General features: G+C 36.8%; 4 protein-coding genes, 1 non-coding gene and 1 pseudogene across 5 annotated transcripts; 3 read left to right on the forward strand and 3 right to left on the reverse strand.

Moving 5' to 3' along the window:
- The first annotated feature begins 513 nt into the window (after positions 1–513).
- On the forward strand, positions 514–2,692 carry LOC141686530 (uncharacterized). The gene is made up of 3 exons (XM_074491559.1): positions 514–929; positions 997–2,393; positions 2,460–2,692. Exons 1-3 carry the CDS (start codon positions 514–516, stop codon positions 2,690–2,692), a joined length of 2,046 nt encoding a protein of 681 aa, XP_074347660.1.
- A 3,323-nt stretch (positions 2,693–6,015) lies between these two features.
- LOC141688442 (small nucleolar RNA R71) lies at positions 6,016–6,122 on the reverse strand. The gene has a single exon (XR_012561884.1). It is a non-coding gene; the product is annotated as a small nucleolar RNA R71 (small nucleolar RNA).
- A 4,744-nt stretch (positions 6,123–10,866) lies between these two features.
- On the forward strand, positions 10,867–12,481 carry LOC141686531 (uncharacterized). The gene is made up of 2 exons (XM_074491560.1): positions 10,867–11,397; positions 12,392–12,481. The coding sequence occupies exons 1-2, from the start codon at positions 10,867–10,869 to the stop codon at positions 12,479–12,481; spliced, it is 621 nt and encodes a 206-aa protein (XP_074347661.1).
- A 1,839-nt stretch (positions 12,482–14,320) lies between these two features.
- On the reverse strand, positions 14,321–37,752 carry LOC141686532 (laccase-5-like; annotated as a pseudogene).
- An 8,692-nt stretch (positions 37,753–46,444) lies between these two features.
- LOC141686533 (protein FAR1-RELATED SEQUENCE 5-like) lies at positions 46,445–48,259 on the reverse strand. Its single transcript, XM_074491561.1, has one exon. The coding sequence runs from the start codon at positions 48,257–48,259 to the stop codon at positions 46,445–46,447; it is 1,815 nt and encodes a 604-aa protein (XP_074347662.1).
- Positions 48,260–49,659: 1,400 nt separating this feature from the next.
- On the forward strand, positions 49,660–49,998 carry LOC141686534 (uncharacterized). Its single transcript, XM_074491562.1, has one exon. The coding sequence runs from the start codon at positions 49,660–49,662 to the stop codon at positions 49,996–49,998; it is 339 nt and encodes a 112-aa protein (XP_074347663.1).
- Positions 49,999–72,089: the final 22,091 nt, after the last annotated feature.

Consider the following 72,089-nt stretch of genomic DNA (forward strand, 5'->3'; position numbering starts at 1 on the left):
ATGAGATCGACGGTGTTGTCCATGAAGGTGAATGAGGCGACTCAATTAAATGGGCTAGGGAAGGGTGTCGAAGGGAGTGGAGCGGGTCGAAAGGAGGGTTTTGGTTATGGATCGGGTCTCGGGTCAGGGACTGGGTCGGGCCGTGGATTCGGGTTTGGATCGGGTCGGTTTGGGGACCCAGTGGGAGGAAATTGGAAGGTGAAAAAACTGGATTTACCGGTGTTCGATGGAATGAACCCAGATGGCTGGATTTTGATAGCAGAGCGTTACTTTCATTTCTACCGATTAGGAGAAGAGGAATCTTTGGAAGCGGCGGTGGTATCATTAGATGGGGATGCGTTACTATGGTTTCAATGGAAAGACGGGCGTCGTCCCATCCGGAATTGGACAGAGTTGAAGTCCATGTTGTTGTGGCAGTTCCGACCATCATCTATGGGTAGCTTACAAGAACAGTGGCTCCACCACCAATAGCAAACAGATGTAGTGGAATATAGAAGGCGTTTCATTGAATTGATGGCCCCTCTAACAGGAGTTCCGGAAGAGATTGCACTAGCCCAATTTATCAACGGTTTAAAGGATGAGATTAAAACAGAAGTGCGTGTGTTAGGCCCGATTAATTTGGACCATGCTATGGAATTGGCCGTAAAAGTAGAAGAGAAGCTGAGATGTAATGGGAACCGTAAAGCGAGTGGTGTGAGCACAAATCCATTCAAATCAGGTACGTGGTATTCAACCTCATCTAAATCTCAGTCCAGTTTTCCCAGTTCAAGTAGTCGTTCAGTGTCAGTTTATTCCCAGTCATCCTCTTCACCCTCTAGTCCGTCTGGAAGGAGTATGAGTAATTTACCAGTAGCCAAACCGATGGGGGAGTTTCGGAGATTAACTGAAAAGGAATTACAGGCGAAACGAGAAAAAGGGGAATGCTTCAGGTGTGAGGAAAAGTGGTCGGCAGGTCATCGTTGTAAGAAACGTGAGTTGAGTGTCATCTTAATGCAGGGTGAGGTTGGGGGAGACTGAGCAAGGGGGAAATGATGAGTTGGGGGAGGAGGGTCTGGTTGTATTACCGAGTGAAGATGAAGAGATCCCACCTGAAATTTCCTTAAATTCGGTTGTGGGAATCACTAATCCAAAAACTCTGAAGTTGCGAGGCGAGGTTCTGGGCAAAGATGTGGTGGTAATGGTGGATCCTGGGGCAACCCACAATTTTATATCCACCAATGCGGTTAAAAAACTAGGGTTATCAGTGGTTAAAACAGGGAAGTTTGGCGTATCGTTGGGAAATGGGGAAATGGCAGGTGGAGAAGGAGAATGCAATAGGGTAATGGTGCACTTGCCTACTATAACCGTAGTGGAGGATTTTCTACCGTTGGATTTGGGTAATTCCGACGTGATCTTGGGTGTAGCTTGGTTAGAGAAATTGGGTACGGTGATAACAAATTGGAAGACCCAAACATTGAAATTTATGGTGGGTGGAGAACAAGTGACAGTTCAAGGAGATCCAAGCTTGGGGCGTTCGTTAATATCTCTAAAAGCCATGCTCAAAACCTTAAAGAAAGAAGAAAAAGGTTTTCTGGTTGAGCTCAACGAGCTGTCTGCTAATAAACAACCAGGAGCTAAAGAGAAAGGCAAACACGAAGTCCCTGTCTTTCTTAGCACTACACTGCAAAATTATGAGACTGTTTTTGAGATACCTCCGGGATTGCCACCTTCGAGGGGACACGAGCATGGTATCACTCTCAAGGAAGGAACAGACCCAGTGAGCGTGAGGCCTTATCGATACTCCCAGGCTCAAAAGAACGAAATTGAGGCTTTGGTGTGGGACATGCTGCACGCAGGAATTATCCAACCATCTAATAGCCCATTCTCCAGTCCAGTGATTTTAGTGAAGAAGAAAAATGGATCTTGGAGGTTTTGCGTGGATTACCGCGCTTTGAACAAGGTAACAGTGGCTGACAAGTTTCCAATACCGGTGATTGACGAGATATTAGATGAGCTTCATGGAGCTAAATTTTTTTCTAAATTAGATCTCCAGTCGGGTTACCATCAAATTCGAGTAAAGGCAGGTGATGTAACGAAAACGGCTTTCCGAACACATGAGGGGCATTACGAATTCTTAGTAATGCCTTTTGGGTTAAAGAATGCGCCTGCTACCTTTCAGGCCCTTATGAACACCGTCTTCATGCCTTATCTCCGTCGTTTTGTCCTCGTATTTTTTGATGATATTCTGGTTTACAGTCCTGATGCAACACAACACCAGCGACATTTGGCCACGGTGTTACAAACGTTACAAGAGCACCAGCTGTATGCCAACAAGGATAAGTGTGAGTTTGGGCAGACTCAGTTAGCATATTTGGGACACGTGATTTCAGATCAGGGGGTTGTAGTCGATGGAAGTAAGATAGAGGCAATGCTACAGTGGCCACAACCCAAAAATTTGAAATAATTACGTTCTTTTTTAGGGTTAACGGGTTACTATAGAAAATTTATAGCTGGGTATGCAACAATAGCTCATCCTTTAACGGACCAGATGAAAAGGGATCACTTTGGGTGGACTGAAAATGCTACAGCTTCATTCGAGCTATTGAAACGATCTTTGGCGCAAGCTCCTATTCTGGCTATGCCCAACTTCAACAAGGCTTTTATTGTGGAAACTGACGCCTCTAGTTTTGGGTTGGGAGTTGTTTTACTTTAGGAAGGACACCCCATTGCATATTACAGCAAGGTCCTAGGAACAAGAGCCCGACTTAAATCCATATACGAAAAGGAACTAATGGCGATTGTGCTAGCCATACTCAAATGGAAACACTACCTGCTCGGGCAACATTTCATTGTGAGAACCGACCAACAAAGCCTGAAATTTTTGATGGAACAACGAGAAGTAGGCCCAGAATACCAGAAGTGGGTCAGCAAATTAATGGGCTTTGACTTTGAAATTCATTACAAGTCTGGGGCCTCGAATCGTGTGGCAGATGCTCTCTCTCGGCAGTCTGGGCCTGTTGGGGAACTTAGTACTCTAATCACTACTGGGGGCACACCTTGGGAGGAGGTACAAGAAATTATCATAGAAGATCCCTTTATTAAGAAACTCAAAGCAGATTTGGAAAAAGGACAAGTGGTGGCCAAGGGATACACCTTGGAGCATGGGATTTTAAGGTTTAATGGAAGAATTGTATTACCGTCAAGGTGTTCTCTCATTGCCAAATTATTGCACACGTATCATGATACGCCCATGGGGGGCCATTCAGGCAAATTCAAGACATATCAGCATCTTGCATCCACTTGGTTCTGGATGGGCATGAGGAAGGCAGTGACCCAATATGTGCAGGCATGTAAGGTGTGCCAACAAATCAAGTCATCTGCACTCAAACCAGCGGGTCTCCTTAACCCACTACCAATACCATTAACTGTTTGGGATGAGTTGTCGATGGATTTCATCGAGGGGCTACCAAAATCGCAAGGTTGGGATTCGGTACTGGTGGTAGTCGACCGTCTCACAAAATATGCACATTTTCTGCCCTTAAAACACCCATTCACAGCTCAAGGAGTTGCCTCGGTTTTTATTCGGGAAGTGGTACGCCTCCATGGTTTCCCCACCACTATTATATCAAATCGTGATAAGGTATTTCTCAGTCTCTTTTGGAAAGAAATTTTTAGGCTACAGGGTACAATGTTGCATCACAGTACCGCATACCACCCACAAACCGACGGTCAAACAGAGGTGGTTAACAAATGTGTGAAAAACTATCTGAGGAGCTTTATTAATGGCAAATCAAGAACTTGGGCAAATTGGTTATCTTGGGCAGAGTATTGGTATAATACTTCGTACCATGTGTCTACGAGTTTCACTCCCTTTAAGGCCTTGTATGGTAGAGATCCCCCACCATTAATCAAATTCATTCCTGGAAGCACAGGGCTCTCTGCCATTGAAGATCAGTTACAGGAATGAGATGCTATTATTGATGAGTTGAAGGTACAATCATTACGGGCTCAACAGCTGATAAATGGATTTTATATCCACTTGGAACGCTTTATTACAAGCTTAAATTGGTGTTTTGGACTCAAGTTGTTGGTATTTTGATGTATTTTTGTGTTATTGCATTTCAGGTATCAGTTAAATGAAGAAAAGAGCTTTTAAAGGAAATATGATGAAAAGTGATCAGAATTGGAATCCAAGGCCATTGTCAAGTTGTATAGAATCTCAATAGCTTCGCGTGGGCAGTTGAATCGCCTAATTCTGACGAGTAGAACTCAAGTTATGGCCAAAACAAGATTCATCAGAATATTTTTCCCAGTCTGTAGCTGAGCGCCCGCTCAGCAGAGCTGAGCGCCCACTCAGAGAGCTGAGCGCCCGCTCAGGAGAGCTGAGCGGCCGCTCAGGAGGCGGCTGGTCGCTGATTTCGCTGAAAAAGCCTTTTTTGAGTAGAATTTGACGTTTTTAAGGGTCCAGGTCCACTAGGGGCGTATATATACTTAAAAAAAAGGGTTTTCATCATCCGGGAAGATTGGGATACCAAGGAGAAGACCTAGAAGCACAGAACAACTCTAAAAAAGAAGATCTTGTTTTCAACTTGTGATTCTTTGAATTAGTTGTAACTTTGGATGCTCATTTTCGTTCTTGTTGAACCTAGATCTCGTTTATTCGTACTTTGATTATTATTTAGTTTATTAAGACCTTGTTTTATACCATGCTTTCATTGGAACCCATGGTGACGATGAGTTCGATTATGGGCTAATCGTTGTCATGGGATTCTAGCGGATTTACTTATGGATTTCAATAATTAATTGTTTTGATATCTTGGTGTGTGGTGATTGATTGATATCCTAGTATTGGTTGTGCTTATTCGTCTTATGTGCGTAGCTAACATATAAGATAGCGTGTTAATCTCTATTGAAGCGACAGTGAATATAGAGGTTTAGAACTTGCCATGCTAATATAGGTTCATGTATTGTATGCATGATTCGTAGGTAACTCTAACCGTTTTACTTGCCCTATGTAATCAAGATAGATAACTTGTTCTTAAACCGTTATGTTGTCAAATTCTATAGACATATAGGGTCTCAATATAATTGGTGCCTATTCAGCTTCTATCTCTTTTGTGGATGTTTGGTAGAATGGTACTCGTGCAACAAAAGTTGGCATTTATCAGTTTCGTGTTATCTGATTAGTGTCCTCACCATCACATGCTAAGGTTAAGAACAATAAGGCTATTGAATGAAGTATTTAATGAAGTTAGGATCCCATGTTTATCATATATATTAATTTAACCTCAATTCTCTTAGTTAATGTTATTTAGTATAATCTCTTAGTTTAATAAAAACCCAATTTGTTATTTGTCTTAGCATTGAGCGATAACCATACATTGTTGCATAGGTGCATAAATTGAACTTAACCTAAACCAGTCTATATGGGAACGAATCTGATTTATATTTTATACTACTTGCGAACGCGTATACTTGCGTGAATATTAGCGCGTATTTTCGCCCTAACAAGTTTTTGGCGCCGCTGCCGGGGACTCGGTGTTAATTTTTAGTTTATGTGCTTGTCATCAGTGGTCGTTAAAGTTCACTGACTCGGATTCTTTTACTTTCACAGTTTATTTGTTTGTGTTTCAGGTACTCATTACAATGGGAGATCCAGCAGCACGAACGAAAGCCTTGATGGATTTTTCTCAACCCAAGATCAATGACATTCAATCTAGTATTGTCCGGCCAGCTATCACAGCTAATACCTTTGAGATCAAGCCTGGCATAATTCAATGGGTACAGACTTCAGTCCAGTTTGGGGGTTCTCCAACGGAAGATCCCAATACACACATTAGGGATTTCATTGAAATATGTGACACCTTCAAGTTCAACGGTGTTTCTGAAGATGCTGTGAAGCTGAGACTGTTCCCATTCTCTCTGAGGGACAAGGCTAAGAGCTGGTTACACTCTCTACCAGCTGGTTCGATTACTACTTGGGAGGATCTTGCTCAGAAATTCCTTACTAAATTCTTCCCTATGGCGAAGACAGCTGCAATCAGAAACGCTATTACTCAATTTGCGCAGCAAACGGGAGAATCGCTAAGTGAAGCTTGGGAGCACTACAAGGAGATGCTTAGGAAGTGTCCTCATCATGGAATTCCTGATTGGATGATCATCACTTGTTTTTACAATGGGTTGGGAGCACAGTCCAGACCCATGTTCGATGCAGCATCAGGCGGAGCATTATGGGCAAAGAGCTATAAGGAAGCTTATGATCTAATTGAACTGATGGCTGCTAATGAATATCAGTATCCAACCCAGAGATATCCACAGGGCAAGGTAGCAGGAGTACTTGAGGTGGATACAGCTACGGCTATCACTGCTCAACTAAAGGCGTTGTCTATGAAGATCGATTCTCTGGCTAACTATGGTGTTAAGCAGATAATTAGTGTTTGTGAGCTGTGTGCAGGTTCGCATGCGACAGAGCAATGCGCTATATCTAGCGACTCAGCTCAGTTTGTGAGCAACTTTCAGAGATCACAACAACCAGTTCCAGACACTTATCATCCTGACAACTGGAATCATCCTAACTTCAGCTGGAGCAACAATCAGAATGTGATGCAACAGCCGTTCCAGCCGTTTGGAAATAAGCTGTTCAACTCTCTTGGTTTTCAGCAACAACTCCAACTTCAACAACAAACTCATGATGCAGGTCTATCTTCGAATGAAAAATCTGAATTAGAGGAGTTGAGGCTTATGTGCAAAAACCAGGCTCTTATATGCCAAAGCCAAGCTGTTTCTATCAAGACTCTGGAGAACCAAATAGGGCAAATTGCTAATGCCTTATTAAATCGACCACCAGGAATGCTTCCTAGTGATACAGAAGCCAATCCAGGAAAGAGGAAAGTTGAAGAACATGTGAACGCCATCACCTTAAGGTCTGGAAAGGTCGCAAGCCCCCAAATTCAGCAAGACGAAGAGCCTGAAAAATCTCAAGATTCAGAAAATGCAGTTGTGGCTGAAGAAGATGTGCAGAAGGAAGTAGAGGTGGAACCAAGGAAGACTACTGTGGACCACACTCCTCCTGAGGGTAATACAGGGGAGAAACAGATCTATCCTCCACCTCCTTTTCCAAAGAGGCTGCAGAAGAAAAATCCGGATAAGCAGTTTGAGAAGTTTCTGGAGGTGTTCAAGAAACTTCATATCAACATACCTTTCGCTGAAGCTCTTGAACAGATGCCTAGCTATGCGAGGTTTATGAAAGGTATTCTCTCTCGGAAAGTGAAGCTCGATGACTTAGAGACCGTTGCTCTAACGGAGGAATGCAGTGCTGTGCTGCAACGGAAGTTGCCTCCGAAGCTTAAAGATCCTGGAAGCTTCACTATTCCTTGCACCATCGGAAACTTGTCGTTCGACAAGTGTTTATGTGATTTAGGAGCTAGCATCAATCTGATGCCCTTATCTATCTTCAAGAAGCTTGGTCTGCCTGAGCCGAAACCAACATACATGTCATTGCAACTAGCTGACCGTTCCATCGCTTATCCACGAGATAAGAAGATTCCCATTATCTTGGGAAGACCATTCTTGGCTACAGGCCGAACTATGATCGATGTGGAAAAAGGAGAGCTTACGATGAAGGTTCATGATCAGAAGGTCACTTTCAATGTGTTCAAGGAAATAAAATTACCCACAGCTAAAGAGGAGTGCTTTAAAGTAGAGCAAATTCAGGTTTTGAATGCACCTCTGTGGAAGAGGAAGTTGGATGTGCCATTCGATTCTCTTGGGTTAGCAGAGCTAAAAATTTCTCAGGATCGTCTCGAGTCGTCTATTGAAGATGCTCCTACACTTGAGCTCAACCCACTACCAAATCACTTGAGTTATTCATTCTTAGGTGCACCCCCTGACAAGGGGTTGGGATATATCTTTGATGATGTAGAGGGTAGCCGAACAGATCCTCCAGTGCCTATAGAGGGTTCTTCTCATGTGCAACAGGTAGTTGATAGGACTGGTGTTGGTGACGAGCAGTACAGGCGAGTAATTAGGCGTATGGAGGCCATGCACGACATTCACCGTCATTTTGCTGAAGATTTGACACATGCTTTCGGTACTATTTTTCGAGACACTAGTGGCGAGGTTGATTGGCCACCTGATCCTCCACCCGACGAGGGTGAATCTCCCGCTAATTAGGTATGCCTGAAATTCTTATTATTACCTTCAATGAGGACATTGAAAATTTTAAGTTTGGGGGTGATAATGTAAGGATTAGTAGTGTGTGTCCATATAGATTCATATAGATTTATGTTGCATGTTTAGTTGTAGTTCATTCATATTTTTGCATGATTGTTCATTTAGGACATATTTGTTTGTTTTTATGTAATTTCATATAGTTGCATTTGCATGCATATTTAGCATGATCCCTTAAGATGAACTATGATATTTGATAAGTTGATGTTGATTTCAGTGTGGTGATGACGAATAGAGGGATGTTTAAGTCCTAATGAATTGATTTGCATGCCAAAAACAAATATTTTCACAAGTCTTATAGGGTTGCTTTTGATCTAGATCATGATCATACTTGTTTGTTGTTGAGATTTAATCACTTGGTTATATTTAGAATTTGTGATATTCTCGTAGTGACGTAAAAACACTGATTCTTTTTATCTGGAGAAAAACTTGGATTTCATTGCTAGTTTTTGTAAGGCTAGGTGTCAAATGGCTAGTAGCCGGCTCATATTTTTATGAGTAGTCTAGGGTTGAATGAGATGGAGCGAAACGCACTCATTCAGAAATTGTTGAAAAAAAAGAAAAAAAAAGAAAAAAAAAGAAAAAAAGTATGTGTTTATGCATAATTGATCAAGAGTGAGCTCTTTAATACTCGAGTTATTAAGTTTTAGGGGACTTTGTGCCTAGTGACCTAAGGCTTTTATAGTCTGGGATCCGCTAACCTAACGCTCGCTACATGGGTATTATTGTATAAGTCTTTTGGGACCTCATTCATTGCACGATCAAATAAGCATCTTTGCTATGTGTTCAATAATAGTGTGAATCCTTGTATAACTCTAGTAGAAAGGAGGTGTTGTGAGTCATAATGCGTTTATTGTCTATTCTGTTTATAAACTTTTGATTGTTTCAATGATAGATAAGTTAGGGTTATTGATCTAGTATCGAGAGTATATCTGTTAAGCATCCACACACGCACGTTTCTGGTTTGTGAGTTGGTTTGTGGGATTTATTCAAACTCTGTTTCAAGTTATTGCATTCTTAGAGGCATTGGTTTATTCATTTGGTTATGGTTATTCTGAGGGGATCGATTGTATTATCATTTAGTTGCATTCACATAGTTGCATTCATGCATTAGGTTTATTTTGTAGTTTTGAGTCTGTTTATGCTTGAGGACAAGCATCGATTCAAGTTTGGGGGTGTGATAAGTGGATTTTATATCCACTTGGAACGCTTTATTACAAGCTTAAATTGGTGTTTTGGACTCAAGTTGTTGGTATTTTGATGTGTTTTTGTGTTATTGCATTTCAGGTATCAGTTAAATGAAGAAAAGAGCTTTTAAAGGAAATATGATGAAAAGTGATCAGAATTGGAATCCAAGGCCATTGTCAAGTTGTAGAGAATCTCAATAGCTTCGCGTGGGCAGTTGAATCGCCTAATTCTGACGAGTAGAACTCAAGTTATGGCCAAAACAAGATTCATCAGAATATTTTTCTCAGTCTGTAGCTGAGCGCCCGCTCAGAGAGCTGAGCGCCCGCTCAGGAGAGCTGAGCGGCCGCTCAGGAGGCGGCTGGTCGCTGATTTTGCTGAAAAAGCCTTTTTTGAGTAGAATTTGACGTTTTTAAGGGTCCAGGTCCACTAGGGGCGTATATATACTTAAAAAAAAGGGTTTTCATCATCCGGGAAGATTGGGATACCAAGGAGAAGACCTAGAAGCACAGAACAACTCTAAAAAAGAAGATCTTGTTTTCAACTTGTGATTCTTTGAATTAGTTGTAACTTTGGATGCTCGTTTTCGTTCTTGTTGAACCTAGATCTCGTTTATTCGTACTTTGATTATTATTTAGTTTATTAAGACCTTGTTTTATACCATGCTTTCATTGGAACCCATGGTGACGATGAGTTCGATTATGGGCTAATCGTTGTCATGGGATTCTAGCGGATTTACTTATGGATTTCAATAATTAATTGTTTCGATATCTTGGTGTGTGGTGATTGATTGATATCCTAGTATTGGTTGTGCTTATTCGTCTTATGTGCGTAGCTAACATATAAGATAGCGTGTTAATCTCTATTGAAGCGACAGTGAATATAGAGGTTTAGAACTTGCCATGCTAGCATAGGTTCATGTATTGTATGCATGATTCGTAGGTAACTCTAACCGTTTTACTTGCCCTATGTAATCAAGATAGATAACTTGTTCTTAAACTGTTATGTTGTCAAATTCTATAGACATATAGGGTCTCAATATAATTGGTGCCTATTCAACTTCTATCTCTTTTGTGGATGTTTGGTAGAATGGTACTCGTGCAACGAAAGTTGGTATTTATCAGTTTCGTGTTATCTGATTAGTGTCCTCACCATCACATGCTAAGGTTAAGAACAATAAGGCTATTGAATGAAATATTTAATGAAGTTAGGATCCCATGTTTATCATATATATTAATTTAACCTCAATTCTCTTAGTTAATGTTATTTAGTATAATCTCTTAGTTTAATAAAAACCCAATTTGTTATTTGTCTTAGCATTGAGCGATAACCATACATTGTTGCATAGGTGCATAAATTGAACTTAACCTAAACCAGTCTCTGTGGGAACGAATCTGATTTATATCTTATACTACTTGCGAACGCGTATACTTGCGTGAATATTAGCGCGTATTTTCGCCCTAACAACAGCGTATGAAAAACCAAGAGGACAAGTCTCGTAGAGAATTGGAGTTCCAGGTAGGAGACCTCGTCTACCTCAAACTGCAACCGTACAGGCAACAGTCAGTAGCCATGCGAGCTTGTGCCAAGCTGGCACCTCGTTATTATGGCCCATTTGATGTGATCCAGCATGTAGGTAAGGTGGCATACAAACTGCAGCTATCACCCACTTCGAGAATTCACCCAGTATTCCATATTTCTCAATTAAAGAAAGCAGTGGGTCAATCCAATGCTACATCAATCCTACCTCCCAATATAAGTGCCACACTAGTCTGGGAAGGCACTCCTCAGAAGGTACTATGGGTGCGAAAAAACACAGCAACTCCCTCTGCGGCTGTGGAAGTGCTAATTCAATGGGAGGGGTTACCGGAGTATGAAGCTACCTGGGAGCAGTTTGTAGAGTTGGACAGTAGATTCCCTTCTTTCCACCTTGAGGACAAGGTGGCTGTATGGGCCGCGGGTAATGCTATAAACCCAGGCCAGCCACCTATACTGTTCACATATGTGAGAAGGCCCAAGAGTAAGAAAGCCCACGCTATTGAAGCCCAAATAGACTGAAGACTTGTTATTTTTAAAGAAGGGCAGAATAGTCTTTTGTTAGGAGAAAGTGGGGAGGATAAAAGGAAGTAGGGTTTATAATTATAGGCATGTTGATTATTGTGGGAGTTAACTGTAGGAGAGGCTACATCTCGAATTATAGCAAATCTATCCTGTAACCAGTATTAATATTATTCAGTACAATTTCTTCCTCATCCTTATCTCTGTCTCGTAAATCGTAGTGAATCCATAGCAAAAGACTAATATGAAGATACTTTTGAAACCATAATCAAGTTCTTATAAGACTGTCATCTGAACTTAATGACTCAAATTTAAAACAATATCAGGACTACCATGCATTTGCCTAAATTATGAATTTGGTAGGTGAAATTTTTAAATTCTGTCTTGCATGTCATTGGTTCATCAGTATTACTACAAGTTGAAGTGTTCTTACTTCTTAATCATGACATTTCTTCTTTCTAATGAAACTGATGTTGATATATTAAAGACTGGGATTACCATAATTGTTTTGAAGTTCTTTGTGATCAATCTCATATAGGCTTTCCGTTTAGTCACCTAGACAAGCTCAACTCCCTTTATGTATATTATGTGATTTGGGCTGTCTCGTAGGCTCCCAGGGCCATTAACCTTCTAAGAGTGTTGACCAACTATTGTGCTGTTTAGATATTAGCCGTTTAACACCGACGTCATGTGCATAAGATCAACATTAACTCGTTCAAATTCATAGAGAAAACAGCAAGATGCAATACATCTAGATCGGCCTGCGTGAAGTCTGAGCTTTGAAAAGCTATATCAAAGTTTTTATACCTGTATATAAACATCAAGTTGAAAGGTAACAAGCTCTGGTATGCTAAAACGAGAAATTAAGTTACCTGCAAACTTGAATGTTACATATTCAAATTCCGCACCTTAAGCTATTACTTTAACTTTTGTAAAACAGGTTGCTCAAGTTGAGTTATCAAACAAAGAGAACAGAGAAAATACAATGGAGAACATTGCACCAGAAAATCTGAATAACAAGGAAGGCTAATTTAAAGTTGTAGTCTTATTTATGCACTCCCCTTGATGACTATCCATAACAAACTTATGCTATTGTCTCGTACCACCATAAATAGTCCTCGCACATGATAAGGACTCGTGCATTTACACTAAAAACTCTAGTTTTACGCGCACCATCATATCATATTATATGTGAGCATCTGCTCCCACTGATGAGAAACTAGGGGTGAGCAAAACCGAACCGAAACCGAAAAACCGAACCGAACCGTATAATTTCGGTTCGGTTTGGTTTGAATTTTTTCAAAAATTTCGGTTAATTCGGTTTTTCGGTTTTAACCGAAATAATATTGGTTCGGTTCGGTTAATCTAAAAATTAATTCAGTTTAACCGAAATAACCGAAATTTAAATATATATTTTTTTGAATTATATTTTATTTATATATATAATACAATATAGTAAATATAAATAAAAAAATATACGGTATGTATCTTCAATTGGTGAATGTATGTATTTTCAATTTTTTACATATATAATATAATATAATATGTATTCTTTTAACATTTTAAATAATTTTTTGTTTTCATTTTAAATTATTTAGACAAAATTTCAAATATTTCGGTTTTCAGAAACCGAACCGAATTAACCGAAATAATTCGGTTCGGTTTTCGGTTCGGTTTGTGCATAAGTTTGGTTCGGTTCGGTTAGAAAAAAATTATCATTTCGGTTTTCGGTTAATTCAGTTCGGTTCAGTTTCTGAACGAATCGACCAAATGCTCAGCCCTATGAGAAACTGTAACAAGATACTTGTAATAAAATAGGCTAGTTGAAGCAATTTCATATATATAAGTATATATATTAAATATAAATATTAACATGTATATGTGTTACCTGATAATATAAGTAACGTGACACATCTCATTTGTCTCGTAGACAACTACCGAAAACCTTCTCAAAGATGCCTTCATCTCTTCAGCTCCAAAAGATCCACAACACACAAGACTTGCATAAACCATCTCACACTACACGTTCTCGACCCTAACCAGTGCAGCTCCGCGGTGATCCAGACGATCTCAACCTCAGTCTCCACCGTGTGGTCTCTTGTCAGGAGTTTCAACAACCCGCAAACCTACAAACACTTCCTCAAGAGCTGCCAGATCATTGTCGGTGATGGTAGCTTTGGATCACTAAGAGAAGTCTATGTTGTGTCAGGTTTACCAGCGGATTCTAGTAGAGAACGTCTCGATATTCTAGACGATGAAAGGCATGTGATGAGTTTTAGCATAGTAGGTGGAAATCATAGGTTGAATAATTACCGGTCGGTGACAACTATGCATGCTAAAAATGAAGGGAATGAGTATGTGATCAACGCATGTGTGCTTTTCCATTTTTTAGTTAGATTGTGTTTAGATAGATTTCTTGGTTTCTTGATTTTGCTTTGTCTGCTGCCTTAGTGTTATGGTAGATCTGTACATGTTTGTAGTTATGTTGATCAATTCATATTTATCTATCAACTTTTTCATATAGAGAGAGGTTTACACTTAAATGAAAATCAAAATCATAAACTCATGTAATACAATTGACAGGAGCCCAATGGAATTTTATTCAAGAAACTGGTAGAATTAATTATAAATATAAAAAATACAAGTATACAACAACTGTATTGAGCCATCAACCAAGAAACTTGCTCCTCCTGTGTTAAAAGCAGAAGAACATATTTTTCATGACCCTGTTTAATTGTTTTTTTGATCAAAAAAATACCACTAATTCGAAAGAAAACAGACCCCAATGCGGGTAATAATTGTACTGAATTATAACCGGAAAAAGTAGGCAGTGTCCCTATTTAAAGGCCGGTAACTTAAGTAATGTCTATTAGCACACCGGAAAATCTGCAGGGGGGTGCTCTAGAGATTATAATTCCCCAACTCCATTGTCAACAACAAAATGGCTAAACCCCTAGTGATGTGAACTTCCAAGTGACAATGCATTATCCAAACTCCTGTCATCATACAAAACAATTAATTCGTTAGAATGTTGAACCCTTTCTTTTTTGTTTTCTGTAAGTCAATGTTTAGTAATTTTACCAGGATTGTCGGCAACAAATCTAATGACAGCCCATCCGCTGACCGGTAGACTAACTGTATTACGAAGTGGTGGATCAACCAGGTTGAATTTAGATGTATCAGTTTTAGGATTGAAGTTTCCGAATCCCTCTGCAATTATGTAAAAGTCGTATCCATGGAGATGAATAGGGTGGTTTTTAGCTGTGAATATACTTGTGCCTTATAACACTACTTGCACATTTGATCCATACTTCAGCCTGTATAGTTTATGTTAGAGAATGGCCCTTTTCAGGATCTTATATTATTCTAACAGTTTAGTCCCCCTTGTTGGTTGCCATAACCAACGGCTAACATTACTGGTGTAATCAAATTTCACTGGGGGAGCTGCTGGAAAATCAGTAGTAAAAACTCCTGGAATCCCTTAATGATGTGCTTGTAATAATGAGAAGTTTGATGGTAGTACAAATGATACATTGTTCATACTAGCTGTGAAGCGAGTCCGGTTTGGAGCTTGGCATGTGTTAGCGTTGGCACCTGAGGGGCATCTGTTTAGGCCTAAACCAACTGTAAAGAAAAGGCTTTCATCTATGTCTGTTGGTACTTCAACTTTTCTGGGGCTTCTGAAGCTGGTAGAGAATCTTGTTCCTGTGGCGGTGTCATTAAATGCGGGCAGAGAAGGTAAGACAGGCTTGATAGAGGTTCCTTTGGTTGGGCAAGGTGCACTTTTGTATTCAAGAATGGCTGTGGTGGTAGTGTTGTCAAAAGGTGTATTTTGGGCACTGGCATAAGCACGTGCTGCTATGTAGTAGCGAGAAGGTGTTTGATCAGCGTTTATTAACATATCGGTTGTCTGACCTGGTCCGAGCATGAGTGTATTGGTGGTGAAGGGTTTAACATAGGAGGCGTTAGCACCAACAACAGTCATCTTGTGGTTAGCTATGGCGAAGAAGAGTTGTTGGTTTAGCGCTGAGTTGACGACTCGCAGAAGGTTAGTTTCTCCTGAATCCACTGGAACAATCACAGTTTCTGTGGAAAAGCAAAACAGGGCAGCCAGTAGAGCTGTTGTATGACTTTCATTAGCAAATTGATATTAGTTGGCTTTAGCCAACTGACTTAAGTTGTGATCGACTTTTAAGCCATAATTAATTTATTGCTAGAAGAAAAACATGTTTGACATAAAAGACTACCAGTATATTTACTTCAAAAATTACAAGGTACTTATTTTGTTATACCAACTGTAACAACCCAAATTCGGGGTCAAGATTTGGTGTCACTAAACAATCATTACATAAAATAAAGAAATAAATAAATAACCCCTTGAATCCGGATCGTTTACAGGTTATGGTATGAAACAAGAATCTAATCTTCTATAACTTACAACAACTAATATACAATTATAAATACCTTTGAACTAACGCTCGAATCATATTCTTCTAACTTCTTCAACCTCTCACAGCGGAGATTTCTCGATCTTCTGCTGTCTATCTAAGCTATTCATTTTTATCCTTATCTGTTTCTGGCAGAAATAAGAATTGACAAAGCAAGAGTGAGCCAAAAATGCCCAGCAAGTATATATCTTGAGTTTCAAACATTAATATCAAAAGAAAACTTCCGGAAAACATCTCAAAACAAGTTTACACAATTCGATTTAATTTAAGTGAGTGAGTTAATAAACATTGGCTGTCATCAGCCTTTAACTAAAATCCAAAAATGCCAAGCGATTTCCCGATTCATCTCCTGAATCAGGGTTTTGTCCGGTTTTGGAATCATAAAATCATTCGAGAGAGAATGCCGTTAATGGCGATCAACAACAAATTGGACTGGACACTAGAAACCAACATATGCACTATAACCTGCTGATCAGTCAGGATACAGTGCGGATCTATACCCAACTGCATAGACCCAACCAACATATGGGGCACCCAGGCAACTATGGCCTATTAATCAATGGTCTGGGTAAAACCCAGCCCGTATAGTAACCATCTAGCCCGTAGAGTATTTTGATATCAAATCATTTTTAATTTCAAAACATCCCAAATTAGGGTTCGCAAATAACCCGAACGAATGGTTATTTGCTCAAGAGAGCAATCGAATTATAGGAACAGTAATGAAAAGAACTGGCATAATATGAGTAATTGCAGTGAAACATAAAACAGTTAACTATTCTGAACTTAGAATAGGAGCGAATAAATATTTGCAGTATTTAAGGAGAAAGGTTAGGAATACTTGCCTCAATTGAGAATCCCTCTGATCTTTAACTAGTTGCCATATCACTCAGTCACGTCGCCTCTGTATTACCCTTGACGAGCTACTTGACCTTTCTTATCATTTACCTTCTTAGGTTATCTTTATTCCGAATCCACTCATTTCAGTATTACACGCAATCAGGCTTTACTTCTACTATCTCTATCTGGCTTTGAACGTCTCATACTATATGCATCTATCACAAATAATACTATTCAATGAACTGATAATATATAATTGACTAGTCTATACACTTATCCCTATCGTCTACCCGCCCGATAATAATATATATAAGAATCACATCTCATTCAGATAACATTCAAAAGACATGCTGACTCATTATTTGCATAATACGTACACATAGGGCAGGTAATCATATTATCCAGATAACACATAATCACGTAATTCATGTAGCACATAAGTTGAATCGTCAAAAGATAGGTCTCGATATGTTTAGAGTTGAAATAGGGTCAAAAAGAATATTTTATCAATCAATTATTGACTCGGAATGATCCCTACAACAAACGTCATTTAGATACGAAGGAATTTAGGTCTCTAAATTATTTTTAATAGAAGCAAAATATTTTTCTGAGTCTAGAGGCGTTCGTTTCGTATCAAGCGGACGAACGGTTGACATATTATGAATTTTCGAACATTTTTCGGAATTAAAACGGTCTCCGAATCATTTAATAATTAAATAATAGGGTTCGAATACCTAAATATGACTTTAAAATGATTTTATAATAATTATCGAGCCTTTCAAAATAATTTAAAATAATATTTTAAAGTTCAAAACTATATTCAGATTTTTAAATCCAAAAGAATTAATTAAAGCTAATTAATTAATCAATTAAAATTAATTAATAACTAATTAAATCAATTAATCAATTAATAATTAATAATTAAATTAATTGATTAATCAAATAATTATTTAGCACTTAAAATTAATTAATTAAATAATTAATATTTAATTTCGAATTTAAAATAAATTTTTAAAATAAAAAATATTGATTTTTAATAATTTAAAAATAATTATAAATAGTTTTTGAAAATAAACTATAACTGAATATCGTTTTTGAAAATAACTAAAACTAAAATCAAGTTTTCGTAAAGGTTTAAAACAGAAATACTAATTTTGCAAGGTAGGAAAAGTTCAGGGGCTAAAGGGTAATTTCGCCACCGTCACCTTCCCCACCCCGTCGGCTCCGGCAGCGGCAGCCATTAACGCTGCCACCGAGCTCGCCGGGAAACGCTATGTGTGCCCAGAAATCAACCATATTAACATCACATGATCTCCTTGCTGTCAGGAATTCAATTAAGCCACTAGTATGATCAAACAAGCACGGAGTCGACGGGAAAATCCGTCCAAACATTCTGACGCCGCCGGTTGTTCGTTTTCCGACCAACGCCTTCCATGTATCTTCCGCTAATTTCATCGATACCGTTTGATTCGTCTCTTCACGATCTATATATTTATACAACCGATTTCATATAATAACCCCAAACAAAGAAATACCCAATTTCCAATTAAGAACATTCAAAGTTCAAAACCCTAATTTCATAACCCGAAAATCAAACTCAAATTTAACCATGTTATTGAACTCAGTTTTTGACATATAATATACCAAATTGACCAGAAAAATATTATCTACACGATGGAAGCATCAAATCACATCAACAACATCAAGAACAAATTTTCCTATTTTAATTCTTAAATAATTCGAATACAAATAAATAAATAAGAAAATTACCATGATTTTTGGGCAGAAACTGATGATTGATTCAGAAAGAAGATTTCGGGAGCTTCGTTTTGATATGCTGCACGCCCGAATCGGAGTTCGATAACGCCTTCGTTCGTGTGTTTGATTCTCAGGAACGTATCGGTTTTCTAGGGGTTTCTCTGTATTTACGGTATTTTAACTGGTTGCAAATGAATAAACGGAATAAAGGAAATAAGAAATAGACTATTTATATTTATGGAATATTGGATCATTCTGGATCGTTAAATTAGTTGCTTAGCCGCTAAGTAACTTCAATAACGATCCAATTTGATATCAGTTTTGGATAATTATCTCAACCGGGCTTTTTATAAAATACTCTATACGAAAATAATGTGATAATATCTCGTCTTTTGAAAATACGGGTTTCGTTAATTTATCGAAATGATTATCGTATCGAAAATTTTGCACCGGGCCGCGCACGGGTCAAACCGTAATCCGGATCGAAAAAGTAAAAACACGGAAAATGTCCGGAATTACCAGATTAGGTTAGGAAGGAGTTTTCGAAAGAGTTTCGGGTTGTAAAAACGTAAAAACGATTGAAGTCGGACGATTCCTGGCTTTATAAAATAATTTTTATAATTAATCAGAAAATAATTAATAATTCATAAATCATTATAAAATCATCTAACATTCCAAAAATTACCAGAAAAATACCTTAATTTTCTATATTTTATTCTGGACATATTAAAATTATCATACTCACAGTTTATTACATACAAACATCCAAATATTATTATCAAACACCAGATAATTCACCAAAAATTCATATAATATTCACATAATAATCATATATTGATATAAATAATTATACGATATTTCCCCGAATGTTACATCCTTCCTCCCTTAAAAGGATTCTGTCCTCAGAATCACGCTAAGGAATAATACTAATACTTTTCAAGTATATAACTTTCATTTTCTCAGGTTAATCTCTCAACCTCATAATTTTTCATAACTTTAGCGTATAATACCAATCTTTCCTTTATAGCCTCTCGCTAACATCATATTCTATTTGTTGTTTGCATAACTCAATTCAACTCTCCATCTCCTATATATAATGGAGCTAACCTACTCCTTCTGAATATATACAGATAAACGCCTTATGAATGCGCTGTATGGGTAACGGTGAAGCCAACTCACTTCTACTTATCCTGTCTATTTACTACTTAGGAGGAACAACATAACACAACTTAATTCTCTTTTTCTTTCTAATTCTAGTAACTCGTGCCTACGTGCGTTTCCAATTGTTACTCGGTATTGAATCTCGTCCTCATATGTTTCTTCGTTCAAATAATCTAATTTGTAATCACTTCCCATCGCACTGGAGGCTTTTTAACCGTTCCTGTAATCTTCTACTTCATTTGTAAATGATGCCCTGGAACCGGGGTGCATTGGCTTTCTGACGTTGACTATGATATTCCCCAAGTACCTTTCCTATAATTCCTCGGTCTCATTATTTTAATCACAATTCAACGGTCTTTCACTGACATTAAATCTGTCAGTTACTCACGTAATCTGAATCAACCTTCATTTTATACGTAGGGAGATAAATTACCTTTCTTAGCCATATACATTTAAACATCTTATGAACTCGTTATGCCTGCAACAACAGGGTCAACTCATTCGTAACCGTTCTAGCTATCTCATTGTATTGATGGACTAACTTGAGTTATACCAATTTGATTTTCTTTCTAATTTTAACAATTTGCGATTATGCACCTTCCATTTTCCTGACTGTTCAACTTTACTTCTCGCGTCTCCTTTTGTTTGGTTAATCTGGCCTATAATTGTTTTTAATCGTACTCGAGAATCTTTAGTTGGTTTCTTGTACTTTCACTCCGTATCAGCCCGATATACTAAGCTCATGGCGTTTAATGCTTCGAAATGTTTTGAATATATTAAAACTAACAATTAAAAAGGCAATCTCGACCATCGCATTTAACTCACCATTTTGTAGTATTTTTCAATTTCTTTTTTTTAATTATTAACAAGTATATTCATCGAGTGAAATCTTTTACTCTTTAAAAGGAATATTAATTAAACATTCAGATTTCTATTCTCTTTCTGTATATGCCATTAAATCATTCGAACAATAGGTGAAATATAAATTCCGTTAATTAGGGTTTATATCGAAATTTGGGGATTTTAATTTGGTTGATTCTGGGGAGATTTGGAGGTTACATGAGTGTAGATCGTGAAGTTTTAAGTTGATTCATATATATAGTTTCTGTGTTGGAACCCCGAATCGAGTGGCCGAATTTTCAAGCACCTCGCCGGAGTTAATGGCGATGGTCGCCAGGAACGGGGTTTCAGGGGGTGCCTGTGATAGATTAAGCCGTATTATTGTTGCTATGACGAGATGGAATTGGTGGGTAACAGAATTCACATCAACCCATCTGTTTATGGCTGTGAATTAGTTCACCGGAGTTCGTTCCCGGCCTCCGGAATCTGCACCGGCCGGCCTGTTCTTCAACGACCCGGTCGGGTCAGTTTCGACCCGGGATATAACCCGGCTTTAATCCATATTTTCCCTAAATCAAAAATCAGAAGTCGTTTCCGAATTCTTTTATTTTAAAAATTATTTTAAAATTCTGTTTTAATCATAAAAATCTATATTTAATTTCGAAAATTATTTTAAAAATCCAGAGAATTAAGACCTTAAGTCTCATTTCAAAAGATATATGTTATGCCAGTTAATCATACCTATACTAATCCGAATGATATAGTCTGAACTATGGTGGATGGATGAATTTGGTTGATGGATATGGATGGATGTGATTGTAAATGATTTGGTAGATTGATGGTATCAGTTTAAGTCCGACTGGTAGTTGATGGTATAGGGGAGATGCTGCCCAAATTTTCAGAGATTACTCTACATATAAGGATAAAGAAGTATATTCTCACTCCCAGTTGTACTCCGAATGGTTGTGATTTCGGTTCTTGAGAAAGAATGTTATGATCGAATTGACTTTATGTAATTGGTCTTTGATTCTAGTTAGCTAGTCTTCACTTGGTTTAAGTGATCGGTTAAAAGAGTTAATTGATCAACTTTACCAACTAATGGTTAGCTAAATAGAGATCGATTCCAATTAGATTAAGTCAAGCTCTAACATGATTTTCAGATCCAAAATCAAAGCAGTTAGCAAGTTGAAGGCAGTGATGGCATTAGCAGGAATCAAAAGTTAGTAGAATTAGCGTGATGTTACCACAGACATGTGCGAGACTTTATCTAGATGAATATGCTCTTTTCGATAAACAAGAGGAACAGAAAGTAATTGGTACATGTCAGTAAGTAGATGTTAGGTCCCAATGTGTTTGTAGAAGGGGGGGTTGAATACAAACAGTACCGAATAATCGAATTAAATGCGGAATAAAAAATGTGAAACAAAATTCAAGTTAAATAAGAATATTATTAAACTTGAAAGGTGTTACAACAACTGTATCGATTACAAGGAATTAATCTCAAATTAATTACCACAAATTTAGAATAAATTCGACATGAACTTTTTCTATTTTTGCAATAATTAGAATCAAATGCTAAACGCGATTTGAGATTAATATCTAGGGATTTTAATCCGCTAGATTGTTACACAAGAGCAAGATAAAGATTTCTAGTGGATTGGATTTAACTTTACAATCTAGAAATTTAATCTTGAAGTATGCAGATGAAAAGATGAAATATTTCTTCTTGTTTTTCTTTTCTGCTTTTTTTCTTGACTTCTGTGTTCTGGATTATTGAGTTGCTGCTTCTCTGCTTCTTTTTAATCAACAACCGAATAGAATTGAATTGGCATGACAATCCTATAGCTGGCAAGACTTTCGATAGGACAATGGATTGAACTAGCAAGACAATCTAAATGAACTAGCATGACAATCAGAATGAACTAGCAAGACAATCCTTCTCCTAGTGTAACTTTCGGTGAGACTATTGAAAATGGCCTAGCATGACAATCGGTATGACAATCCTGATTGTCATGCTAGTTCATTTTCAATTGTCTTGCTGATTTAATGCAGATTTTGATCCAATTTAAATTCTGAAAATTCCTAAAATTAATTCAGAATTAATTAATCAATTAATTCAATTAATAAATAAATTATTCTTCGCAGATATAATTTATTTTCTTAATTAAATTAGATGACTTAATTAATTAATAGAGAATTAATTCTAGTCTTCAACAGCACCCATCCTTCTGCAGATCTTCTGAAAATCACTGAAAATTATGAATCAATTCCACCACTTCAATGTTGACACTCGATGTACTGTCTGGTTCATGAGTGACTAACTTCTGTGACGTTTCTTCATGTCTTGACTTTGACACTTTGATTTTCTTCAGATTAAATCCTTGTAATTAATTGATACCCTGACGAGATCTCTGTCACTTGATTAAATCCACGATCTTGATTTATATCACTGAGGCATGATCAACTTCTTGAACTTCTTCCAGTGAATTAACTCCTCAAGTCTGTAGATGAACCTTGTTTCTGAATCCTTTGACAGATATTACTTTGCGAGATCTCTCTGACGGTAGATCCACTATTTACTTATTACATTCTTATTTGAGTTGAGTTGAATCCTCAAATATACAAATAGGCTATGACATATGACTTACAATCTCCCCCTATTTGTTTGTTAGACAATAACACACAAATACCTAGAGGATAACTCAACTAACAAATAAGAAAAAGATATAAACATACATGCAAAGTAAATAGCAGAAAAGTTCTGGATGAGATTTAACATTTTCCAGATTCCAAGTAGATGTTCCTCTAGACTGAACATATCTTCAAGTAGTTCCATCTTCATTTGTACAACCACATTTCCTGTTGAGAAGCCCATATCTCTTGCTTCTCCCCCTATGAGAATCAACTGATTAAAGAAGATCACCTTGTGTTTACCACCTCTCCCGTACAATAGGATCCGCAGATAAAAACCAATGGTACTCCCCTAACAGCTTCTTCCCTTACTAGGAAATCACCTTGTGTTTACCACCTCTCCCGTACAATAGGATCCGTAGTTACAAACAACAATGGTGTGGTGTAGTGTACATTTTTAGGATCTTTTTCTTCCTCCCTGCTATTTCTCCCCCTTAGTTGAGGAATCCTCCAAACTATTACTTAAGCTTTTATCTCCCCCTTAAAGAAGGAATGTATGACGTCGTCTGAAGGAGTTCTCATATTTTACTTGGTTGGAAAAGAAATAACAAGTAGTTTCTCTTTCTTCCTCATTGTGAGTGTGTGATTGTGTTTTAGTGTACCTCACATGTGTTTCACTCTTCTCTCCACTCGTGTTTACACTCATTCTCACAAGTGTATCACTCTTCTCTCATAGCTCCATAATCCAGTTGTACCTGCAAGGAAAATCACCTTAGCCATCCTTAAGGAGGTCACAGGTGGTGCAATGGGAGTTCACAAATCCCCATCCCTGTTAAACTCGTCAGATGAATCTGAGTCATAATCTACAAGTTGCTAGTTTCCCTTTGAGGGTTCCAGATTTGAATTCTGGGAAGGTAAACAATGATCCAAAGAATTTAGCATAAAGATCAAGGTTCCCTTCTAATGTCTGTGAAGACATTTCCTTGTGACTCATCAGGTAATATCTGAATCATTGTCAACAAGTTGCCGATCTGCACCTATGTCAGATCCACTATCCGCAGATGCATCCAGGGGATTTAAGCCTGGGGAGGTAGACACTGACCACTGACATAAAGGCAATTGGTCCATTAACGAACCTTGAACAATCGAATCTGACCTTAAAATGGTCGAAACTCTTGTTTCCGTCAACTCATCCTTTGTGTGTGTAACCTCTCCTTGTGCATCAAGAATTGTTATGTTTGAAGTGGTGACACTACATCGGATACCTTGGCCGACAAGCAAATTTCAATAGACGCATCCTGTTGAGAGAATGAATCTAGTAACTGTTTTTGTGCCTTTTTCAGCCATTACATCTTTTTGAGAAGATGTATGGGGGCTAGCAGTTGTCTCGGTTTAAATACTACTCATCTATGTAGGAGACAGAGCTACTGGGTTGACTACAGAACCTTCCTTATGTGGTGCACTAAGGCACTATCTCCCTCATGCTCATTCATACTACATTTAGTGGTAAGAGAGTGTTGGTTGGTTCTGTTTTTGTGTTTGTCTTTACAGTCTGGGATAGACGTTGTGGGTTTTCAACCTCATGACTGTCAATGAAAGAAAGTCATTGGAGACTGAACCTGTAACACAGAACATATGGTAATAGAGAGAAAATGATTTACAATAGTGATTTCAAATGATTTTACATGAAATAAGAAATCACTAATGTAGAAAGAAGTTTGATTTTGTTTTTCAATATGAATGAGTTTTTGATAAAATATTGATCACTTAGGGTAAAGTCTAAGTAATTCTCATTCATATCAAAAGCTTACAAATATCTGCAACATAATGTTAACAACATATCATTGATCGATACTTGTCAAGTACTTTAGATACTAACTGTTATGTTGCATAAACAATATACCACTGCACATATAAAACAATATGATTGTGCCTAGTGATAAGATAGTTATAAATATGACGACTCTACTTATTCATATAAAACTGTAACTGCAGTTAGAGTGCCATACCATGTCCTTGACGATTGCTTGAGCAGTATACTAGTTCATACCAACCTGAAGTGAGATTGTGAAGAAGAGATTGCATAGTCCAATAGATCTGCAGCTGCAAAGTCCATGAACTGTGGTGCACTGACTTCCTCTTTTAACTCACCAATCAGGAGTACACTTGTACACATCTTACTAGAGTACAATTCCAAGTGTAATGTGCAGCAGGTGCCTGATATGTCGTAATATTCTCAAGTCTCGTCACTGGTGCTATATGTTGGATACTGCTTCATGATAATAACCTAGCACAATATACAAAATTACAATGATAACATTCCCAGCTTGCAAACAGCCATATCCCTCGGATAAACCTTTGCTGTTATCTCCAAAGGTAACCATGGGGCCAGCTTTCTCAACCACATTTGATAGCAGGGCTCTATCTCCGGTCATATGTCTTGATGATCCACTGTCAAGAATCCACACTACCGGTTATACTTGTTTAATGCCCTGCACTACAAATGGATTAGACCTTCTTCGGAACCCAAACTTGGTTGGGCCCGGCATACTTGTAGAACTGTCCTTTGTCAGGCAAAACAACATTTTTAATTTTAATTGTCTCAACTTTCTCAATGACTGAACATTTGACCTTGTAAACAGCCTTAACAAATTTCTGTTTAAGCTTAGGCACAAATGTCTCCTTTCTAGCCTTAGAAGGACTGGCAGTCTTAGACCTATCATGTTTCTTGTTATTCACATGCTGACGAGGAGTAGTCTTATCATTAGACACATGCTTACCATTAAAATAAGCATACATCATATTAAAAGCACAAGACATACAATTAGCAACACCACATGCTTTATGAGAGTGATTAATAGCAGGTAATTTATGCATGGTAGACATGGCATTATTGTTATCCAACTCATGTATGTCTGAGTTAGTCTCAGTTGCTTTCACAACTTTGACTGGAACTTTCGACTCACTTGACTTGGAAACAATCTTCTCATAAGCATGATCCTCAGCACGTATTTCTTCTTGAATAACAGAAGAGGTCGCATCAAATGGTTCAGCAATTGATGCTTTATAGAGGGGTTCATCAACACCCTTAAGCACATGTGGTACTTCCCTCCCTTTAGCACAAACATGAGGAGGAGAGTTTATGCCTAATTCTCCAATAGCAACATTGTAATCATAACCTATTCCAGATGTTTGATTAACAGCTTGCTTACTGTAGAACTCTTTAGCCTTCGAACAAGAATTGAAGTAGGCTCTAACCTTAGTCTCAAGACCGGTGATCTTGTCTTTGAGAATAGTTTCGAGTTTTCTATAACAGTCAACTCTATTCTCTAGAAAAGATACTTGTTCTTTTAATTTGTCTTGATTAATGTGCACAAGTCTTAATTCATTGACCTCTTTCTCAAGGTCTATGATCTGTAAACTTAACAGTTCATTATCACGACGTGCACAATCTAAGTTACCTCTTAGATGATAAACCATTTCAGCATCAGAAAGTTTTACCTCTATTCTTGACGATGAAGCTTTTCCATCAATAGCCATAAGAGCAAGATTTCCTTCATCTTCATCTTCACTGTCAGTATCATCCCAGCTTCTTCCCTTTGCCAGATAAGCCCTTTCAGAGTTCTTTCTTACTTGTTTTGGCTTCCTACATTCTGTGGCAAAGTGTCCCAACTCATTGCAGTTATAGCATCTAATGGTGCTCCGATCAACCATTCCTGTTTTGTACCCACCACTGCTGGTGTTAGAGGATGAAGATCCACCTTTCTGGAATTTGTAGTAGTTGGACTTGTACTTAAGCTTGGGATTCCTCCTGAATCTGACATGGGAGAATCTCTTGACAATTTGGGCCATTGATTCATCTTCCAATTGCTCCAGCTCTTCCAAGGAATAAAAATCATCACTTGATTGATTTGTAGTAGGAGGATCATATTCTGCTACTAACTCATTTTCCTCACCCTTGGAAAACTGTACCATTCTTTCTAACTGTTGAGATTGCTGTTGTTGTTGACCTTCAGCTACAAGTGCAGTAGATGTGCTGACCATTCTATCCTTCCCGTAGACTTCCTTCTGTTGAATCTGCTCCAACTCATAGATTTTTAACACTCCATAGAGCCTGTTCAAAGAAATCTCACTCAGATCTGTAGCTTCCCTAATGGCACTGATTCTATGTTCAAGATGAGTTGGCAGTGTTAAAAGGAACTTTTTGTTGACCTCCCTGATTGAATAATATTTCCCATTTATGTTCAGGTTGTTGATCAACGCATTGTACCTCTCAAACACTTCAGTAATTCCTTCTCCTGGATTTGATTTAAAATATTCATACTCAGAGGTTAGGATCTCCAACTTGTTCTCCCTAACTTCCTCTGTGCCTTCATTAATCACCTCAATAGTTTCCCACATGTGTTTGGAATTTTTACAGTTCATCACATGTCTGTTCATCAAGGGATCAAGGGAATCAATTAATATTAATTGAAGGCTGGCATCCAAGGAGGCTTCTTCCTTCTCAGCAGGAGTAAAATCTTCAGGCTCTTTTGGATAGGTTCTAGCTTTGGTAATCACAACATCATCTACTATCACCTCTGGTTCAATAACCATTGGAGTTTTTAGACCCTTCTTTAACAAGTTCAGATATTTGGGATTTGCAACTTGTAAAAATAATAGCATCTTCTTCTTCCACATGATATAATTTTCTTTATCAAATAGTGGAATTTTAACGGTTCCAACTTTTTGTGAAGTCATTATGAATTTTTGAATAAATAAAAATTCAAGGAGTTGAAAAATCACAAAAGTCTAGGATCTTGATTTGTTCGTTAATCAGAAGGCTCTGATACCAATTGTTAGGTCCCAATGTGTTTGTAGAAGGGGGGGTTGAATACAAACAGTACCGAATAATCGAATTAAATGCGGAATAAAAAATATGAAACAAAATTCAAGTTAAATAAGAATATTATTAAACTTGAAAGGTGTTACAACAACTGTATCGATTACAAGGAATTAATCTCAAATTAATTATCACAAATTTAGAATAAATTCGACATGAACTTTTTCTATTTTTGCAATAATTAGAATCAAATGCTAAACGCGATTTGAGATTAAGTTCTAGGGATTTTAATCCGCTAGATTGTTACACAAGAGCAAGATAAAGATTTCTAGTGGATTGGATTTAACTTTACAATCTAGAAATTTAATCTTGACGTATGCAGATGAAAAGATGAAATATTTCTTCTTGTTTTTCTTTTCTGCTTTTTTTCTTGACTTCTGTGTTCTGGATTATTGAGTTGCTGCTTCTCTGCTTCTTTTTAATCAACAACCGAATAGAATTGAATTGACATGACAATCCTATAGCTGGCAAGACTTTCGGTAGGACAATGGATTGAACTAGCAAGACAATCTAAATGAACTAGCATGACAATCAGAATGAACTAGCAAGACAATCCTTCTCCTAGTGTAACTTTCGGTGAGACTATTGAAAATGGCCTAGCATGACAATCGGTATGACAATCCTGATTGTCATGCTAGTTCATTTTCAATTGTCTTGCTGATTTAATGCAGATTTTAATCCAATTTAAATTCTAAAAATTCCTAAAATTAATTCAGAATTAATTAATCAATTAATTCAATTAATAAATAAATTATTCTTCGCAGATATAATTTATTTTCTTAATTAAATTAGATGACTTAATTAATTAATAGAGAATTAATTCTAGTCTTCAACAACACCCATCCTTCTGCAGATCTTCTGAAAATCACTGAAAATTATGAATCAATTCCACCACTTCAATGTTGACACTCGATGTACTGTCTGGTTCATGAGTGACTAACTTCCGTGACGTTTCTTCATGTCTTGACTTTGACACTTTGATTTTCTTCAGATTAAATCCTTGTAATTAATTGATACCCTGACGAGATCTCTGTCACTTGATTAAATCCACGATCTTGATTTATATCACTGAGGCATGATCAACTTCTTGAACTTCTTCCAGTGAATTAACTCCTCAAGTCTGTAGATGAACCTTGTTTCTGAATCCTTTGACAGATATTACTTTGCGAGATCTCTCTGACGGTAGATCCACTATTTACTTATTACATTCTTATTTGAGTTGAGTTGAATCCTCAAATATACAAATAGGCTATGACATATGACTTACAGTAGAATATTTTCAAAAACTGGAGGTTCAAGATAAAGCAAAGAGGTTCTATTATCTGAAATAGCATTCCCGGAAGGACTGGAAAGTATAACCATATCGAATGGCGATTGAATAAAAGTTTTAGAAAGCTCGTAAATCTAAGTATCTCAGGTACACTAACAAAGTATTCATGTGAATTTGGGAAGAAGAAATGCTGATCAATTGAGGGAAAGTCAAATACGCGAACTGCGATGATTTAAGCAAGGCTAAGGAAATATCTACCGATGAAATTCGATAATTTTGTTTGTAAAAATTTAAATATTATAAATAAAAGCCTTTTATTAATCTCAGAAATGACTTAGCTAATAATGCATATATCAATATTATCAAGAAAAAGACATTCTTATGTTAGAAGAGTTAATGAGTAATGAGAATGAAGAACTAAATAAGAAAAGAAGTGGAATCAAAAGAATGATAAAGAAATGTTATAAGATAATCCAGGATATATGTTGTGAACATCAGTTATGCCAGAAGTAATAGGGGAATGAAGTAAAACACCGGAAGTTGAAGACAAGAATTTCATTCAAAGAATGCGCGTAAGCAGGGAAAATTTAACAACAGCATTCGTGCAAACTATTAGAGAAGAACGATACAATGAATCTCATATCGGAGTTCTCCATAATTAAAGTGAAGCCCTGAAGATTCTAACGAATGATTTACCTTGGTTACCTCGTAAAATGAGGTAAGAATTTTCGTCGGTTACTGTACGAGTCGAGCTGGTGTCAAAAGCCCTGTATCGTATAGCCCAGTAGAAATAAGATATTGAGTGAAGGAAAACTTCAGAAATATGGAATGAAAAGACTAATGAAAAAAAGGGGTACTTCGCGCTACACACAAAAGTGATCATGGAGAAAAGAGAAGGGAGTTATGAAGTCACACATCGATTATTAGAAATTGCAAGTTTGAAGATTAAGTGAACATAATGTACTAGGAGTAATAAGATAGTGTAATTGTATTTATTGATAACATCCTCGCCCATTCAAGAACTAAGGAAGACCAAGTTGAACACCTGAAGATATACATGCGAAGGGTGAGAGATTAGCAACTGCGTTCGAAGCTTCAAAGGTATGAACTTTGGTTATAATTAATTATGAGCTACGAAAGTGTGGTTAATTACCAACCAAACAAGATCTATTCAGAGAAAGGTGTCTTGAGAAGAAAAGAAAGAGTGAATATCACTAAGGTTGCGGGGGAATGAATAAAGGGATAGGAAAAGTTAGAAATTGAGAGCAGGTTTGATCTGACTCCTGGAATATACTGATACTTATTTTGTTGTTAAATATCAAAGGTGGTATTAATATAGATGATTGGTGTTGACTTCAGTATGGAATGTTGTTAGCATCAAAGTTCATATCGATATCTAAATTTATATGACAACAAAAATTAGTATTAGTACCAAGAGTTCGGTTTTGAATAAAGTTATGATTCATTCTATTCCAAATTAATATTCCTTTTAAAGAGTAAAAGATTTCACTCGATGAATATACTTGTTAATAATTAAAAAGAAATTGAAAAATACTACAAAATGGTGAGTTAAATGCGATGGTCGAGATTGCCTTTTTAATTGTTAGTTTTAATAGATTCAAAACATTTCGAAGCATTAAACGCCATGAGCTTAGTATATCGGGCGGATGCGGAGTGAAAGTACAAGAAACCAACTAAAGGTTCTCGAATACGATTAAAAACAATTATAGGCCAGATTAACCAAATAAAAGGAGAAGCGAGAAATAAAGTTGAACAGTCAGGAAAATGGAGGGTGCATAATCGCAAATTGTTAAAATTAGAAAGAAAATCAGAGAACTGTAACAACCCAAATTCGGGGTCAAGATTTGGTGTCACTAAACAATCATTACATAAAATAAAGAAATAAATAAATAACCCCTTGAATCTGGATCGTAAAAGTCAAAACACGGAAAATGTCCGGAATTACCAGATTAGGTTAGGAAGGAGTTTTCGAAAGAGTTTCGGGTTGTAAAAACGTAAAAACGATTGAAGTCGGACGATTCCTGGCTTTATAAAATAATTTTTATAATTAACCAGAAAATAATTAATAATTTATAAATCATTATAAAATCATCTAACATTCCAAAAATTACCAGAAAAATACCTTAATTATCTATATTTTATTCTGGACATATTAAAATTATCATACTCACATTTTATTACATACAAACATCCAAATATTATTATCAAACACCAGATAATTCACCAAAAATCCATATAATATTCACATAATAATCATATATTGATATAAATAATTATACGATATTTCCCCGGATGTTACATCTCGTATAATTATTTATAACAATATATGATTATTATGTGAATATTATATGAATTTTGGTGAATTATCTGGTGTTTGATAATAATATTTGGATGGTTGTATGTAATAAGATGTGAGTATGTTAATTTTAATATGTCCAGAATAAAATATAGATAATTAAGGTATTTTTCTGGTAATTTTTGGAATGTTAGATGATTTTATAATGATTTATGAATTATTAATTATTTTCTGATTAATTATAAAAATTATTTTATAAAGTCGGGAATCGTCTGACTTCAATTGTTTTTACGTTTTTACAACCCGAAACTCTTCCGGAAACTCCTTTCTAACCTAATCTGGTAATTCCGGACATTTTCCGTGTTTTGACTTTTTCGATCCGGATTACGGTTTGACCCGTGCGCGGCCCGACGCAAAATTTTCGATACGACAATCATTTCGGTAAATCAACGAAACCCGTATTTTCAAAAGATGGGATATTATTACATTATTTTCGTATAGAGTATTTTAAAAAAAGTCCGGTTGAGATAATTATCCAAAACTGATATCAAATAGGATCGTTATTGCAGTTACTTAGCGGCTAAACAACTAATTTAACGATCCAAAACGATCCAGAACGAATCAATATTCCGTAAATATATATAGCATATTTCTTATTTTATTTTATTCGTTTATTCATTTGCAACCAGTAAAAATATCGTAAACACAGAGAAACCCTAGAAAACCGATACGTTTCCGAGAATCAAACACACGAACGAAGGCGTTATCGAACTCCGATTCGGGCGTGCAGCATATCAAAACGAAGCTCTCGAAATCTTCTTTCTGAATCAATCATCAGTTTCTGTCCATAAATCATGGTAATTTTCTTATTTATTTATTTATATTCGAATTATTTAATAATTAAATTATGAAAATTTGTTCTTGATGTTGTTGATGTGTTTTGATGATTCCATGTTATAGAGCATGTTTTTCAGGTCAATTTGGTATATTATACTTCAGAAATAGAGCTCAGTATCATGTAGAAATTAAGATTTGATTCTCTGAAAATTCTTTGAATATGACAACAAAAATTAGTATTAGTACCAAGAGTTCGGTTTTGAATAAAGTTATGGTTCATTCTATTCCAAATTAATATTCCTTTTAAACAGTAAAAGATTTCACTCGATGAATATACTTGTTAATAATTAAAAAAAAAATTTGAAAAATACTACAAAATGGTGAGTTAAATGCGATGGTCGAGATTGCCTTTTTAATTGTTAGTTTTAATATATTCAAAACATTTCGAAGCATTAAACGCCATGAGCTAAGTATATCGGGCGGATACGGAGTGAAAGTACAAGAAACCAACTAAAGGTTCTTGAGTACGATTAAAAATAATTATAGGCCAGATTAACCAAACAGAAGGAGACGCGAGAAGTAAAGTTGAACAGTCGGGAAAATGGAAGGTGCATAATCGCAAATTGTTAAAATTAGAAAGAAAATCAGATTGGTATAACTCAAGTTAGTCCATCAAGACAATGAGATAGCTAGAACGGTTACGAATGAGTTGACCCTGTTGTTGCAGGCATAACGAGTTCATAAGATGTTTAAATGTATATGGCTAATAAAGGTAATTTAGCTCCCTACGTATAAAATGAAGGTTGATTCAGATTACGTGAGTAACTGACAGATTTAATGTCAGTGAAAGACCGTTGAATTGTGATTAAAATAATGAGACCGAGGAATTATAGGAAAGGTACTTGGGGAATATCATAGTCAATCTCAGAAAGCCAATGCACCCCGGTTCCAGTGCATCATTTATAAATGAAGAAGAAGATTACAGGAACGGTTAAAAAGCCTCCAGTGCGATGGGAAGTGATTACAAAATAGATTATTTGAACGAAGAAACATATGGGGACGAGATTCAACACCGAGTAACAATTAGAAACGCACGTAGGCACGAGTTACTAGAATTAGAAAGAAAAAGATAATTAAGATGTGTTATGTTGTTCCTCATAAGTAGTAAATAGACGGGATAAGTAGAAGTGAGTTGGCTTCATTGTTACCCATACAGCGCATTCATAAGGCGTTTATCTGTATATATTCAGAAGGAGTAGGTTAGCTCCATTATATATAGGAGATGGAGAGTTGAATTGAGTTATGCAAGCAACAAATAGAATATGATGTTAGCGAGAGGCTATAAAGGAAAGATTGGTATTATACGCTAAAGTTATGAAAAATTATGAGGTTGAGAGATTAACCTGAGAAAATGAAAGTTAACAACATTCCATACTGAAGTCAACACCAATCATCTATATTAATACGACCTTTGATATTTAACAATAAAATAAGTATCAGTATATTCCAGGAGTCGGATCAAACCTGCTCTCAATTTCTAACTTTTCCTATCCCTTTATTCATTCCCCTGCAATCTTAGTGATATTCACTCTTTCTTTTCTTCTCAAGACACCTTTCTCTGAATAGATCTTGCTTGGTTGGTAATTAACCATACTTTTGTAGCTCATAATTAATTATAACCAAAGTTCATACCTTTGAAGCTTCGAACGCAGTTGCTAATCTCTCACCCTTCGCATGTATATCTTCAGGTGTTCAACTTGGTCTTCCTTAGTTCTTGAATGGGCGAGGATGTTATTAATAAATACAATTACACTATCCAATTATTCCTGGTACATTATGTTCACTTAATTTTCAAACTTGCAATTTCTGATAATCGATGCGTGACTTCATAACTCCATTCTCTTTTCTCCATGATCACTTTTGTGCGTAGCGCGAAGTACCCCTTTTATTTCATTAGTCTTTTCATTCCATATTTCTGAAGTTTTCCTTCACTCAATATCTTATTTCTACTGGGTTATACGATACAGGGCTTTTGACACCAGCTCGACTCGTACAGTAACCGACGAAAATTCTTACCTCATTTTACGAGGTAACCTTGGTAAATCATCCGTTAGTATCTTCGGGACTTCACTTTAATTATGGAGAACTCCGATATGAGATTTATCGTATCGTTCTTCTCTAATAGTTTGCCACAAATACTGTTGTTTAATCTTCCCTGCTTACACGCATTCTTTAAATGAAATTCTTGTCTTCAACTTTCGGTGTTTTACTTCATTCCCCTATTAGTTCTGGCATAACTGATGTTCACAACATATATCCTGGATTATCTTTTAACATTTCTTTATCATTCTTTTGATTCCACTTCTTTTCTTATTTAGTTCTTCATTCTCATTACTCATTAACTCTTCTAACATAAGAATGTCTTTTTCTTGATAACATTGATATATGCATTATTAGCTAAGTCATTTCTGAAATTAATAAAAGGCTTTTATTTATAATATTTAAATTCTTACAAACAAAATTATCGAATTTCATCGGTAGCTATTTCCTTAGCCTTGCTTAAATCATCGTAGTTCGCGTATTTGACTTTCCCTCAATTGATCAGCATTTCTTCTTCCCAAATTCACATGAATACTTTGTTAGTGTACCTTAGATACTTAGATTTACGAGCTTTCGAAAACTTTTATTCAATCGCCATTCGATATGGTTATACTTTCCAGTCCTTCCGAGAATGCTATTTCAGATAATAGAACCTCTCTGCTTTATCTTAAACCTTCAGTTCTTGAAAATATTCTTCTTACTGACATATACCAATTACTTTCTGTTCCTCTTGTTTATCGAAAAGAGCATATTCATCTAGATAAAGTCTCGCACATGTCCGTGGTAACATTACGCTAATTCTACTAACTTTTGATTCCAGCTAATGCTATCACTTCCTTCAACTTGCTAACCGCTTTGATTTTGGATCTGAAAATCATGTTAGAGCTTGACTTAATCTAATTGGAATCCATCTCTATTTAGCTAACCATTAGTTGGTAAAGTTGATCAATTAACTCTTTTACTCGATCACTTAAACCAGGTGAAGACTAGCTAACTAGAATCAAAGACCAATTATATAAAGTCAATTCGATCATAACATTCTTTCTCAAGTACCGAAATCACAACCATTCAGAGTATAACTGGGAGTGAGAATATACTTTTTTATCCGTATATGTAGAGTAATCTCTGAAAATTTGGGCAGCATCTCCCCTATACCATCAACTACCAGTCGGACTTAAACCGATACCATCAATCTACCAAATCATTTACAATCACATCCATCCATATCCATCAACCAAATTCATCCATCCACCATAGTTCAGACTATATCATTCGGATTAGTATAGGTATGATTAACCGGCATAACATATATCTTTTGAAAGAGATAGAAAAGGCTTTTTCGTTGGTAAAAGTTGAGGAAGAACAGAAGACGGATTTTGCTAGCTACTTTCTAAAAGGCGAAGCCAATTACTAGTGGGAATGGAAGAAAGTTTTGGAAGGAGAAGGTGTGGTGACTTGGGATAGATTCACTGATCTTTTCTTGGAGAAATATTTTCCTCGCTTTATGAAGAGATGGAGATCAAGTTCCTGGAGCTGAAGCAAGACAACTTAACAGTGGCGGATTACGAGACCAAGTTCACTGAATTGGCTAGATTTGTTCCAGAGCAAGTGGATACGGATGAGAAGCGGGCCAAGAGATTCCAGCAAGGACTGAAACCATGGATTCGTAGCAGAGTAGCTGTGTTTGAACTGACAACTTATACGGCTGTTGTTCAGAAGGCTATGATTATTGAAGGTGAAAGCGAAGCAGCTCAGAAAGAGAAAGGACCAGGAAATTTTCAGAATCGTTTCAACAAAAGGCCGAGATTTCAAACTCGAGGAAAAGTAAACTTTAGGAGACCGGAACAAAACAACCAGAGGATGGGTAATCGACTTCCTGCCCCAACTCAGCAAAGGCTTATTCGACCGCCTATACCTGATTGCAGAACGTGTGGTAAAAAGCATACGGGAATTTACAACAAGCCAAATGTCACGTGTTTTAAGTGCAAGCAAAGGGGACACTATTCTGGAGAATGTCCGATGGGAAAAGCAGAAGTTACTTGTTTCCAATGTGGGAGAAAAAGGACATATCGCCAGAGACTGCAGAGGAGTTGCAATGTCCGCTAGTATTCCAAGAGTTTTAGCATTACCTCCACCTCCACTACCACAACAAAATCAGCCCAGAGCAAGGACTTTCAATATGTCAATGAAGGAAGCGGTACAGAGTCCGAATGTGGTTGCAGGTACACTCCCTGTAAATTCCGTAAATGCTTTAGTATTGATTGATTCAGGAGCTACTAGATCTTTTATTTCTGAAGATTTTATCTCTAAGATAGATTGTGAGGTTCAGTGGTTAGATGAAGTGTTAGTCATAAAATTAGCAAATGATGATCAGGTTGCAGTAGATCGAGTATGCCCGAGTTGTGATATTGAGATAGGAAGATGTCATTTCTCAGTTGATTTGATACCTTTTAGGCTAGGGGAGTTTGATGTTATTTTAGGAATGGATTGGCTATCTAGTAATAATGCTCAGATTAATTGTGCGAATAAGAAAGTGAAATTGCAAACTGAAGAAAATGAAACGATAATATTTAAAGATTACTCTTTACAAGTTTGTAACTCACACAAATTAATGTTACCCACATCAAAATCACAACTTTAAATTCAAGGAAAGGCAGGTTAAATATCTTCACTGATACCTTTACTGGAGCAATTGTAGAGGCCACCGGGTTGGCCATTTATGGTATATGCATCAGATACATTAGGAGCTCCTCCTGTTCTTGTAGCTTCAACAAATTTTACATTATCATTATTTTATATTATTTTAGCCAATCATTTTACCTAATACCTAAGCACACATAAAAATAAATGAGTGGTAGGATATGTAATAAAATGAGAAATATAAAAGGGTGTTACCTTAATGAAGGGATTAATATAGTGATCTCCGGTGACTGTACGATCGCCGGTGAGGAAATGGGAGATGAACCTTTGGTATTCTAGAGAGAGAGTAGAGTGAGAGAGTGTTCAGAAAAAAAAGTGGTTTGTTTTGCACAGAGGGAAGATGGTTTATGTTCATTTATGTACGTAAACGTCTATAAATTGTCCATATTTATTTTTTTAAAATTGTCGGATTCTAACAACACGACATTTTGTTTTGTTATTTGAAATGTCAACAGTACCCATTCTTTTTGTTCAAAAACTCACCATGTGGAGGTTCTTCTAGTAATTTGTGGTTTGACATTTATAGGTTTGTTACTATAAATATATAATATATGTATATAGGAGCAAAGTTGCATGAAATTCCCTATTTTATCGGACTCCTGTAATTCATATATATTACATAATATATTACAAAATTTATTATTTTACTTATTCTGCAAATATCATTTTTTAATGACTTGCAAATCATGTATATTTTATAAGTAAAATATTATAAAATATATTATTCTACTCAACATTTTTATTTGTAGAATATTCATGTCCACGTTGAATAACATTAAATGTTTGACAAAATTTATATTAAAATAATAATTTTGTCAAATATACTTCAAAAATTAAAAGTTTTGCAAGAATTTCTGCATTTTGATCCTGACAAAAAAAATATTGCTGCATTTTGATCGTGTCTCCACGAATGCTCACATGATTCTGTATCTTTAATCTCCAATTATATGGTATCTAAAAAAAGTTTAACACGCAATTAGTTGTACAACCAGGTTAGGTATTCATCGGATTGTATATTTGTATGCAATGATGTAACTAGTTTGTTGTTATTCATAAGTTAGTCAATTCGAGCACAATTTGAGTTCTGACAACACCTCCAAGAAATGTGAATTCGTATTTTACTCATGCCACTGATTACATGTACAAGTTATGCTCCATCATTGTCAAGGTAAGTGCAAATGAGGATCTAATCCAATTTTATAGACAGTGAATCTTGTGTCAGCACAATTAGTACATGAGATTAATCTTTTGATGTTTCACTGCACATACATATCATTAGTACAATTTGCAGCTCGTGGAACGATAGATTTTTGTAACTCCGAGTTAGATTAGCATATTTACTTGAAGACCTGTTGTTGCACCACCAAGACTGAAGCTGGTTTGTTGACATCTGCAGATGCCAAAATGTCTCCTATTGGCCCCAGCTCTGGTACATCATTCCATTGCCATAATCCTACTAACATCGAGGTAGTACGATTTTGAGTAATCATACAGGTATTTCACAGAGAGGTGTGCAGCAGCTGCTAGTACGGCCATCCACATTATAACCAAGGTAAAGGTCTCGCCGTCTATATTCTGCACTCCAATAATTAATATAATTAGTTATAATCTAATTTACAGAAACATTATTACATTTACAGATCCCATCATTTTGTCACAAACTTAAAAATGTCAAGTCCAAACTTAATATTCTGGCACGTGCAACAAAGAAAGATAAATCATCTTCTAGCTTTGCTGTTAACCCAAGAAATTCCCTTGGACTTGATATTCATAAGGTTGGAGACAATTTCATATAATACAATTTAGATCTTGCTTTTAATGTATGTACATACCTGGCTCCTATATTCGAAATCATAGTATGCTCCTTGAACTATTCCTTGAGTACTCAGGATTATGCTGATAGTAATAGCATCTCTTACAGTCAGATTGTTTAGCAATGCTGGTCCTAAAACAAAGACAAGTTTTATAGCAACACCCCCCACTGTACTTCCTGGGTGGATCGAATATCTGGAGATGTGCCTGTCGTGCAGCAGCTCATCCTTTAGTTCTTACACATTTGGAATCCAAATTCGGGATGCATACCTCATGATCCCTTTCTCATCTTTCTCACATCTGAATTCCTCACCGGTCAATATTTCTCTTTCTTCATTCATCTTCTTTTCCTGACACGCTCGTATCTTTTCAGTCAGTTCCGGCACTAGCTTAATCTCGAATAATCCTTCATCTTTTCTAATGTTCTGCATGTTCTTGCTCTGTCCTTGAGCAGATTAGAATATCATCTATGAAAACTATCACACATATATCTAGGTACTTTTTGAACACTCTGTTCATCAAATCTATAAAGGCTGCAGGTGTATTGGTTAGCCCAAACGACATGACTAAGAACTCATAGTGTCCATACTTAATACGAAAGGCAGTCTTTGGTATATCCTCAGGTTTGACTTTCAACTGGTGATATCCTGTTCTCAAATCTATTTTGGAAAAGTATATAACACCCTTGAGCTGGTCGAATAGGTCATCAATCCTAGGGAGAGGGTACCTATTCTTGATAGTCAGCTTATTCAACTCCCGGTAGTCTATGCATAATCTCATACTACCATCCTTTTTTTTTACGAACAGTACTGGTGCTCCCCAAGGTGACATACTGGGTCTTATCATCCCATTATCTAATAACTTCTGCAGTTGAGAAGCTAGTTCCTTCATCTCAACTGGATCTAGTCTATAAGGGGCCTTGGACACTGGTGCCGTTCCTGGTGCTAGTTTTATAGCAAATTCTATTTCTCTGTCGGGTGGCAATCCTGTTAAGTTCTCTGGAAATACATCCTCGAATTCATTCACTACGGGTATGTCCTGTATGTTGGGAACTTCCTTCTTAGTATCCATCACATAAGCCAAGTATGCCTCGTTACCTTTCTTTAACAGTCTCTTTTCCTGAAGCATGGTCACAAACTTCTGGGTCTGTCGTTGACCTTTGAACACTATTTCCTTTCCATTTTGCACTCTTATCTTTACCCTCTTTCGCTCACAATGTATCTGCTCTCCATTACTGGATGACCTGTCCATTCCTAGGATTATATCAAATTCTCCTAACGCAAATGGGATTAAGTCAACCTCAAAGACTTTCCCTTCTAATTTTAACTTGCATTTAAGGTGTACTTGATTTACAGGAATTATTTCTCGGTTTGCTATTTCCACTTGTAATACCTCACGTAAGGGTATGATAAGTTTTAACTTCTTAGCAAAATTTTGAGATATAAATGACTTGGTCGCTCCATAATCAAATAGGACATTTGCACGTTCGAAATTTAATAGAAGGGTACTTGTTATCACATCAGTGTTGCGGACAGCATCCTGAACGGTCATGTTGAAAGTCCTAGAAGCTAGGGGTCGGTTGGACGCAGCTTTGCTCATCCCCGAAGCTGGGGGCCTTAATGTCGGACAATCCTTCCTCATGTGCCCTACCTTCCCACAATAAAAACACATCACGTTGAGTCAGGTGCAGTTGTTGGCAAGGTGTCCGGTTTGGTTGCACCTGTAGCATTTCAGAGGGGCTCTCGCCTGGGTGCATGTTCCAAGGTGCCTTTTTCCGCATGTCTGACAATCCGGTATTAGGGCGCGGGGTTGGCTATGAAATGTTTCCCTAGATTGTCCGCCGCCCTGGCCAACGCTCTCACTTGGGGCCTTTCTAAATTCGGGGACTCTCGCAAGTTGGGACACCACTCCCCTGACAAACCTGCTCGGAAGACTCATGTTCCCGGTTCCTCCTCCTCCGCCTTGACTTCCAATCTTCTTTTTCCTATTTTCCTTTTCCTTCAAACTTTGTGCACTGCCTGCTTCAACAATCGAGGCTTTCTGCACTAAGGTGGCATAATCTGTCAGTTCCAATACTGCTACTCGGTTGTGGATTCACTGTTTCAGACCAAGCTGAAACCTTCGCGCTTTCTTTTCCTTGATATTCACAAACTCAGGTACAAATCGTGATAACTCGGTAAACTTGGCCTCATACTCCGCCACAGTCATCTTATCTTGTTTCAGCTCTAGAAACTTAATCTCCATCTGAGTATCCATAAACCTAGGGAAATACTTGTCTAAGAACAATCGGGTAATCTACCCCATGGAATCATAGCATTAGTCTTGAGGTTTCGTTTGGACTCCCACCAGTAGTTAGCTTCCCCCTTCAGCATGTAAGAGGCGAAAATGGTCTTGTGTCGTTCTTCCACACCTAGTATTTCGAAGGACTTTTCTATTTCCTTGAGCCAGGCTCGTGCCTCAACGGGGTCAGCAAATCCTAGAAACTCTAGGGGTTTGAGGGATTTGAATGCCCTGAAGGCAGTGGCCGCAGTCTGTTGGGCAATATGCGGCTGTGGTGGAATGGGCTGTTGGCTCAGATTGGCCCTTAAGAGTTCTATAAATTCATTCATGGGATTCCCTCCCTGATGGGTATCCTCAGCTTCTTCTTCTACATACTCTTCTTCATCATACTTATAATAGTCTAGGTTTTCTTCACTTTCCTCATACACTATGTGGTCGGGTCCGTTTCGTTGTTGGTTAATAGATTCTGCGGGTCATGCCCTGATTCCTCTTCTACGGGGTGGCATCGTTCTGATAATGAAAATATGTTAATACGGTTGCAAAAATTTTTACATTTGGATTAATTTATGCTTAGGTAAGCATGTTATTAATTATCTAGCATGCTTTTATCAAGTGCAATAATATGGACATCAATTTCTTAATAACTGCTAGATATATATCATAGGGTCTCCCAGATCATAATTGGGGACAAAACAACCATCCGAGTTCATACATGATCCTGAATATAATACATCAACTACTTGGTCCTGAATACTGAAATACAAATGAAAGAGATATGTCCTAAGTCCAATCATGTATGAGGATTTAGGAATAACTTTTATGTAATCTATTTTGATTTCATTGATATTAATAAAAGGCTTGTTTTATTTTTATTGCGGGCTCTATCTATTTAAATATTTAAATAAGATATACCACAGTTTAGAGTAAAGCTTTTTATGGATTGTGATGAGATCATAATAATGAGGTCTAAAAGATGATAACTCTAAACTTAAATAGTTCCTGGTCGTAGGATTACTAACTGGTAATTAATAATCCGTAAAGATCGGTACATACTATGCTTGCTTCTTTATGAAGGATGTCTGTTCTCATAGATATTTGTGTGGTGACACTATAGCTAGTATGTAGGTGCTTATTATAGAATAAGTTCACTGAACATGACTCACACAGCTGAACAACTGATGGAGTTCACTCACGTGTCAGCAGTTGTTCACATAGTGATAGTTGTACAAGTATCCTTAGACTTGAGGTCATCATAGTCATCTTGTGTACACTGAACTATGCTTTGGTTTACTTCTTAGTCTCAAGGGACAATTATAAGGGCTCTACTGGGTATAGAAATTTGTACACGAAGATAGTGTATGATCAATAAAGGATCTACCCCTTCCAATGTAGGAAGAGAATGTTCAATGCTAATCCACTTATATTAGTTCAGGAATCTCTAGCCAAAGTGAATAAAATTAGAAAGGAGTTTCTAATTTACATTAAATAGAACTAAGCATAGTGAATGGGAAAGTAAGTGATTAAATAAGATAGGCTTGACACAAGTTCCATGCCTTGTATTTAATCGTGACATTGCAGGGTAGAAGGAATTAATTGTACGGTAAGTACTTATTGAATAGGTTCTTGGTATTCTAAGCAGTGAATTTGTATTATCCGGATAGTCACGATATGCTGAGAAGTATTCCTCACGATGTAGAATAAATATGATTAATTAATTAATCATATTTAATGAATTAGAGAATTTATATAAATAATGATAAAATAGTTTTATTATTATTTATTTCTACTACCGGCTTAATATTGAACCTACAGGGTCACACCATAAAAGAGAATGATTTAATGGTGGAGGAATTAATTAATAATGGCTGATAATTATTTATTTATGAAATAAATAATTAATTGGAAAATTTAATAATTGATTAAATAAGATTTAATTGATTATAAATTAATTAAGAAAAGGTTCTTAATATTATTAATTAAGAATTTAATTTTTGGAAATTAAATCAAGTGAGAGAATTATTTCTAAAGAGTTTAGAAAAAGGATTAATAATTAAAAGGTGTTTTAATTATTAGTGAGAATAATAAAGGGTTAATAATAATAATATTTTATGAGAAAATTTTCAGTTGAAAATTTTGCCTATAAATATACTATTATAAACCCTATTTTTGCCTCAACCATAAAGATTTACAAAACCCTAATTCTCTCCATCTCCTCCTCCTTCATTACATCGTTTTCTTGGTGGATACCGGTGGAGTGCTTCACACTTGAGGAGCAGCTGCTAAGGATCTCCGTTCATCGTTCTTGGATCGCTATTAAAGACCTCCATTTTTCCATTAACGTAAAGCTTCTTAAGGTAAACATACTGAACTACGAATTAAATATTATTTTTCGCATGGATCATGCGGAGGGTTTCGGTTTTTTTTTAAGATTAAATTTACGTTTTCGCTGCGTTTATGTGCTAAAAACCCTTCAATGGCATCAGAGCTACTTGCGAAAAGTTTTTAATTCGTTTATGTGTTTAACTGTTTTCGATATATGAGCATGTACGTGATTCGCCATGATTTGATGTGGATATAATATGCTTATATATGTATGGTTTTGAATATATGATATTCATGTGAGTTGTATAATCATAAGATGATTATGTAATCTGTATATATACTGATATATACATGATTTATATTTGTTCTAATTATGAGAATCATATTAGATACGGATTCTGAATTGGCTGCTGCAGATTTGCTGAAATCCGGGTCTGGTGTCCGATTTACGCAAACGAATACCCTATTCCATAGGTAAACGAGCGTCTGAACAAAACTGATAGCTAACGCTATCAACGACTCGTCTGTAAGGCGTTTGACGTCGTTTACTACCTGTAAAAAGTGATTCTTATTTTTCTGATTTGATTCTGATTTTTCTGAATTTTGTCATATTTTCTTTTTATGATTAGATCATGGATAATATGATATGTTAAGATCAGATTATGTGTTTTAACATGTTTTTATGTGTTGTATGAGCATGGTGGATGGTTATGGCCTTTCGACCTTAGTGTAATGGTTTTGGTTTTGGTTTTAAATACGACTTACATGTCGTCAATCTTTGTAATCATAAATCTCGAATGTAACTCGAGTTATTCTTGTAAGTTCATTAGATTAGTTTTACTTTCAATCATGTAATGTAATTGAAGACTCAAGAAGGCTATCCAATGGAGGTGATACAAAGAAGAAGATGAGGCATACAAGAAGACTTATGTAATAAGTAGTTGTATTTATTTTCATCACCATATTAGATTGACATTGATCTTTATCATGAGCTTGATAAAGATCACATAGGATGGGGCCATAACCAAACACATTTACTTTATTGCACTTTACATTTACTTATTTATTTAATTTTATATATGAGATATATGCCTATGTTTACCATGCGATGATAGATTTAGGTGAACTTAAATCAATATAAGGCGTGCTCTAGAAAATCTAGAATAGGAATCGTTTCTTGCCTTAACAATAAATATTATGAATACGATCATGAGATTCTTGTGTTTATGAAACACGTAATTGAATATGAATTTTCAATATTGAGAGAAAGGATGATTCTGTCGACAACATATTTCTATCTGTAAGAAAGGCTTATTAAGTGACGCCTCTTGATAATGCTCCACCCGATCTGGGAATCATCTGATTATCGATTATTGATTTGAAATATTTAATTTAAAAGGAAGAATCTCTTTATAATATGATTATGATTGTATCGTAATATTATCCCTCTAAAATTAAATAATATCAAGTAGTAATTGGCCAATGACACAACGGGCTTGTGTCGGTCATAGCTTTCCAACATGGTAGAAAGTGGTTCTTATTTTTAAATCATTGTCGTTTCATGCTACAGCCGAGGGCTTTGATTTCGAAATAAGAAATACTTGTCTATTACATTGAGATGTGTACATTGAATTAGAATCTAAAGGTCGGTACATGCTACAGCTGTGGGCCGTTGGAGACTGATTCAATTGTGCGGAATATTGGGTTAGACTTGACTTAGAATATTGAGTTTGTCGTGCCACAGCCGTGACTCAATTATTCAAGAGGCTAAACTTATATTAGGGAATAACATAAGATGTAATTGACAAGAGTTGTCTGCCTATTGAACATCATATGACGTTTCGTGCCACAACCGAGGTTGTGTGATGGAATGTAGGATCCCTATTCCCACTAGCATTATGAATGCTTAATTTTCACTTAGGGGGTTGAAAAAATTAGATAAACTAGTGGGAGACACTTATGAATAAAGACCCGATTCATATAGTGTTTTGAAATGAAATTGAATATTTGCTAAGTGTTGTTATGTGTTTATCATTTACAGATTTACTATATTCGTCATGTCTTCTTCACTATCACTCCGGAGCATACTAGATGCTCACAAGTTGACTGGTCCTAATTTAGCTGTTTGTTTTCACTGTAACAAGTTGGGGCATTGGAAGAGGAACTGCAAGGTTTACCTTGCAGAATTGAAGAAGAAGAAGGGTAGTAAGACTACCGCTTCTGATTCAGGCATGTTCATGATCGAAGTTAATATATCACTAGGTCAAATTTCTACTTGGGTATTAGATACCGCCTGTGGTTCTCATAATTGTAATTCGTTGCAAGGACTAAAGGGAAGTAGGACTCTTGAAAAAGATGAGGTGATTCTACGTATGGGCAATTGAGCAAGGGTTGCGGCCATATCTGTAGGATCATTTAGTTTACATATGCCTACGGGCAAGACTATTATTCTAAATAATTGTTATTACGTTCCCTCTATTGTGAGGAATATTGTTTCTATCCCTATGTTGGATTTGGATGGTTTTTCATTTATTATTAAGAATAATGAATGTTCTATCATTAGAGATAATGTTCTTTATGGATGTGGTATTTTAAATAATGGTCTGTATGTATGTGACGTAGAGCATAATTTACTTCAGATTGAACAAACTAATAAAAGAAAATGAGATAATGAAAATCTGACCTATTTATGGCACTGTAGGCTAGGTCATATTAGTGAAAATAGACTGTGGACATTGCATAAGAAAGGATTACTTGACCCCTTTGATTACAACATTCGGTTACAAAATGGTACACCCCTAATTATATTGTGATTCTTGAACATTTTTAAGATCTTCTAGTCTACTAGCACACTTCCTTTTATCATGGCCTTCCATTTGACAATAAGTGCACCTTCTTGGCGGCTTCTCCTTTTTACCAATCGATTCTATTGGACTTTTGAAACGAACGTCCTTCTTCCTCCCTTTAGTTTGGGACATAATAAGGTCAAGAATTGTTTCTTCATGAGCACTTGCATTTGGAGCTTGCGAATTGCTTTCGTAAGATTTAATTTCATCAACGCTCATTCTTTCGAGAATTGGTATTTCTCGATTCATCACTCCAACGGCATAATCATACCGTTCCTTGGATGCAATGCTACTTTGACAAAAACTCATGGTTAACATTGCCATGCTATTAAATCGATCGGTTGAGGTCATCTCATGACTTTGTCCAACATCCAAATTGTAAGGCAACACACCATCAACTCTATTGGCATGCATTGTCCACCTCCGGTTTATGTAATACGGGGAAATTTCCGAAACCCGTTTCTTAGTGAAGACCGTCAATAGGTGTCTACAAGGTAGCCCCGAATGTTCAAGCATTCTACACGTACACATTCCCAAAGAGCTTGCTTTCTCGAATGCCACAAAATAAACATTTCTTCTCGTAGGCTCGGACATGGGCCTATAACAACTATAGTACGTATAAACATCCCCCATTCTCTCCCCTTCTTCACTAGCTCGTCGGTCTTTTTCAACAAAGTATTTTGAAGACTCAACCAATTCATCTTGAAATCTTCTAAACATTTCCTTAGTGTAGATACAAGAAGCATGATACTCCAATGTGGTATGCAATTTCATGGGACGTTTTAGATTAATGGTGACATAATCTTCTTCCTTCTCCCGCATGAATTGCCTTGCCAATGCTTTTTGGGCATTTTCAATGAATTCCTTCAAACCCGTTGCCGAACTCACATACTTATCAAAGAAAGAATTCATCCCCTCACTCCTCGATGTACTATTTTGAAACGCCGAAAATTTATTTCTAGTATATGCAAGAATCCACTTGTGTTTCAACTCATATAACCCATTTAACCATTTATGATCTTGTAAGTGATACTTTTCCACAAACGACGCCCATCTAGCTTCAAAAACACATTCGGTGAGAGATTTATAAATGCAATTATTGAAGTCCGTCTTGAATTCCGGAAAAGCCGAATAATAATGAGCTAATTTCTCCGGGAATTTTTGACTAATGTGCCAAGAACACAATAAATGGGTAGTATTCGGGAGTACAACCGCAATAGCGCTTGCCATGGCTTGATCTTGATCCGTGATTATAGTCAATGGGGGATTATTCCCCACACCTTCAAGCCAAGTACGAAGAATCCACTCAAAAGTCGACGCGTGTTCATCCTGTATCAATGCAAACCCGAAAATTACCGAGTGATAATGATGATTGACTCCGGTAAATGGGACAAATGGCATTGCATACCTATTTGTCCGATAAGTGGTATCAAAAGCCATAACATCGCCAAAATTTTGGTAAGCCATTATACATCTCGGATCAATCCATACTAGACACTTCAAGCGATTCTCTTCATCGACTTCGGTCCTAATAAAATATTTAGAACCACTTTCTTCATTCAACCTATGCAACAAGTCCAACCCCGCTTGAGCGTCACTAATCTCAAACCTTTTCTTCCTCTTGTCTCTTAACACATTCCTAACATGTTGAACATTGAAACCAACTTTGCCATTACCTCCATGAATGTTACCAATCACATTCATCACTTGACAATTACGAACCCCCGAACCATAAAGCGTTTTAATCAAACTACGGGTCGCGGACATATCTTTCTCGTTGTACCAAATTCATCTTACTAGGGGAAACAAGACCGTGGTTGTGTACCAATTCAAGGCTAGTTACCTCCCAGTGACGTTTTTTCTTTTGATAATTGACATACATCCTCACCTTGCACTCGCTTTTAGGAAGAACCTCTCTACGCCGTTTATTTTGACTACTCTCGGCGACGACACTTTTTCCATAAAGCCTACAAACATATAAATGGTCGTATATCTCGTTGTCTTAATTACGATGGCTAGCTTGAATTTTAATAGCAAATCCATTTCGTAAAGCATAAGCCCTAAAAAAATGACCGGCCTCATCCACACTTTGAAAATTTTGATTCAAATATGGAACTCCCCCCCCCCATCAACATTTTCATACAAATTTGCATCCTCTACATTATCATCTTCATCTTCCTCCTCACCCTCAACATTATCACTATCATTTTCAACCTCATTTGCAACCTCATTTTCATCATTTTCATCTTCAACATCAACCAAATCGTCATCTAAATTAATAAATTCCTCATTTCTATCTACAAAATCATCATCTTCAACATATACAGGGGTTTTAGGTTCTTCACTAGTATTTAAATCATCAAGATGTAAGCTATGATCAATAGACTCTTTTTTTTCATTTTGATGTTTATGATGAAACATACGAGCAAATAATTTATCCGCCATGAAAATGTGAAATTTAAGACAAGAAATATACATTGAATTGACAAAACTACTTGAATTTCTTGATGAAAATGCCCCAAAATCGCCTAAAATGTAAACTTGGAGAGAGTAGAATTTTTCTTGAAAATTTTGGTGTTTTTTGTAGTGAAATGAGATGCTGTTGGGATGCTGGGGATAAGGGGACAGCACCCAACCGCAGAAATTTTCCGTGGTCCGTCCAGACCAACCGCTGAAAATTTCCGCGGTCCGGATGCCATCTCACCCGTTAATCCCCCATCCAACGGCTGATAAATTGTTTGTCAACAAACTTTAAACAGCAAACGGTTGCTAAAGACCTGTCCCCTTGAGGAAATACTAGTGTATTTTCTACTCTGTTGATCTGTTTTATTGTCCTTTACTGCTTTCCTAGTATTTTCTACTTTTGTCTCATTGGAACGTTAATGTTGTTATTGATGTATGGCTGAGATTGTCTGGGTCTTAACAGCTGTCTCTTAGTTTGTCATTTAGCTGAGCCTATTTATGGTCTCATGCTCCTGGAATGTAATCAGGGTAAACATTGTAGCCATTCCATACTTCTGGATAAGGTTAAAACTCTCAGTAACAATTCTCTTCATTCCTTCCTTTAGACTATCTCTTTGATTGTCTTCATGGTATCAGAGTTGAGTGCACGGGAGAATTGATTAACATTCTGTTTATTTTCCGATCATTCGAGTATTGTGTTCCTCATGGCTGGTGCTCGTTTGACATATCAAGAAATGATGACACCCCTCTTTCTTCATCCCTCGGATAACGCTAATTTGATCCAAGTGGATAAGCTTCAAGGGTCATCTGATTACAGGCTATGGCATAGATCGATGGAAATCAATCTCTCGTCAAAGCGCAAACTGGGTTTCATCACAGGTACGGTTCCATTGCCCACTGATGATCTTATTAAAGCTGAAATGTGGGAGACTTGTAACAATATGGTTATTGCTTGGATCACTAATAATGTTTCATCCACTATTAAAAGATCCATCATCTATATGACTGATGCAAAAGATATTTGGGCTAATCTTGAAAAATGATTTTCTTTAACAAATGGAAGTCGTAAATACAAGTTGTGTAAAGATCTGTATGAATTAAAACAACAAAGTACCTCTATCACTGAGTATTATACATCTATGAAGGCTGTTTGGGAGGAACTAGATTCTTTTATTTTATGCTTCCTGTTATTGCTGCCCTAACCCCAGAAGTAGTCAAGCTGTTAGATGCTATAACACTACAAAAAGAGGAATCTAGGTTGTTTCAGTTTTTAAATGGGTTGGATGAACAATATAACTCTCAAAGAAGTCAGTTATTATTACAAATACCATTACCCACAGTAGAGGTTGCCTGCTCTGCACTAGAACAAGAAGAAGCACAACGTATTATGTTGAATTTGGGTGCATATGGAAGTGATTTGATGGCCATGTTTAGTAAAGCTTCTCAAGATAAACCAGCTGTTGTTTGTAATGTTTGTGGAAAGGGACATCTTGCTAAAAATTGTTGGCAGATTGTGGGTTATCCTAGTTGGCATCCTCGTTCTACAAAGTCCAACACAGGCACATGAGGAGCTGGTAGATCATATGCTCAGTCTACTCAGCATTCAGGGAAGTGGCAGCCTCAGAACTCTCTAAAAACTGGTGTTCAACATCAGAAATTTGCAGCACATGCCCAGACAAGTGATGTTGCTCAGTTGTTTACTCCACAACAACTTGAACAGTTGGCACAAATGATGACGACTATCCCATCTAAGCAGTCTGATACTGATGATGAAATCGACTTTCATTTTTCTGGAATGATATCATGCTTCAATGCCGGTGATAATTCTACGGAGTGGATTGTGGATTCGGGGGCTTCTGACCATATGACCTCTCTTTCCTCAACTATGGCTAATGCCACATCTTTGGAAGGGACACACAACATCAATTTGCCAACAGGAGCTGTTGTGATTATATCACAAAAAGGTCAGGTACATTTGACCCCAACCTTGACTTTCAATGATGTCTTGTGTGTGCCTTCGTTTAAGCATAACCTACTTTCTGTGCAATGCTTACTAAGAGAGAACAATTGTGATGTGCATTTCTATTCTACTCATTGTGTGATCTCTGATAAACTTTCAAAACAAATACATGCTACTGGGATTGCTAAAAATGGTCTGTATTATATTAATTCTTCTGCTCCTATAAATACAACCTACTTGTCTGCTGATTGCAATATTGTTTCTGCCACTGCTGAAAGTGACTTGGCTTTGTGGCACCATCGTCTGGGACATGCCTCTGTGTCTATCCTCAAACATATTCCTTGTATTAAACACTTTACTTCTCACCCTACGACAGTATGTGTTTCTTGTCCCATGTCAAAACTCACTAGACTCTCTTTTACAAAAAGCAAGTCACATGCTTCTACAATCTTTGAACTGTTGCACTTGGACATATGGGGTCCGTATAAGGTCCCTTATAAATCAAAGTACAGGTATTTTTTGACAATTATCGATGATTTTTCCCGTAATACATGGGTCTATCTGTTGCACCTTAAATCAGATGCTCTTGCTACACTGAAATCTTTTCTGAAATATGTGTCAAATCACTTCAATGCATCTGTGAAATCCATTCGTTCTGATAACGCTTTGGAGTTTACATCTTCGTCTTGCAATGAGTTCTTCTCTGCTAATGGAATCCTCCACCAAACTTCCTGTCCATATCGACCACAGCAAAATGCTCGAGTGGAACGGAAACACCGTCACATTTTAGAGGTGGCTAGAGCTCTTCGTTTTCATGCTGGTTTGCCTTCGGATTTCTGGGGGGCTTGTGTTCTTACAGCCGTGCATTTGATCAATAAAATTCCAACTCCTGTTCTGCATAACAAATCTCCTCATGAGTTGTTATACAATGAATTACCTAAATATGATAATCTAAAGGTCTTCGGGTGCTTGGCCTTTGCATATAATCCTTCTCCACCTCTTGATAAATTTGAACATCGTGGTGTGCCTTGTGTTTTCCTTGGCTACCCACCAAGTCAGAAAGGCTATCATCTTCTAAACCTTCTTACAAAACAAGAATTTTCCTCTAGAGATGTGGTGTTTCACGAAACCATTTTTCCATATCATAAAGACTCTGCCAGCAGCTATATGCAGCCCATCCCTCCTTCTATGACTAATAACAACTATAATTGTGTCGATGAACTATACACAACTGATATACCTGTACCACCACAGTTGAATTCCACTCCACCAAGCCCAGAATCTTCTTCTGCTGCCAACAGTCCCGTTCCACCTGTTCTCTCTCCTGTTCCTGTTAGGAGATCTACTAGACCTCATATTCCACCACATTGGCTACAAGATTTTGTGACACCCAATAATACTCATCACATTTCGAATCTTGCTGTTACATCTATAGACAACAATTTTAATTGTTTTTTATCTACTGTCTCTACACACCAAAACCCTGTCTCCTTTAATGTGGCTGTCCAAAGTAATGAGTGGGTCGAAGCAATGAATTTAGAGCTGGAAGCTCTTGAACTGAACAACACTTGGGATATTGTGGAGCTACCTCAAGGAAAACGTGTTATTGGTTCTAAATGGATTTTCAAAACAAAGTTCAAACAGGATGGTTCCATAGACAAGTACAAAGCATGTCTGGTTATCTTGGGTTGTCACCAAAAGTCCGGTGTGGACTACTTTGAAACCTTTGCTCCGGTTGCCAAATTTACAATCGTTCGAACTGTTCTTGCTGTGGCTGTAATTCAAAGATGGTACATTCATCAAATGGATGTATCTAATGCCTTTTTACATGGTAACTTGTCTGAAATTATCTATATGAAAATGCCTAAAGGTTACGGAGGAATTGGGGGTAGAATTTCTGTGAATATGGAGCTGCCTCTTGTCCCACCAAATCTGGTATGTCGTCTAAGGAAGTCTCTGTATGGTCTCCGTCAAGCACCACGTTTGTGGTTTGACAAATTATCTAGGACTCTGCTCCAGATGGGATATCAACAGTCCAAAACGGACTATAGCTTATTCAGCAAGCACACTTCTTCCAACATAACAATTGTTCTAGTTTACGTTGATGATTTGTTGTTGAGTGGCAACTGTCTCACAGTCATTGGCGAACTCAAGTCTCTTCTAGCTCAACATTTCCACATGAAAGATCTTGGCCAGCTGCGTTATTTTCTGGGTCTTGAGATTGACAACTCTGCTGATGGTATTTTCCTAAGTCAGCGAATGACATCTTAAAGGAGCACAACTTGTTGAATGTCAGGCCTTTATTGCTACCTTTGGATTCTCACATAAAGTTAACTCCAGATTTGGGTGATCCTCTTCCTAATCCTCTGGTGTACCAACGTCTACTTGGGAAGTTGATTTACTTGACAATCACACGCCCAGACATTTGTTTTAGCGTGCAACTTCTCTCTCAATACACCAACAAGCCAACCACGGCACATCTCCAAGCTGCTTATCGATTGCTGCGGTATCTTGCTGGTTCAAAGTCTCAAGGCATCCCGTTAGCTTCCAATTCTGCAGCCCAGTTGACTGCATTTTGCGATAGTGACTGGGCGTCTTGTCCAATTTCCCGAAGATCCACCACGGGTTACTGTATTTTCTTAGGCAACTCGCCCATCTCGTGGAAGTCCAAAAAACAGTCTGTAGTCTCGAGATCCTCCGCAGAAGCAGAATACCGGGCAATGGCCCTCACCACATGTGAAGTAACTTGGTTATCTGCCTTACTTAAAGATTTGGGCCTCAAAATATTCCACCTACTCTGTTGAACTGTGACAACAAAGCAGCCCTTTATATAGCTGCAAACCCGATACTTCATGAGCGTACCAAGCACGTTGAATTAGACTGTCACTACGTTCGTGATCAAGTCAAAACTGGAAATATTAAGACTGCTCATGTGTCTTCTCAAAAACAGGTGGCGGACATCTTCACCAAGCAGCTGTCAGTTGGTTTACACAATGCTCATTTGAACAAGCTTACAGTCTCATCCAAGGACTCCCCTGTCGCTTGAGGGGGAGTATTGAGGAAATACTAGTGTATTTTCTACTCTGCTGATCTGTTTTATTGTCCTTTACTGCTTTCCTAGTATTTTTTACTTTTGTCTCATTGGAACGTTAAGGTTGTTATTGATGTATGGCTGAGAATGTTTGGGTCTTAACAGTTGTCTCTTAGTTTGTCATTTAGCTGAGCGTAGTTATGGTCTCATGCTCCTGGAATGTAATCAGGGTAAACATTGTAGCCATTCCATACTCCTGGATAAGGTTAAAACTCTCGGTAACAATTCTCTGCATTCCTTCCTTTAGACTATCTCTTTGATTGTCTTCATGAGGATTACAGATTTACAGGAGTAATAAGGATTACTACACATAGATTGTGCTTTTATTAGCAAAAAGACTGGTAAAATTGCTCTTAAGGGAGTAAGAAAGGGAAGCTTGTTTGTTGCATAATTAGACTCAACAAATAAGGAAGGAGTGTGTTGTTTCTACACCAAGGCATAAGAAGAGCAAAGCAAATTGTGGCATAAAAAGCTATCTCACTTGAATTTCAAAGCAATCAACACTCTAGTCAAGAAGGAGCTTGTGAGAGATATGCCCAATCTGGAATTTGCTCAACTGGAAGTTTGTGAAGCTTGTCAGAAAGGAAAAATGAAAAGAACAAGTCACAAGTCAAAATCTGTGAATTCTATAAGTGCACATTTGCAACTTATTCACCTGGACTTGTTTAGGCCAGTAAATGTCTTGTCCATTTCAAGGAACAAATATGCCCTTGTCATGGTTGATGATTTTTCAAGATACACTTGGGTTGAGTTCATGTACTCTAAAGATGAAACTCCAAATATTATAATTAAGCACATTAAGAAAATTGAGAAGCAAGCTGAAGGAAAAGTTAGTGTGAAAAGATTGAGGAGTGATAATGGAACAGAATTCAGAACATTAAGTGAATTCTGCAAAAGCAAAGGCATTGTTCAAGAATTTTCAGCAGCTAGAACATCTCAACAGAATGGAGTAGTTGAGAGGAAAAATAGAACAGTAATTGAAGCTGCTAGAACTTTGCTACAAGATGCTCAGTTGCCAACTAGTTTTTGGGAAGAGGCTGTAAATACTGCATGCTACACTCAAAACAAATATCTCATCAACAAAGCTCATGGAAAATCGCCTTACTCAATCATGTCTAACGAAAAGCCTACAGTGAAACATCTACATGTGTTTGGAAGCAAGTGTTATATTCTAAAAGACAACTCTGAATATGTGGGAAAATTTGACTCTAAAGCTTTTGAAGCAATTTCTATGGGATATTCATTGGAAAGAACAGCCTACAAAGTTTATGTGATTGATCAAAAGAAAATTATGGAAAGCACATATATGACTTTTGATGATGACAAGTGTCCAGGTTTAAAATGCCTTGATGTAAATGTTAGATATATTTGATAATATCATGGCTAATATGTTTTATGTTTAGATTTCAAATCTTATTTGAACAGGATAAATCAGTACTTAACTGTTGATCAGTACTTATACTGGAAGTCAGGACTTAAGGGATATCAGTACTTATGTTATCAGGAGATAATCATCAGAAGATAGATATCAGAACTTAAGTGTTGAAGGATGATCAGATAAGGACAGTACCTGATTAAAGGAAAGAAGATCAAGATAAACATAAGAAGAGATATGCATGAAGAAGGAATTCTATAAAGAATGGAATACTTGGAGGAAAAGATATCTGATTGATATATTTTAGGAAGCAGAATTATATTCCATATCAATTAGCGATTATCTTGTAACTGTGTAGTATATAAACACAGACGTAGGGTTTACACTATATGTGTTATCATTATTAGAGAAGATTATTCATTGTAACCCTAGCAGCTCTCGTGATATTTGTTCATCACTGAGAGGTAACAGTTCCATACTGTAACAGAGTTTATTGTTTCAATAAAGTTTGCTTTCTGTTACTTAAGTTCTTAAAGTTCGATTTGAGTGTACTATACACTGTATTCACCCCTCTACAGTGTGTGTGACCTAACAATTGGTATCAGAGCTTCTCTGTTAACATACATACAGTTAAAGATCCAAACACAATCATGTCAGACACAGAAACTTCAACTAAGCCTACCAAAACTGAGGAACCACCAAAGACACAAATTCAGAGTCGGTATGAGACCATCAGAGTTCCCATACTGAGACCATCTGAATATCCCATATGGAAGGTAAGGATGACCATGTTCCTGGAAGCAACAGATCCAGAATACCTTGATAGAATCAAGGAAGGCCCTCACAAACCAACCAAACTCGCTGTTGCAGTTGCAGGTGAAGCAGCAAAGACCGTACCAAAGGAGAAGAGTGATTATACTGCTGAAGACATAGCATCAATTGCTAAGGATGCTAAGGTACGACACTTACTGCATAGTGCCATTGATAATGTGATGTCAAACAGGGTAATCAACTGCAAGACTGCTAAGGAGATATGGGATGCTCTGGAAATAAGGTGTCAGGGAACTAACACAATTAAGAAGAACAGGAAGACAATACTCACTCAAGAGTATGAACACTTTGACTCAAAGACTAATGAGTCATTGAATGATTTATATGATAGATTTGTCAAACTTTTGAATGATTTGTCATTGGTTGATAAAGAGTATGATCGTGAAGATTCAAACCTTAAGTTCCTGTTAGCTCTTCCTGAATGCTGGGATTTGAAGGCAACGACAATAAGAGACAACTACAATCTTGATGAAACAACTCTTGACGAAATCTATGGAATGCTCAAGACTCATGAGCTAGAGATGGAACAAAGAAGCAAGAGGAAAGGAGGAAAGTCAAGGACAGTTGCTCTTAAGGCTGAAGAAGAACTCCCCAAAGCAGCTTCCTCAAAGAAAGACAAGGGTAAAGCTCTTTTCATAAAGTCTGATATTGAGTCATCAAGTTCTGAGAGTGATGATGACTCAGATTCTGAAAGCTTGCCTGAGACTGATGCTGATGAGGAGATGATGAAGCTGTGTGCTCTTATGGTGAAAGGAATCACAAAGATTGCATACAGGAAGTTCAGGAAGGGAAAGAAGTTTTCCAGGAAAGGCATAAGTTTTGATAAGAAGAATTTCAGAAGATCTGAAGGAAGAGGAGGAAAGTCTGACAGAGGAGATTACACCAATGTTAAATGCTATAACTGTGGTGAGAAAGGCCACATATCTCCTGATTGCAAGAAGGTAAAGGGTGACAAAGGCAAGGCTCTTGTCACAAAGCAGAAAAGCTGGACAGACACCTCAGTCTCTGAAAGTGAGGAAAACTATGCATTGATGGCAAATGCTGATAAAGAAAGTGCTGAGAGCAGTTCTGAAGCTGCTGAAACAAAGGTACCTCAGACTACTTATGCTTTTCATACTGATGATATTAATGAGTTGAGAAGATATCTTAAAACCATGTTTGTTAGTTATAGAGATCAAACTTTAACATGTGAAAGATTAACTTCTGAAAACCTTGCATTTAAGAAAAGAAATGATTTCTTAGAAAAAGAGTTAGTCATGTTCCATCAAACTCAGAAGGATAGAGATGATGCTTTTTATGTTAGGGATGAAGTGCTAAAAATAAATGAATCTCTAAAAACTGAGTTAGAAAAGGAAAGAGAGATTATCAGGACTTGGACTAACTCTGGCAAAACCACTCAAAATTTGCTAAGTAGTGGAAAATGGAAAGAGGGCTTAGGTTATGGAGAAGATAAGAATGATAAAGGAACTAAAGAAATTAAGTCTGTTGATAAGCAAAAGCCAAAGTTAAAACCTGTTAAGTTTGTAACTGTAAAGTCTGAAAATGAAAAATCAGAAGTTACAAAGAAATTAACTTCTGACAAACTAAAACAGGAAAAGACAGCTGAAGTGAACATAGGCTTAATGACAAAGAAGCAGCTTAAGCATAAGCTGAAAGATGTTAAGAATGCAAACAAGGTAAAATCACCTAGGAAAAATAGGAATGGAAAGGAAGGTGTGAATAAAAGCAATAATTACAAACCTGTTCCTGATGCTTCTAGGAAAACATGTCATAATTGTGGAAGTTCTAACCATCTGGCTTCTTTTTGCAGGAAGAATAAGAATATTAACTCCTTACCTTCAAAGTCAGGAGTTAAGAGTCAGTCTGTTAGATACAAACCACAAAATCCTTGTTTTCATTGTGGTAGTTTATGGCATTCTATTTATACTTGTAAGGAATATCATAGCTTGTACTATGATTATTATCAAATAAAACCTTCTTTGAAGAAAGTTTCCATTGTTCCTTCTAGTGTAAATTCTGATTCAAAGACTGATAGTATAAGTTCTGATAAGAAAAATGTTAACATAAACTCTGATGCTAAATCCGCTGCAAATGTTAACAAACTTAATAAGGCCAAAGGATCCAAGCAAGTCTGGGTCCTTAAAACTAATAATTAGTGGTCTTTGTGATTGCAGGGCAACAGGAAAAATATTCTAGTTCTGGACAGTGGATGTTCAGGACACATGACTGGAAATAAGGCCCTGCTATCAGACTTTGTGGAGAAAGCTGGCCCAAGTGTTTCTTATGGAGATGGCAACATTGGAAAAACATTGGGATATGGCAATATCAATCTTGGAAATGTAATAATTAAACAAGTAGCTCTGGTCTCAGGACTTAAACACAACCTACTGAGTATAAGTCAAATCTGTGACAGAGGTTATCATGTTGATTTCTTTGAAGAACACTGTGAAATTGTGAGTAAATCTAAAGGCAAAGTTGTTCTGAAAGGATACAGGCGTGGTAACATTTATGAAGCTAAGCTTTCAACAAGTACTGATGGTTCTGCAATCTGTCTGATGAGTAGAGCATCAATTGAAGAAAGCTGGAATTGGCATAAGAAACTCTCTCATTTAAATTTCAACAATATAAATGAACTGGTCAAGAAAGATCTTGTGAGAGGATTGCCAAACACAGTATTTGCTCCTGATGGTCTTTGTGATTCATGTCAGAAAGCCAAACAAAGAAAATCTTCATTCAAGAGCAAGACTGAATCATCAATTATTGAGCCTTATCATCTACTACATGTTGATCTATTTGGTCCAGTAAATGTCATGTCAATTGCAAAGAAGAAGTATGCGTTGGTCATAGTGGATGAGTTCACCAGATACACATGGGTGTATTTCTTGCATACAAAAAGTGAAACTGCATCAATCTTGATTGATCATGTCAAACATCTGGATAAAATGGTCAAAGATTCTGTGAAAGTTTTAAGGAGTGATAATGGCACTGAGTTCAAGAATTTGATAATGGAAGAGTTCTGCAAAAACCATGGAATAAAGCAGGAATTTTCTGCTCCTGGAACTCCACAGCAAAATGGAGTTGTTGAAAGGAAGAATAGAACTCTCATTGAAGCTGCACGCACAATGCTTGAAGAAGCAAAGCTTCCAACCTATTTCTGGGCTGAAGCTGTGCAGACTACTTGTTTTACTCAAAATGCAACACTCATTAACAAGCATGGAAAAACACCATATGAGATGGTGAAGAAAAAGAAGCCAAATCTGAAATACTTTCATGTATTTGGATGCAAGTGTTTTGTTCTCAAGACTCATACTGAACAGCTATCAAAGTTTGATCTAAAAGCTGATGAAGGAATCTTTGTTGGATATCCACTTTCCACAAAAGCCTTCAGAGTCTATAATTTGAGAACAAAAGTAGTCATGGAATCTATCAACGTCTCTTTTGATGACAAAAAGATTACTGGTCTTGAAGATTTCATTGACCATGATCAGCTGAGATTTGAAAATGAAGACTCAAATTCTGATACTGAAAATTCTGAAGGTCTAAGTCCTGATACTGTAAACTCTAATGGAATAAACTCTGATGTTATTGAAACTGTGGTGACTACGCCAAGGGAAGATGCACCGATGCAGGGGGAGCATACTTAAGATCCTACCACAGCTCAAGAAACATCAGAACATACATCTGGCTCTTCAAATTCTGATTCGTCAAGTTCTGATAAGCCAAGTTCTGATAGTGCTGAAAATTTAAATACTGAAGACTCCAACTCAGAGAGCATAGTTTCAGGGGGAGCATCAGAAAATGAAAATGAAGATAGCATGGATCATGGGGGAGCATCCAGTTCTAAAGAAAACCTTCCATCTGCAAGGAAGTGGACAAAATCATATACACCTGATTTGATAATTGGAAATCCTGATGCAGGTGTCAGAACTAGAACAGATACTTCAAATAAATGTCTTTACAATTCTTTTCTCTCTCAGACTGAGCCAAAGAAAGTGGAAGAAGCTCTTTAAGATGTTGATTGGGTGCAAGCAATGCAAGAAGAGTTGAATGAATTTGAAAGAAACAAAGTCTGGACCCTAGTGCCAAGACCAAAGAATAGATCTGTTGTTGGTACAAAAACTGACAGTGATGGCATAATTACAAGGAATAAGGTAAGGCTGGTTGCAAAAGGATATTCTCAACATGAGGGAATTGATTATGATGAAACATTTGCACCAGTTGCTAGGTTAGAAGCCATAAGGATATTCTTGGCTTATGCTGCTCACAAAAAGTTTACTATCTTTCAAATGGATGTGAAAAGTGCTTTTCTCAATGGAGAATTGGAGGAGGAAGTATACATTGAACAACCTCCAGGTTTTGTAGATACCAAACATCCAGATTATGTCTACAGGCTTGATAAAGCACTTTATAGACTTAAGCAAGCTATTAGAGCATGGTATGAGACTTTAGCTCAGTTTTTTCTGGAAAGTGGATTCAACAGAGGGACAATAGACAAAATACTGTTCTACCTCAACCATGGAAAGGACTTACTTCTGGTCCAGATTTATGTTGATGATATCATTTTTGGATCTACAAATGACAAACTTTGTAAAAAGTTTGCCAAACTAATGCAGTCAAGATATCAGATGAGTATGATGGGGGAACTTAGCTATTTTCTGGGCCTTCAAGTCAAGAAGAATGAGGAAGGCACTTTTATTTGTCAAACCAAGTACACCAGAAACTTGCTGAAGAAATTTGGAATGCAAGATTGTTCAAGTGCATCCACTCCTATGGCCACTGTAACAAAACTGGATAAGGATACTGGTAAATCAGTAGATATCACTAACTACAGAGGTATGATTGGCTCTCTACTCTATCTAACTGCTAGTAGACCTGATATCATGTATGCTACCTGTCTTTGTGCAAGATTTCAAGCAGATCCAAGAGAACATCACTTAACAGCTGTAAAAAGAATCTTTAAGTATCTTAAAGGAACAGCTGCTCTGGGATTATGGTATCCTAGAGAATCAGATTTTAAACTAATAGGTTACTCAGATGCAGATTTTGCAGGTTGCAAAATTGACAGGAAAAGCACAAGTGGAAGCTGCCAATTTCTTGGAGGCAGATTGGTTTCTTGGTACAGCAAGAAACAAAAATCAATTTCCACATCAACTGCAGAAGCAGAGTATATTGCTGCAGGAAGTTATTGTGCACAGATTCTTTGGATGAAGAATCAGTTACTGGATTATGGGTTAACATATTTCAAAATCCCTATTTACTGTGATAATCAAAGTGCTAGTGCTATGACAGGTAATCCAGTTCAACACTCTATGACAAAGCACATCAGCATCAGGTACCATTTCATCAGGGAACATGTGGATGAAGGTACAGTGGAATTGCATTTTGTTCCCACAGATCAACAACTAGCAGATATCTTCACAAAACCACTGTGTGAAGCTACTTTTACAAGATTGGTAAATGAACTTGGAATGATTTCAGGTTCTTTCTCTAAATCTGCTTAGTCTTGTTCTGTGTTATCAGACTTTATGATCAATATTTACAGAATTAATCTCATTGTGTATTCTGTGCTTAATTGATAAATGTCTTTAAGTACTGACTGTTGTTTGATATATGTTTCTAAACTCTGATAAGTGATATGTCTGTTCAAGTACCTATTCAATCCTATGAGGATAACTGTGCTAGATACCTACCTAGTAGTCTTCAATAAACAAATGATTCCATATAAGAAGTAATTATTTCAGTGGAAATCTTATGACACTAGCAAATTCTGATAATTGAGCTTAGTTAAGTTTACTTTGTATATCTTATTACTAAGTCACAAATTAGAATAATGCTACTCATCTGTTAAGTTCTGATACTAGTAAAACTGCTGAATGTACTAAGTGCTGATAAACCTCACTTATCAAAAGAAAAGGATAAAAAGATCAAAGAATAAAATCAGGTACTCCTTTGAGATCTAGAGTAAAAATATGGAAGGGACGACCCAAGTGCATTGCTGGTATTAAGTAAATATGCATTAGAAAAGTAAAATATTTTCTTGGTGACTTTTCACACTCTATGATTACTGGAGAAATACTCTGATAATAGCATAAATTCTGATAAACAGTCGTGACTCACTTACACTGAGAAGCCACTGTAAAATAGAATTTTAAAAAGATGCATAAAATTAGCACAAAACAGTTGAGGTGGACTCAAGCATGAACCCATTCATCAGTAGGTTTCAGGACAATGACAGCTCTTTAGCAAAATTTTAGTTATGCCTTATTTCTAAGATGTACTGAAGTAACTCAGACTTTACTCTTTGTCTGTTATTTAGCTTAATGCACACACTAATCACTCCATATAAATGATGAAAATTACTGTGGTGATCTATGTTATTTTAGATAAACAGTCACTGTGTCCCTTTGCACAAATTCTGAGGACAAGTTCTAGTTACACGTTCTAATGATTAAGTTCTGAAGTCTATAACTCAGAACTTTTAATGAGGATTTACTAAGATGGGCATTCCTTTTTCGAGTTAAGAAATTATGTTCTGATGACTGTTAAGTTCTGATATAAGTCTAAGTTCTGATATTACAGTCTAATGTTTTACTTGACTTATCTTTGAATAAAATTTGATAACAGTCTCAGTTAATAATTGAATATGTTGAAGTGGAAGATTAATAGTCATTATGGTTAGGGTTCATGGTATTTGTATCTGAACAGTCCAATGTTACTTGTTTCTTGTGCGGTTTAAACCATGATTCCTCTTTCCAATGGTTGTTACTCTTTTTCAAAGTCTAGGGAGATGAGGTAGAATTAATTCTACCTGTCAACATTCAATTTCTTTGCGTCTCCTGGCATTCTCTTGCCTATATAAGCAACCACTTCACATCAGCCTTCCCATCACACTTTTATCACAAACTCACTCTCGTTTTTCATTTATCATCACAAATGGCTGAATTTGGCTGGTTCTACAATTATGGTGATGAGACTGTTCATATCTTTTTGAATGGAATTCCAACTACATACCCTATCACAAACATTCCTCACAATCTCTGGATCCAATTTCCAGAGGTTATCAAACGTGATCTGGTGGCCGTTCGAAGAGAACTTCATCTTCATCGTCTCCGCCAGCAAGAGCGAATCATCCGACTCGCCATTCTGTTTGTCGAGAGTAGGAAGAAGAAGTTGACTTAATCTCGTCTTCTTCCTGTTTTTCTTCATCATCAGCTTTGTCAGGCTTCTTAGCTAGGACTAAGGCTATTGATGTTAGGTTTAGAAGCTTAGGGAAAAATCTTATATAAGTATTGATGTAATTTCCATTTCATAAATGTATTGTCTTGATATATTAATGAAAGTTGTTTTTACTTCAAGATTTTGTCTCTGAGTTATTTTATCTTGTGTTGATAAATCCTGATTGATATTCTGATGACCATATAAATTTTGTTTTATATTAATTTCTGATTCGTTTTCAGCACTTACTTATCTAATTTATCTTGGTCATTTTCATGTGCTGTATTTTCAGAATATTAATGATGCAGTGAAAAATAATTCAATTAGTGATAACGGTTTAAATTTTGAATTAAAACTGTTTCTCTTGATAAATAGAACGGTTTTTCCTTGAAACTAGGCAAATGGGTAAGTAATGATTCCTATTTTCTTGAGCCCAGTAACTGTCCGTTATTACTGCATGTCTGACAGGTGTCCAACGGTAACATTTTTGTTCAGAGTATAAGTACAACAGAGAGAGGATTTCTTTAATATTTTATTTTCTTCATATTTTATCTCTCTCCTTAATTTTACTCTCTTTCTCTTTATTTCTCACGTTGGTTTTTCATACAGACATTATATCAAACACCTAACAGGCATACTTGAATCTCATTTTTTTTACATGGCACCAAAGGATTTAATCATTGATGGAGCTAAGTTTGTACCCAACAACTATGCTGCAGTTCTTGATCATACTGAAGCTCCATCTGAATTGCACTTTGTGCAAGATCTTCTTGCACATAGTGAGGTTGGGTATGCATTAATACAGCCTGAATTCTTTTCAAGCCAACAAGTTCTGAGGTTTTGGAGGACTGGACTTTTTGATGATGGTGGTCAACGTGGAACTCCCAGTATTATCTTCCAAGTGGGTGATTCATCCTTTGTAGTCACTCCTGGTACAGTACGCAGGGCCTTACATCTTCCAGAAGATTGTACTTTCTCAATTCCAGAGGACTCAGCCCTTCGGGAGTTCATGACTGAATTGGGGGATATGAAAAGAGTCTGACGAAACTTGGACAGTTGAAACGGGCTAATATCAGAAGAGAATGGAGTTTCTTCTTTGATTGCATCACCAAAGCTTTTGGGAACAAATGTTCGAATTTTGATGCTATTCCAATTATGAGTCAGCACATCGGGTATGCAATTATTAATCAAACTCATTTTGATTTTGCAACTGCTTTAATTGGTTTTATTGGGGATGGGATGACAGAGGATCGAGATGTTGTTTATTTTGCTAGATTCTGTCAACTTATTTACACTTATTGTACTGATGAACCTCATTTAGTCAGTACCCAAACCCCACCTTTTAAGGTTGCAAAACGATACTTTAATGACCTGGTTAATGCTGATACTAAGAAACAAGTGGTTAGACCATTACAGATTCCTCAGTCTGTCAAACAGATCCTAGTAAATGCTGATCCTGATACTTATAGATCTGTTTACTCTGATGTCCAACCAACTCCAAACACCCAAAATCCAGCAACCTCAGTACCTACCTCTCATTCTATTCAACCTACCCTCAGAACATATCTCAAATCCTATCTCTCTACTTCACAGACTGCTCAACCTTCATCTTCAGCACCTACTGTGAAATCTTTATCTTCCAAGCCAAAGAGGACAAAGAATGTTCCTCAAACACCTCAAAAGAGAAGGAGGATTGCATTGAGAGATGAATCTGATTCTGAGGAACCGGTTCCTGCTACAGAACCTGTTGTAACTGAAGCTGAGAAAGAGATTTCTCAGAAGGATTCTGAAATTGGGGGTTCTAGGCTTCTTAAGAGGCTTAGACGAATGACAGTTCCTGAAACTCCCAAGGAATCCAAATCAACAAGGAAGTACAAGAAACAGAGGGCAAAAAGGCCAGTTTCAGATGATGAAGAGGAAGCAGCTAAGGAAGGGGATCAGGAATCTCTGATCTCACAAGATAAGGAATTTGCTCCAGTCACTTCTTCTCCATCAACTCCATCTCAGGAAGCTGTATCTGACAAGGCTAACTCACCATCTGTGTCTCTTGTTGATCCAGGCACAAGTGCTGATATTGATGTCCAATACTTGGTTGTGTCTGAAGTATTTCTCTTAGAAGCCCCAACAGCAAATAATCCTTCCACAACACCTGTTAATGATGCTGTTCAAACTCCAGAGTTATCAACAACACCTTCTCTGCATCAAGATGCTGATGATCAGACTTTAGGTGAGCATCAGGATATGGCTGTTGATCAGAACTTAGTATCAGATCAGCAATTAGAGGATGCTAAAGCCTCCATTGCTACTCACACTGTTGTCTTATCCGAAGATACTGATTCTTTAAGTTCTGATGCTGCAAATGCTGGAGATACTGGTGATGCTGCTCCAACTGTAGATGCTGATGAAGCAGGTCCTTCAGGACATACTCCTCAACAGACTCTTCCTAAGTCTGAACTGGTAAAGAAGTTTGTTACAGGGGAAGCATCAGTACCTTGGAGTGAAATTCCTGCAGGTCAGGAGTGGACTAAGGAATGGAACTCAGTTTCATGTGTTCCAACTGCACTACATCTTGCTGAGCACTTGACTAAAGCTGATGAAATGTTAAATTCTGATGATTTAAAAACCCAGCTTAGAGTCACTGCATTGAGTACTAAACATCTACAAGGTCTTCATTCAACTACTCATGCAGAGCTACACAAGATTCAAGAGAACTTTATCAAACAGGAACAAGTTTAGAAAATTGATAAGAAAAAGTTCTTTCAACCTACCATTGACAGGATTGCTTATATTGAGAAAACTCAAGAGAAACAACAAGCTCAGATCGATGAAATTCTGACAAATCAAGCTTCTCAGCAATCGCAACTTACTGAAATCCAATCCTCAGTGGAATTACTTATCTCTCTTTTGCTAACTGCTGATGCCAAAAAGGGGGAGAAGGTAATTAAGTCCAAATGCAACACTAACACGACACTACAAGGAAAGGATGATGGAAATGATGATCAAGGATACTCTGGAATGGGTAGAGATCATAGTCAAGGTAGAGGTTTCTCATCAAGAAAAGCTGAAATCACAAGTCACAGAACAAGTTCTGATACTGGGAAAAGAATAAGTTCTGCTACTGGTAAAAGGATAAGTTCTGATGAACTTTTAGATCTTGATGAAGAAATGTCAAGACAGTTATTTCTTCAAGAAAATCCAGGAATGGACTTGGAAAGTTTAAAGGAAGAAGAAGCCAGACTTAAATCAGAGAAAGTCACATCTAAATCTGAAGCTTCTGGTAAAAAGTCACTTCCAAAACTCAAAGGCATTGTGATCAAATAAAGGACGCATACTGAAGCAACATTGGCTAGATCACAACCACAGATAGATCCAAGATCCAAGGGTAAAGAAAAGGTTGGTGAACCTATCAAGGTTTATGTACCTCCTGAGGAAGAAGAAATTACTGATGAAAAGGATGATCTTGCTCTGACTTCAAGAAAAGTTCTTAAAACAACCTCTGACATGGCTCAAGTTGTTCAGAGTCAAGAAATTGTAAGTTCTGATATTCAAAAGGAGCAAGTAACCTCTGACAGAGCTCAAGTTAACTTGATATCAGAAAATAGATCAAAGACACTCCTACCAGGATTCACTAAAGCAAAACAGACTCAATCTTTGAAGACTACTGTAAGTGGTTTTGAAGTAAGAGTAGTTACTGGAAAGGAAGCTAGAGATAAAACTGGATTGGGAAGTGCTGATGACAATACTACCAAAGATCCAACTTCCTTGAGTGAACCAGGTATTGGAGCAACTCCTGAGAGATTGAATCAACTGGAATCTGTACAGATGGTTTACCATACCTACTTGAAAGAATACATCATGTTGTATTTCATGACAGATGGTAGGGTTTATCATATAAGACAAAATGCCATTCCATTGAAGTATTTTGAAGAATTGGAGCATGTACTTTTCTTACTTCAAGTGGATGACAGAATAACAGAGACTGCTGCAAACTACTTAAAAGAACAGATTCAGAGACAGGAAAAGGCTTTATTCTGTTAAGACTGACAGCATATATGTTCCAAAGTACAGAGATCACAGTGGTAATATTGTTGATATGAAGTCTAATACTGCACAGATTAGAACATATCTTGGTATTAAGGGACTTGAATTCAATCTAGAGTCTGACAAAGCTTATGTCATAAGACTAGATCAGGAGTTGAGAAAAGCAAAGATCAATGATCTCAGAGCTGCAATCTTTCAAACTGGTGAAGATACTGCAGAGCTTAAAGATGTCAAAAGGAGAATGATTGATGAACTCAGATATGCTGAGAAATGTTTATTGAAGAACTATCTCAGAACAACTCCTGACATCAGAGAGATCAGAAAATGATGAAGCCAAGTCAAAGATCTACAACTGCTTAAATTCTGATATTTATACAGACTGAAGTTGTTATCAGAAGTTGAAATTGATAAAAGCTTTAAGGACTGTAAGTTGTAGTTATCTAGTCTAATTCTCATGCATTTGTACTTAATGTTTTTGACATCATCAAATATCTGTTAAACTTGTATATTATGTTAATTTACAAGTTGGGGAGATTGTTAGATATATTTGATAACGGTCATGGCTAATATGTTTTATGTTTAGATTTCAGATCTTACTTGAACAGGATAAATCAGTACTTAACTGTTGATCAGTACTTATACTGGAAGTCAGGACTTAAGGGATATCAGTACTTATGTTATCAGGAGATAATCATCAGAAGATAGATTTCAGAACTTAAGTGCTGAAGGACGATCAGATAAGGACAGTAGCTGATTAAAGGAAAGAAGATCAAGATAAACATAAGAAGAGATATGCATGAAGAATGAATTCTGTAAAGAATGGAATACTTGGAGGAAAAGATATCTGATTGATATATTTTAGGAAGCAGAATTATATTCCATATCAATTAGCGATTATCTTGTAACTGTGTAGTATATAAACACAGACGTAGGGTTTACACTATATGTGTTATCATTATTAGAGAAGATTATTCATTGTAACCCTAGCAGCTCTCGTGATATTTGTTCATCACTGAGAGGTAACAGTTCCATACTGTAACAGAGTTTATTGTTTCAATAAAGTTTGCTTTCTGTTACTTAAGTTCTTAAAGTTCGATTTGAGTGTACTATACACTGTATTCACCCCTCTACAGTGTGTGTGACCTAACAGTAAATGATGCTGAAGCCCTTGCATTTGAAAATCTAACCATTGATAGTGATTCTGATGAGGAAGATGAAGTTGTGATACAACAAGTGACAAATGAAGAAACCTCTGAACAAAATCATGGAAATGAAAGCTCTCTTCAGACACCTGAATTTGATGGCACAAACTCAGGGGGAGAAGGAGAAAATGAAAATGACAGTCATGGTAATACTGAAGAAAATGATGAAGGCACTAGTCAACAGACACACACCAGAAAGTGGGATAGGATTCATACAGTAGAAGCTATTATTGGTGATCCCTCAGCAGGTGTGAGAACTAGAAGTGCAACTGCTAATGAATGCCTACATGCATGTTTTCTATCTCAAGTAGAGCCCAAGAAAACTGAAGAAGCCCTATTGGATCCTGACTGGATATGTGCCATGCAGGAGGAGCTGGATCAGTTTGAGAGAAACAAAGGTTGGAAATTAGTCCCTGCACCAAAGAACAAAAGTATAATTGGAACTAAGTGGGTGTACAGGAACAAAATGGATGAAAATGGAATTGTTACTAGAAACAAAGCAAGGCTGGTTGCTAAAGGCTACTCACAAGAAGAAGGAATTGACTATGATGAGACTTTTGCTCCTGTTGCAAGATAAGAAGCAATAAGAATTTTTCTGGCATTTGCTGCACACTCAAATTTCAAGGTGTATCAAATGGATGTCAAAAGTGCTTTTCTCATTGGTGAACTAGAAGAAGAAGTTTATGTGCAACAGCCACCTGGCTTTGAAGATCCAGAATTTCTTAACTTTGTTTACAAATTACTTAAGGCTCTATATGGATCGAAACAGGCACCAAGAGCCTGGTATGACACACTGTCAGAATTTCTACTCAAACATGGTTTTACCAGAGGTACCATTGATAAGACTCTCTTTTACAAGAATCATGGTGAAAATATGATCCTAGTTCAAATCTATGTGGATGATATCATCTTTGGATCTACTAATGAAAAGCTTTGTCAAAGATTCTCTAGGCTAATGCAGAGTGAGTATGAAATGAGCATGATGGGAGAATTGAGTTACTTCCTTGGCCTTCAAGTTAGTCAAATAAGTGATGGTATTTTCATCAGCCAAACCAAATTTGTGAATGACTTATTGAAGAAATTTGGTATGGTGGATAGCTCACCAGCATCTACACCAATGTCTATTGCAACCAAGTTGGATGAAGACAAGAAAGGCAAAAGTGTGGATATTTCAAGCTATAAAGGGATGATTGGATCATTGTTGTATTTGACTGCTAGTAGACCAGACATCATGTTTGCTACTTGTCTATGTGCCAGATTTTAAGCCAATCCAAAGGAATCACATTTGATGGCTGTCAAAAGGATTTTCAGATACTTAAAGGGAACTCCAAACTTGGGATTATGGTATCCTAAGGGAACTGGTTTTGAAGCTGTTGGATACACAGATACAGATTTTGCTAGATGCAGAGTTGATAGGAAAAGTACTAGTGGAAGCTGTCAATTTCTTGGTCAAAGACTTGTGTCCTGGTATAGTAAGAAACAGCAATCTGTGTCAACTTCCACAGTTGAGGCTGAATATATAGCTGCTGGAAGTTGTTGTGCTCAAGTGCTTTGGATTAGAAATCAGCTAATGGACTATGGTCTAGTGTTACACAAAATTCCTATTATGTGTGACAATACTAGTGCCATATCTATAGTAGCTAATCCAGTTAATCATTCTAGAACAAAGCACATTGATGTTAGGTACCATTTTATCAGGGAACATGTTGCAAATGGTACCATTGAGCTCATTTTTGTTCCAACAGAAAAACAATTAGCTGACATTTTTACTAAACCTTTGGATGAAGCAACCTTCACTAGACTTGTGAGTGAAATTGGAATGCTCAATTCTTCATCCTAAGGCAAGAACTCAGCTAGCGTTTTGCAGCAAATTAATTTCTAATAAATCAACCTAGTTTTATTTAATTGGAAATTAACTGAAATATGAATTATAAATATTTCAGAATCTCTGTATATTTATTTTTCTTAAAAACTCATAAATTAACTGTTATTCCCAGTGGACTAACAATGAGATTTATAGAAGGGGGTTGAATGTAAATCTCAAAACTTTTTCAAGTTTTGAGCAGTTTCTAAGAAAAAGTGTTTTGATGAACAAATGTGTGTGAATTGCTTTAAGCTAATACAGACAAATAAATATTCAACACAAATGTAAAGAACACAAAGAGCTTAAAAACTTTTCTGGTGGATTTGTTATTCCACCAGAGATGTATTATTTCAGAAAATTTGTAAATCAAAGAATTGATCGCAGCTGCTTCCTAGTACAAACTAGATGGTTTTCTCTCTGGATTTTTCTAAACAACTCTGGAAAACTCACCATCTAATTACTAGCTGCTACTTGGTTTATATAACACCAAGTTTACAAGTGAAGACAAAACTTTAAAATACAATTAAAAGATTCTTCACATGTTTCTTCTTCATTTTTCTATCCAATGCAATTTAGGTTTAGCTGTGAATCTTTGAATACTTCCTTGTTTGCACCAGAATGGAAATGCTGCTTTTTCTTGATTCCTCCAAGAGGCTGCCACATTCCAGTTTGTCTCTGTCAACCCATGTGCCTATGTCAGCTTATGAATTATCACTATCAACTTCTATTGAACTTAGCATTCGTTGAAGCTTTTATCCGTTGATGGCTTTATCCGTTGAAGCTTTATTCGTTGAAGCTTTATCCGTTGAAGCTTTATCCATTGATGCATTAGCAGTTGAAGCTTTATCCGTTGATGCACTCATCCGTTGATGGATGTTATCCGTTGAAGCTTTAGAGACATCCGTTGAAGCTTTGTTTCTTATCCGTTGAAGGCCTTTAATATCAGTTGATGCTACTTCACTTATACAAAATTACAAGGCATGAAATATTTATAATTAGCCCTCCTATTTGCATATCCACTAGTAGTCAACATGACTTATAATTTCCCACAACATCTAAGAATTACAACTTAAATACAGAGAATGGAATGTGCTACAATACTAAACTTATTTCTAAGTAAAGCTACTCCTTCAACGGATAGCCAGAATGGTCTTATCCGTTGAGGCTACAAACACCAGATTTCTACTTAAGTGTTTTGTTGAACTTATCATCAAACTAATACACATATTCCTAACAATCTCCCCCTATTTATGTCTACTAGAACTGTAGGCATAAATTTGGGTTTAACTTGATGATAACAAAACACTTAACAAACATATGAACTGAAATAAAGTAGAAATTCATGAGTGCTGCAAAAGTGTATGTACTGAGATAGAATTGAAGAATTACATTGTTTCCAAGGGTGCTCTTTTATGCTGAGCAGATTAATTTCTATTCCTTTGATCCCTTGTTTTCTTCCCTAGCCTCCTGTCATTTTCCTCTATTTGGAGTTGGAGTTGTCTGTAGAATTCAGCTTCATCTTCTTCACTGATGTCCAACTTAGATTGCATGTCCT

The sequence above is a fragment of the Apium graveolens genome, chromosome 9 (genome assembly GCF_009905375.1).
Source record: "Apium graveolens cultivar Ventura chromosome 9, ASM990537v1, whole genome shotgun sequence".
NCBI classification, from domain to species: Eukaryota; Viridiplantae; Streptophyta; class Magnoliopsida; order Apiales; family Apiaceae; genus Apium; species Apium graveolens.

Excerpts from the sequence above, each read along its gene's own strand:
- LOC141686531 (XM_074491560.1), top strand. The coding sequence starts at position 10,867 with ATGAAAAACCAAGAGGACAAGTCTCGTAGAGAATTGGAGTTCCAGGTA. Across the intron at positions 11,398-12,391 it reads CACCTATACTGTTCACATAT|GTTGCTCAAGTTGAGTTATC; the intron begins GTGAGAAGGCCC and ends TTTGTAAAACAG.
- LOC141686530 (XM_074491559.1), top strand. The coding sequence starts at position 514 with ATGGCCCCTCTAACAGGAGTTCCGGAAGAGATTGCACTAGCCCAATTT. Across the intron at positions 930-996 it reads GAAAAAGGGGAATGCTTCAG|GGTGAGGTTGGGGGAGACTG; the intron begins GTGTGAGGAAAA and ends ATCTTAATGCAG. Across the intron at positions 2,394-2,459 it reads GGGGGTTGTAGTCGATGGAA|GGTTAACGGGTTACTATAGA; the intron begins GTAAGATAGAGG and ends GTTCTTTTTTAG.
- LOC141686534 (XM_074491562.1), top strand. The coding sequence starts at position 49,660 with ATGGCTGGTGCTCGTTTGACATATCAAGAAATGATGACACCCCTCTTT.
- LOC141686533 (XM_074491561.1), bottom strand. The coding sequence starts at position 48,259 with ATGTCCGCGACCCGTAGTTTGATTAAAACGCTTTATGGTTCGGGGGTT.